The following is a 72089-nucleotide window of genomic DNA, read 5'->3' as shown; positions in this document are numbered from 1 at the left end:
TTGCATCCTATAGGGTTAACTCCTACAAGAGGCTCTACCAAGGTTCAAATTTGGTTTGTGTACATGAAATCCATTTCAGATTTCATGGCTTCTAGCCATTTCTCAGACCCGGGACCAGTTATGGCCTCTTGGTAGGTCACAAGCTCATCTTGATCCATGAGTAATACATCACCTTGATCAGTTATGAGATATCTATATCTCTCAGATAGGTGACGTATCCTGCTTGACCTACGATGGTCTTGTTCTACTTGAACAGGTTGCTCTTCCATAACTACTTTTGTTTCCTGCTCTAATTTCTCCATAGGTGTATCAATGCTTTGTGATTCTTGAATTTCTTCAAGCTCTACTTTCCTCCCACTGATTCCTTTGGAAATAAAATCCTTTTCTAGGAAAACTCCAGTTCGGACGACAAACACTTTGCCCTCAGAAGGATTGTAGAATTAATACCCTCTTGTTTCTTTAGGATACCCCACAAATAAGAATTTGTCAGATTTAGGCTCAAGCTTAGTTGAAATTTGTCGTTTCACATAAACTTCGCAACCCTAAATCTTCATGTAAGACATATGTGATTTCTTACCACTCCATATCTCATATGGTGTCTTCTCAACCTTTTTGGATGGAACACGGTTAAGTGTGTAGGCTGTTGTCAATAGTGCATGTCCCCAAAAGGAGTTTGGAAGATCGGCGTGACTCATCATGGATCGGACCATGTCTAACGAGGTTCCATTTCTTCTCTCAGATGCATCATTCTATTGGGGTGTTCCAGAAGGAGTAAGTTGGGATAGGATCCCACACTCTTTTAGATGGTCATCAAACTCTAGGCTTAAATACTCACCACCTCGATCTGATCGAAGAGTTTTAATATTCTTACCTAGTTGGTTTTGTACTTCATTCTTGAATTCCTAGAACTTTTTAAAGGAATCTGATTTGTGTTTCATTAAATACACATAATCATATCTACTGAAATCATCAGTAAATGTGATGAAGTACTGAAAACCTCCTATGGCTGGTATGTTCAGTGGTCCACATACATCAGTATGTATGAGGGCCAAAAGATCATTAGCTCTTTCACCTTTTCCTGTGAATGGAGACTTTGTCATCTTTCCAATTAAACAAGATCTGCATGTCTCATATGATTCATAATCAAAAGAGTCAAAGAGTTCATCTTTATGGAGTTTGGAAATGCGTTTCTCATTTATGTGGCCTAATCGACAATGCCAAAGGTAAGTTGGATTTAACTCATTAGGTTTCATCCTTTTACTATTAATGTTATAAATAGGCATTTCAAGATCAAGGACATATAGCCCGTTGTTCATTTGTGCACTAGCATAGAATATATCATTCAAATAAATGGAGCAACAATTGTTCTTTATTATAAATGAAAAACCAAACTTGTCTAAACAAGAAACGGAAATAATATTCCTGCTAATTGCAGGTACATAATAACAGTTCTCTAATTGAATTATTAAACCACTAGGTAAAGTCAATACATAAGTTCCTACGAATAAAGCAGCAACCTTTGCTCCATTGCCAACTCGTAGGTCAACTTCACCTTTTGCCAAATCTCTACTCCTTTTTATCCCCTGCACATTGGTGCAAATGTGAGAACCACATCCAGTATCTAATACCCATGATGCAGAAGTAGATAAATTAATTTCAATAACAAAAATACCTGAAGTTGAAGTCTCTACTCCATTCTTCTTATCTTCCAGGTACTTTGGGTAGTTTCTCTTCCAGTGTCCGGTCTTACCGCAATGGAAGAAGGTGTCTTCCTTTGCTATGCCTCCACTAGGCTTCAAAGCAGGAGCAATGGGTTTGGGTTTGGTAACTTCCTTGCCTTTCCCTTTATCACCCTGCTTAGTGGGTCTTTTGTTATGTCTCTTTCCATTTTCGATCATCGAATGGACTTCCCTTTTGACTTCAGATTCTGCTCAGCAGTTCTTAACATGGCTAACAGCTCAGGAAGAGATTTGTCCATATCATTCATATTTAAATTAAGGACAAATTGACTGAATCTATATGGCAACGATTGCAAGATCAAATCATTCGCAAGTTCCTTTCCGAGGGGAAAACCTAACCTCTCAAGGTTCTCCACATACCCAATCATCTTAAGCACATGGGGACCTACAGGGGCTCCCTCAGCTAACTTGCCTTGAAAAAGGGCTTTTGAAACTTCAAACCTTTCATGCCTTGCTTTCTCTTGATAGAGCATCTTCAGGTGTTCGATCATATCGAACGCTGCCATGTTCTCATGTTGCTTTTGCAACTCTGAGTTCATAGTAGCTAGCATGAGGCAAGCAGTTTCATTGGCATCATCGACATGCTTCTTATAAGCATCTTTTTCTGCCTTAGGTGCAGAACTAGGAGGTTCCTCTTCAGGAACAGGTTTCTCCAAGACATACAGCTTTCTATCATGTTTGAGGACAATCCTCAGATTTCGGTGTCAATCCAGAAAATTTGTCCCAGACAATTTTTCCTTTTCAAGGATTGATCGCAAAATGTTGTTAGAGGTGTTTGTTGTCATGGTAATCTACATGAAAATAATGAAAATATAAGTATCAATAACATATTTAATTAGGCCTTTAATTAAATATGCTCCCACTATTTTACTCAAAACAAATGACCCTCACCATTTGATTCGGAAAATCCCGTTGGAAGATTTTCTAGTGGGTCGAGATCCACATTTCACTTTGTTTTAAGTCCGCGTAGGCGGATTACACAAAACTAGGTTATTTAGGTAGGAACTCCTTCCAATTGTATCTAATACAACTCTCGAATATTTTAGTTGGGTGAATAACTCCTTATTCTAATCCATCACATGGATCATTCCAACTCTTGCTTCTAAACACATATAATCTTACTATAATTTGTTTAGTTAAGTTTGACCCATTGTTTTAGCAATTGGATATTACAATTATCCCATCGCACCTTACTAATATAGAATATGCATCTCACGCAAGCGAAATCTACATTATTCGATACTAGTCTTGATGAGTGCTAAAACTTGGAAAGCATAAACTTAATATTTAATTTGAGGGAATTTGCAATTATTCTGATCTCACCATCTTATTTATCATATAAATCGTCTCTCACATGCATCAACATGCATAATGAAAAAGTTATGGCCCCTAACGCAATTGTTCTCCCAAGCCAATGAGAGAACCTAAGCTAACCTAATAACGATCTAAGATTCTCCAAGCAAGATCTTCAAGGTTGTCCTCCTTTGGTATTGTATTATTCTCTTTCTTCATAACATTACATTACATAAAAGAAACTCGTTTTACATACGAGGGAGTGAGATGAGAAAAGAAGTTACATTAAGAGATTAAAAGAGAGGCACGACACGCAAGTCGTATTGTAAAATCCCAAAACAAAATAAAGGAAAACTAAGGCCATAACCGATAACCACAAGACAATAATAATAAACACATTATTATTATTAATTTAAATTTTGTTAATTAATTAAAACCAAATTAAATTTCGGCGAACGATCACACTACGCAGAGTTAGCCGGGGGTTCCGCTGCCCGATCAGCGGACGGGGGTCAAGGGGGCAACGCCCCGACGCAAAATTTTAATGAATAATTCATTTGAAATCGACGTCGTTTTTCGCATCAACACTTGATACTTTAAAGTACAACTCTTGTGCAGTCACAACCCTAATCGCATAACTCTTTGACAACAGAAACCTTGTGCCGTCATGAACCCTAATGCACCAATTTCAGACCGTCAAACACACCTCGATTGTTAATTCAGTATGATTGATCAATACATCATTGCTTCACCATACTAATGTCGGATTAAGAAGCAAATGACCATTGATCACTCAAAGGAAAACAACCATTAAGTGTTTGAATGAACGAAACAGAAACAGTATATCATATATACCGTATTTTGCATCAGGATTACTTATATCATATATATGACTTGATCAATCTCAATTGCGTAACCTATGGACGACCGATGTATCGCTGCTTCACCATACTAACATCGGATTCCGAAGCATAGTCAACATCAATCATCCAAATCATACACACATGATGCCAAATTTAATTAATCGTTTATTCTTTGATTCATTCTGTCTTTTAATCATATTAATATAAAAAATACAGAAAATAAACAGCTATCAGATGCATGGTTTCATAAGTGGCTCTGATACCACTGAAGGAGAAGAGTGATCCAAAACACAGTGGAATTTAAAAAAAACTCCTTTAGTGATCCTTATGAATGTGCATGATTAGTGATAGAATCGTTACCTCTTGTGGTGATTGAAATCTTTGATGCAGATCTACGGAGCGATCACAAATGTTGAATGGTGACAACGCCTCTACTTAGTCCACACGAACAGATTCTTTCAATTTCAGTGCTAGCTGCTACAAATGAAGGCTTTGAGTGAGTGTGAGTGAGTGAGAGAGAGAGAGAGAGACAAAATTGCAACTGCACAAATGCTTCTGTACAAGGATTCTATTTAGGGTTGGACAACGGGTCGGGTTGGGCGGTTTCAGGCCGAAAAGTCACACCCAACCGAACCCGCGGTTGAACAATATAAACCTATTTCCGCCCATTTTCTTAATCGGTTTGGCTGGGTTGGGTTATGACGGGCCGCGGGTTAAAACAAACAGTCTAATCGGGTTACTGGGTTAATTTTTTGTTGGCCCAAATGACACGTTTTAAGATACAAATTACTACAATTTAAATTCAACATAAATCCAAATGAATCCAACATAAATTCACTATCAACATAAATTCAAATTACAATTTAAATAGTAATAGTATTATCAACTACTATTAATGACCTTACAATAAGAATAACTTCAATAGTGTAACCAACTTCTCAACTTCCTTAACTTGCAGCATGAATAGCTTTCTCTACAGCATAAAATGTAGAATTATAAGTTAAAAGAACTACTGTGAGTGGATTAATTTGAGGATTAAGCCAAAATAGAAACAATAGTGTAGTACCAAGGACTTGTGTAGAAGGAATTCTCTTCTTTGGATCCAGATTCAGTATCTTACTGACTAGATCTTTAGCTCTGTCGGATATTGATGGTCATGGTTCATTAATAAAGTCAAGTTTGCTATCCAATATGACAAAATATTCCCTTTTCAGTTTCTGCAAAGAAAATTAACCACACCATATGTGTTAATTTTTCAATCAGAATCTCAATCCAAAACTATAAATATAGTAGACATTTTGAAACTAAAAGTTGATCTTACCAACCCAAAAAGGTGGTACACCACTAAGGAGAATATACAATATGAATTATAGTAAACACTACATATGAATTTTTAACCATGAAAGCAAAGGCCATATCTGTCGCATCCTGCGAAAAATCAACCGGCGGGACTCAAAACAAAACACACACAGAGCCGCCATTGCGCGTTATTTATCCCAAAATAGGGAAAGGAAACACTCAGAGAAACCTGGAAAGGAAATGGTCTCGCGACCAAAGAGAAAGGGTAAGGGAGTCGGTTACGCAAGGGGAAGGTATTAGCACCCCTCACGTCCATCGTACTCGACGGGATCCACGTCCTAGAATAAAGAATAGGTTGCTAAAACATCACACACACACACACAGGGAACGCAGGTGGGGTTAAGAGGGACGAGCTCGATAGGGTATCGCACCCTATGCCTACATATCTTGTCTGGAACAAGAATCAGAGCCACTGTAGTTCGGCTTACGCACGCCAAACAACACAAAACACACAAACAGATGGCAAACATGGAGCCCAACAACCACTTAATGGAATTACGTCAGCATCCGAACCAAAACACGCACAAAACGGCGAACGTGGAGCCCGACAGCCAATCACTGGACTTACGTCGGCATCCGAACCAAAACACACAATCAGATAACAAACAAACACACACAAAAGAAAAAAAAAGTGCCCGGAGTGGTCTCGCATGACCACCTGCCTACATACCTCGTCTGGAACGAGGATCAGGGCGATGTAGTTCCCCTGAAAGGGACTGAAAATCTAACCAGATAACAGAGGGAGACACAACACTAGGGAGACTACGACTCGAGCCTAGATGTTGTCATGCAAAGTCGTCCCTAAGTTCAGTTTTCTATCCTACTTGCATAAGCAAACTACTCCTATCCAGGAAAGAAGCAAGCATACAAGCATACAAAATAATTCAAGCATACATCAAATGAGAACAAGCATCTCAAACAGATATCCACATAACACGCACTATAACCAAACAAGGGGCTCACACAATAGGTTTGACTGCCTCAGCAAGTCATCTGTACGGGCTGTGTTTGCTCTTAACCTTGCCATTACGAGGCTAAGGTGAAGCAGATGAGAGGTGAAGTGAGGATCAGACCTCACAGCTCTTATCCCTGACCAGGGAGAGCTTCAGACAAGGGAGCGTGGGTCCAGAATGGAGGGACCCTTCTACGCTCAATGACTCCGACTCGATTGTGCGACAGCACAGATCTTGGGCTTGTGTCCCAATGCATCAACACACAGCCGTGTGAGCAGAGGGACGACACACAGAATAGTGGGGGATAGATTGCATATCCCTACCTTCCACCAATTGCCTTATTTCAAGGACTTTACCTGCTTGGGCACGAAAAATAAACAACCACAATCATTGCCTCTTAAGGAGGACTTCAGACATTTGCCCGGCCAAATAACAGGCCGGGTCTCCCAGACTACATGAAGTCAAGAGGACCTACCTCAAGCGGTTTACACAACCAAGCAGCGGCTATCAAGCAAGTTCTTAAAAGAACTAGAGCGACTAAATGTACCTGTACAAAAGCTAACCAGTTAGCAACTCAGACAACCAATCAGAAAACAACAAATGTTAATCAGTCAGACTATACAAGTCAAGGCACACAAAGGCAAGCTATGAGCTCAAGCCCAAGCTTCACAACCTACAAAACAATGTTATGTTAGTGTACAAACATCAAACAACATCATTTCAATCAACTTGGATCATTCTCCATGAGCCTTGTGCTATTCATCCTGAAAAATCAAGCAAATATTAGCAACAAGACCACTAGGCCAAGCCTAGGGTCCAAAAGCAAGAAAAATTCCTAAACAGCAAGGTATTCTCAACCAAACTCAAATTAATGCAAATAGAAACCCAACACAATTAGTCCCATGTCCATATCATTCATTATATTCATTTCATGCATAAAACAATTCAACTTATGTCAAATGGAACACCAAACATCCAAACAGAACTATTGCATCCAATTCCATATCAAAACAATTCCAAAAATCCTCAAATAATTTACACCTAAACAGGACCTATTCCAGGTATAGCATGTTAAATTTCATCTTAATTGGGCAAAGGGAACTATGTCAAGGAAAATCAACAAAAACAGACACAATTATATGAGCCAAATTGCAACATCAACACATGCATTCACTTCAAAAATTCACAAGTCAATGAAAACAGTAAAGAAATGACTGGGACCAAAAGCATCATGCCCTATCATGTGTCTATAACCAGCATACCAAATTTCATATTCATTCAATATCATATGAGCATTTCACATCAAATATTCAAACATGTGTCACATGAACTTGCATAATCAACCAACAGAGATGAAAAATAGCAATCAAATTGAAAATGCCACATAAAATTCCACAAAAATTCACATAGCATCTTAACATGTTAATGAACATCCATGCAAAATTTCATATCAATTCAACAAGCCTAGGTCATTCAAATAAATCCAGCAAGTTGACATAGTGAGGTGTGACACAAATTGTCACACCTAGATTCCAAAATTCATAACTCAATCACCAGGAATCAAAAATTCATGAAATTTATATGTAAATAAACATCAACATGTCTACAATCATCACAAAAATTTTCAGGAATTTCTTTTTGAATATGAGAATTTCACAACCAAAATGGCAAAATGTATCAAAATTGCATGCATGTTAATCAACCCTAAGTCAAACACAATTTCCACCATGCACAACTTCAACCAATAGGTCAATAAAATTCTACAGTCAATTAGGAAGTCAACAAAAAAATCCACATATTTTTCTGATTTTTAAAACATTTTTTATGAATTTTTTAAAGTGTTTTATGATTTTTAACAATTTTTTGGAATAATATTAATTAAATGGAATTCATTAATGGCATTCTTGTAATTATGGGAACAGTAACGCGGTAAACACCTTGTTCAAATATTCAAACACAATTTCAGATCAAACAGGCTATCTTGCTTCGTTTTTGCCCAGCATTTTCCAGAAACAGCATGAACATGAAGAACAATGAATCAACACCAAAATGAGCAAACGAATATCCGTTGGAATCGTCTTAACATGTAGAATCTAAATGTCAACCTAATTTAACCTACAAGTTCCTAAATCTCACGGATCGATTGAGTTAGGGTTTCACATCATACTTTCAAATCCGAATATCTCAGCCTACAGTTATCCATAATCAAAACTAAGCATAGCATTGGACTCTACATTGAATGACCTTTCGAACGCATACAACAATTAAGCATATCTTGAAATTCGATTTTTGCACACCTGGAAATTGCAGTGATGTTCTTGATGTTCTTCGAGCAATTTCTCCTCAAACAGATGTAATAGAAGCTTGTGGAAGGTGAGTAGTGTGATCAGGTTCGAGTGAATCAACTTCTAATGCAATGAATCTTGATTTGCCATGAATGATGCCATCTTGTACAGTCACGATTCAGAACTCTTCTTGATTCAAACTTCAAAAACAGTTGATGATGATGATGAGAGGAAGTGGCAGCAAAAAGAATTTCGAAGATTGATCAAGAAATGAGAGAGATCTTGTCAATTTTTGGTTTTGGTGTTCTTGAGAATTTTCAAAATTTGGAGAGTTTTTGGATCTGATTTTGGGAATGGTGAATTCTGTTATGAGTTGGTTATGATTAGGAATATATACCTCAGCTTAATCCACACTTAATCACAATTAGCAAAAATGAAGTGAAATTAGTGAAAAATGAGTTGTGTGAACAAAATTTGGAAAATAAGTAACTTAACAACCAAAAAACAACTTCACACAGTGGAAAATACCCAGAAAACTGAGTTTTCGCGCGAGCGGTCGACTCATAGCCTGCTATGCATCGACCCGAGGCCTATGCGCTGACCCTTATGGTCGACTCAAACATGCTATACGCTGACCCGTGGCCTATGCGCTGACCCTTATGGTCGACTCATAGCCTGCAAAATTTTTTTTTTTTTTTTTTTTTTTTAAAGAAGAGGAGGGCAAATTTGAGGTGTTACAGCTGCCCCTATTCAATCCACTGTGAACCTGTCGATATGAACAACCTCGGCTTTCAGATGATCAGGATGAAGAGTGATTGAATACCAAGAACAGACGAACAATTTGCACTCTGATGGGAAAATAATTAACAACGCCTGTTAGAATCGGCGAAGAAACAATCTCTGAACGTCGACCTGGATACCAAAATAAATGGTAACGCAGGGATAACCATGGTCTGATCACACCCATCCACTCAGGATTATCACTCTCTCTTTTTTATGCTTTTCTTGAACCCCGAAATTTTCTCTATTTTTTTCATTTTCTTGAACCCCGAAAATTTTCTCTGCGCAAACGATCCTCAGATCTCTGCATTTGAACCCCACTCCTGTTTGCCAAAATAAATGGACCCCATTCTCCGATTTGAACCCCAGTCGCCTGACGATAACTCGCGATCGCCAATATGAACCCCGTTCTCCAGAAAATGCCGCAACATCTCCTTTCCTCCGTTTGAACCCCATCTCCAGAAAATGCCTCAGCACTCCTTTTTGCCAAGATAATGAACCCCGATCTCTAGTTTGAACCCCAGTCGCCTGACGATAACTCGCGATCGCCAATATGAACCCCATTCTCCAGAAAATGCCGCGACATTTCCTTTTCTCCATTTGAACCCCGTCTCCAGAAAATGCCTCAACATCTTCTTTTCTCCATTTGAACCCCGGAAAATGCCTCAGCATATCCTTTTCTCCAATCTCTCGTGATAATTCCGCTGGCAACGTCGGAAATAACACCAAACCACTCTGAGGGCGACATGTCAGAGGGTAAACCTTCACAAAGGAAGGTAACATGTGTATCTCTTCCTCAGAAGACACCCATAACGACCTCCATTGGCCTCAGCCTGAGTCTAAGGTGACACATGAACAGAAGATAATCCTAAGGACCTCATCCTGGATATAATCTCCAACTCCAATCTCCATCTGAACCCCGCTCTCCAGAAAATGTCTCCACATTTCCTTTTCTCCATTTGAACCCCGGAATCGCGCTGATCGCGTAATGTCCTCTGATTTTATTTCCATCTCTGTCTGACGGAAACATTTCCTCCAATATCGCACTACTGGGGAACACTGTTGATCTGACATCATGATACCAAACTCCTCAGAGTAACACTTCCAACCAGGCACTGACTGATGACTGGGAAGAAACTCGACGTTTACTGGACATCGAACGATGATGTTGACTGACACCAAATAAAACTCGACCAGACTCTTACTGATGACCGGGAGAAAACACGACGTTTACTGGACATCGCACGATGATGTTTACAGGACATCGAACAATGATGTTGACAGGACACCAAACAACGATGTTGACAGGACATCGAACAATGATGTGGACAGGACATCAAACAATGATGTTGACAGGACATCGAACAATGATGTTGACAGGACATCGAACAATGATGTTGACAGGACATCAAACAATGATGTTGACTGACATCGAACAAGGATGTTGACTGACATCGAACAATGATGTTGACAGGACATCGGACAATGATGTTAACAGGACACCAAAAAAAAAAGCTCGACCAGACACTTACTGATGACTGGGAAATACTGTTGCTCCAAACTCACAATGCTGAACTCCTCGGAGTATCATCTTCCAACTTCTGTCGAAACCAAATCTCAAACGGTAACCACGGCTCGAATCGCGCTGATCGCGTAACATCCTCTGATTTTATTTCCATCTCTGTCCGACGGAAAAAGTATCCTCCAATATCGCATACTGGGGAACATTGCTGATCTGATCCTGAGGCTGAACTCCTCGGAGTAACACCTTCGCTGTCTGGCAAAAACCACTTCTCAAACGGTAACCACGGCTTGAGACTAGCTGATGCTTGCAATGATGCATGATTGATTTTTCTGCGTAATGCTCCATAATTATGGAAATGCTACGCGATTTATTATTATTTTTTCTATGCAATATGCTATGCTATTCTACATGATGAATGCATAAAAAGCATCCCCCTCAAGGGACTCTTCTGAGGAGCTCGAGACACTCTGTTGGGGAACTCGACATTGCTCCAATCTCCACCCCGCTGGGGAATAATGCTGCTGCTGGGAAAAGGTAACCCTTGCTGGGGAAGAACCTTCTTTGCACCCAATCCGCTCGAGAAACTGCTGGGGATAAGCACCACCAACACTCTGTGGGGATACAACCATTTCTGACTTGCTGGGGATATCAATCCCAACTCTGCTTCGGGGAATCCTCCCAGATACCTGACGACTTCACTGGGGAAATGCTCACAGATACCTCTGCTGGGAAAACAACCTCCAGGACTGTCGACTGGGGAAATGCTCACAGATACCTCTGCTGGGGAAACAACCTGACCCTGCTAGGGAAGCGAATGCCACTCCGTTAGGGCAACCCATGCAATCCATAGGTAGAATCAACTCAGCTGGGGATGCAAATATCCGTCTGCTACGGAAACTCATTCAATCCACTGGTAGGATGAACACTGCTGGAGATATATTTCGTTGAAACCCGCTCCACTCGGGGAATAGCTGGGGAAATGAGAGAAGTTGGTACAACACCCATCGACTCGTCGAACCACGGTATCCTCCTCCTAATCTCATACCAGCTTTCCACTTTTGAGAACTCCCAGACTCATCTGGACCTTTTCTGCTCCATCATCTTGTATTCCAAACCGCCCCGCATTCGACGGAAAGCGTGCTCCTGGTAGTTATACAGAAATTCGATTTTCCGACTTTGAAGAGTCTTCTTGATCAACATCAAGGATCGTCGTACGCCTCAACGTCACTTCGTCATCCCTTTACATTCATTCGTCCCTCTATTAGACTCCATGGGGATTTGCTTACCAAAGCTTCCACATCACAACCTGCAAGTGAGTGAAAATACCTAACAGCGCCTGCAAAACAGATCGTTAGATAAAACCGTGCCCCAGGCGTGTCAAGATTTCAACACTTGGGTCACTCAACCTTCCAAATAAGATTTCAAGCTTTCAATCTTATAAACATGCATTGGAGGGAACCTGTATGTCTTAAAATGCAAGATTCTTTATCAAAAATATCTGGATGTTTTTGCAATCAAAGCGATAATGAAAACAAAAACAAAATTATTTGACTGAATGTGCATTTTATTGATTGGAAAAGTGTGTGGCTCAAACCGAGCAATACAAAGGAAGCAATTCCTGAAAAGAGGTAATTACGCACAAAAGGAAAAAATCTATCCTAATGGCAATGTGAAACCCGTGATCTCATCGAGTTCCAACTCGGTTACACCCCATATGTCCTCAGACTCTCCATGCTTTCCGCCTTCTGAACAAGACAATTCTGACTGATCCCTACCGGGTATTATCCATGATGCTTTAACCAAAGCGCAAACGATCATGCTAGACGCAGTTGTTCGTTTCAATCCCTCTTTTGCCTGGACCGCCCTTTCGGGTTTTCAGTCCACCGGGATACCCTTTTTTGCCCAAGTCGCCTTTTCAGGTTTTCGACTTGCCGGGTGTACATTTTTCCATTTTCCCCTAATTTTTGCCCGAACCTTTCTTTCTGTTTTTTGGTTCGCCGGGATGCCCATTTTTGCCTGGACTATTTTATTCTTTTCGCCCAGCGGGTCTATTATACGAAGTATTTTTTAACTGCGTCCGCATTTACAGGGGATGGAAAATCCTCACCATCCATGGTCATTAACAACAAGGCTCCGCCAGAGAAAACCTTCTTGACCACGAATAGACCTTCATAATTTGGTGTCCATTTGCCCCTTCGATCGTTTTGAGGAGGAAGGATCCTTTTCAGCACCATATCACCTACGTGATATACCCGAGGTCGCACCTTCTTGTCAAAAGCACGCTTCATCCGCTGCTGGTACAACTGCCCATGACAGATGGCTGCTAGCCTCTTTTCCTCTATCAGACTCAACTCTTCATACTGGGTTCTTACCCATTCAGCCTCTTGCAACTTCACGTCCATCAGGACTCTCAACGAGGGAATCTGAACCTCAACGGGTAACACATCCTCCATCCCATACCAATGAGAAAGGAGTTGCCCCAGTAGATGTACGCCTCGAGATTCAGCACCCAGGATACAAGCTTCGTACTCAGTCACCACTGTGGTGTATTCAAATGCTAACCGGGCAATAAAACTTATTCACCTTAACCTCCCCCTCAGACATCAAAATCCGTTCGGATTCAGGGTCAGGCCCCTCCTCCGGGATCGGTCACTCTCAATCTTTCGATTAGAGCACCTGGAGATGTCCTCATCAGGGAATTCAAACTTCCTCGGTTGATAATCCTCAATGGGTTGCAGAGAGATGTAATCAGACAATACACCCCTTCATTGCTTTCTAAGAGCATCACAAATCAGTCAATATTCTTTTTCACTCTCACAACCCGTCCGGTCGATGCTGGATTCTCAAACCCATACTTGATCGGATCCATCTTGGAAATCCACAAAGTGACATGAACCAGCATATACTGTCTCAGTCGGCGAGCAGCCTATGCCAAAGTACAACAAGTTTTCTCGAACAGTGAATGTATTGTTTCACAGTCGGTAAACTTTTTGCAAAGGTAAATTGCATGCTCTTTTCGACAAGACGCGTCATGCTGACCCAATACACCTCGTAGACCCCTCGAAGGCTGTCAAGTACAGATTTAACAGTCTCTCTCCATAGGGAGATGTCAGAATCAGAGGTTCCTGCAACTTTTCTTTTATTCTTTCAATGCCCCTTGGCAATCATTATCTCACCTGACCGTTTGATCTCTTTTTTCTTGAATGGGTTCCCACGTGGCTGTTAGATAAGATGTGAACCATGACAGGTAGTTCAATCTTTCTAAGAAACCACGAACCTTCTTCTTTTTTCTCGGTTCAGGCATTTTCTTTGTTTTTTTTTTTTTTTAGCGGGAACCTCGATTCCTCTCTGACACTGAACCCCAACATCTTACCGGATCGCACTCTGAACGTGCACTTACTTGAATTCAACCTCAGTTTGAATTGTCTCAACCAGTCAAACGACTTGCCCCGGTCTACCAGATGCCCCTCTTATGCTTGGGACTTTGCTATCATGTCATAGCAATCGATGTCATGATGAGTCATATCATGAAACAAAGTCGCCATAGTTCTCTGATAAGTGGCATCGGCGTCCTGCTTCTCCAGAGGACAGTCTTCTCTCCATGGTAGCTTGTGCACAATGACATTGGCATCCGACCCTGGCATATCCTGACATGACCAGGCGAAGGTATCCACATGCTCTTTCAACCGGGCTACCATTCTGTTCTCGATTCGCCTCTGAAATAGCTCCAACTTTCATTTCCCTTCTGACCTCGGCGGTACCTGGAATAACAATCTCAACTCGCTCCGCATGCGGCTGAATCACCTTCTCCTCTTGTTTCAACAACCTGGCTAATTCCAGCAGATCCCAATCTTCTTCGTCTTCTTCTTCAGCAAGATAGATCGGTTCGTCGAAGTCATATGAGGTGTAACCAAATTGTTATCAATGAGATCTGGAGAATTATTTTTGAAGTTGGGACGAGACAAATCAAAAAAAGAATGAAAATAACCATTGCCATTTTTATTTGTTTTTTAAACTGCAAAAATAAATGAAAAACAGGGAACACCGCTTTTTGACTGAAAAACATCCATTTATTAATGATGCAGAAAATGCAAATTTAAACATGAGGTGGCCCTTACAATGAACCATTACGTGTCGGGCAACACGTAAGGCTTTCATGCAGATAAAACCAAAACAGAAATCATTACTCTTCCGAATGAGTAACAGTGATGATCTTTTTAGGCCTTCCAGCTTCCTGGTATGCACGATTTTATCCATTGATCAATCTCCCAGTCACTGTCAGTCTCTCCACCCACCGTATAGGCGTGATCTGAATCTAGCATTCCGGCACTGACAAAGGTGAACGACGGACGACGTCCTCTGTTCTGCTCAGACGAGTCTTGACCTGGATGATAACCAATCCCAAACATATCCGCCTTTACCACAATGCCTATGATCTGTCCCCATCCTGGGATCCCTCCATTTCTCACCACTTCTAATGCCTGCTTGTAAGAAGAAATGGACAGTTTTTTCTCTTTCTCAACACCAATAGCATTTTCCACCTTGACGGTTTCAGCTGCCAGACTGAGTGCTTTACACCTCACACCGTCCATTTCTTCTTTCATCTTTCTCTGGACCAATTCCCCAACTACTACACGCTCTTTTGTAGCAATAGCGGCACAACAATCATCCACACGAGGGAAAACTCCGCTCTTTGTCGGATGTTTTGGGACCACAGACATTGGCATTCTCAACTGATCATTCTCAGTCACCTCTATCCCTTTCTTGTCCTTCAACACCATTTTCACTTTTACAGGACCATGTTTTGACACGGGGTTAGCACTATCATCTGCCATCGGTGCAAAGCCGATTGCCTTAGAATCCACCAAGTCCTGGACCACATGCTTAAAAGCTTTGCAATCCTCAACATGATGTCCGGGTGCCCCAGCATGGAACTCGCACCTGACATTCTCATCGTAACCGGCAGGCCTCTGATCAGGTTTTAACAGAGTCAACATCCTTGGCTGCACCAATCCAAGATCCTTCAACCTCTTAAACAGAGAGGCGTAAGTCACGGGCGGCTTATTGAAATGACGATCTGCCGTCCTTCTTCTCACTGGGCCCCCAGCTCTTTGTGTCCTCTGTCAAGGTGGCTGTTGCCGCCGTGGTACAGATGAATCACCAACAGGAATGGTTACGGTGGCCGCATAAGGGTGGTAACGATCCTTACCGCGTTCTCTTTTAGTCTGCGCACCACCTGATTCAACTTCCTTCTCAAGTTGACCATTACCAAGGGATTTCTTCCCCACAGAGCCAGAGGGATTTGTTACTTCGAATGACGGAGCCTTTCCCTGAACTTTTTCCTTGATCATCCAGCCCTCAATCCTTTCTAATCTCTCGGCCATGGCTTTCTGCCCCAAGGCAAGCCCTTGCACAACACTGAACAAATCCCTCACCATCTCCTTCAGCTCAAGGATGTCGGCGTTTGGAGGATCCATCAGTTCGGATTTGCTGAGTCTGGGAGGGTATCTGGGCGAAAAAGTTGTGTGCACCGGTTAGATTGACACCTGCAAAACAGCAAACAGGTTAATATGCATGAATGCAACATCTATCCCTATGAGGAACACTTTGTCTCTCGATCCTGGCATCATTGAGACAAATAATAATCCGGCAGCAAAATTCTTATATTCAGCATTCAATTTCATCGTGCAGATCGAAGATATGATTTAGCACGATACCTCCAACCATGTGTGTGCTTGTGCGAGTGCATACGGTAAAGCAAATAAAGCGTGAAGATCAATCACTGACTGAAAAAATAACCATCACATAGCCAATAGTGCACAAACAGTGCCATAGTCATACATCAAATCAGATAAAATCAGATACAATCCTCCAGAATCAGGACAAGAAATACAAGCAAGCGGATTCCGTCAACAAGCCTGACGGTAGTCCACAACAAATAACAAAGCTAGCCTGATGAAGGTCCCACGGAAGGCCCTGTATCATCAACCATCTTCGCGAACTCTGCGGCGAACCTGAGTTCGGTGTTCTCCTGCTGCAATCTCCCCACTTCCTTCTGATGAATCTTCATCTGCCTGAAGTAATGATCTCTCTCAACCCGGTAGTGATCTCTTTCGGCGACGATCTTCAGATTCTCTGCTTCCTTGACCTTCAGCTTGGTCTCCCACTCAGCAATTAGGACTCGGACTCTGTCGTCCCTCTGATCTCTCACCAAAATTTGCCTTCTCTTCTCATCTTCAATAACCTTTGAAGCTCTAGCCAATCTCTCTTTGGTGATGTCATGCTCCCTGTTGGACGATGCTAAGGCTTGACTAATCTTCCCATAGTAAGCAGTATCCATCTCAAAGCGCTTGGCTTCCAAGGCGTGTCGCTTGTCTTGATCTTCCATCTTTATCTTGATCTCCTGGTTGGTCGTCTGAAACCGAGCAACAGTCATTTCCAATTCCGCTTTCTCTGTAAGCAACTGATCTCTGGCCCTCTTTATCTCGAGGAATTCTTCCATGCTGACAGAAGAACTTGGACCCTCAATCGTAGGACACACAGGATCACCTCCGGGAAATGGTAGATGTGTGATCTCAATTCTCTTCCGAAGCCAATCAGCAAATAAAGGAAAATACCGGCAGTTTACCTTACCAAACGGAACCTTGCCCTTTCTCTGGATGTTGCGCCATGCCCCAGACACCTGCACCAGCTTGGCCTGATCGCCCTCAGTTGAGAAGTAAAAGGACTCCTGAATCTCCCGCTCAAGAGGAGGAACCTCCATAGCAAACCCCATCTGTCTCCTAAGAAGCGTTGGGTTGTAGTTGATGCAACCCTGAACTCCTATGAGAGGCACATTAGGGAATCTCCCGCAGCTATATATGAAATCCTGTCCAGCCAAGCCATTATGAGTCCAAGCAACGTCATCAGCCCGCAGACCCATCAACCTGAAGGACCACTTGACACCGGGATCAATATGAGCAAAGGCACCTCGGGAAGGCAAATATCCTATAAACCATTTGAAGAGCAACTGAGAGCAGCACCTGATCAGACCACCACGTCTCTTCTCATTCCTGTTATGCACTGAGTAGTAAACATCTCCGATCAGGGTAGGAATAGGGTTTCCCTGTATGAACAATCTAATAGCATTATGGTCTACAAAATTCTTCTGATTGGGAAACAGAACAATCCCATAAATGCTCACAGCAATCAATGCACACACCGTCTTCCAGTTACCCATAGCAGCATGTTCCTTGGCATTAGCCTCCAAGAAACTCAAATGAAATCCAGGTAATTTTCCTTTCTCCTTCAAACCCTCCTTGACCATTTCCGGACTCAAATAAAGAGCACGAGAAATCCCAAGGACATCAGGCTCCACCCTAGTGACATGGAAAGGAATCTGATCTCGGATCTGAATACCCAGGATGCTAGCATAGTCTTCCATCAGAGGTCCCAACAGATAGTCTGGAAATACGAAACATCTCAGCCCCGGGTCATAGAACTGGAGAAGAGTGTGAATGGCGCTCCTGTCACTGTCAGTGAGTCTGAAAGCCATCTTTAGGATACTACCGTATGCCTCTCTAAACATCCCCACATGGTCGGGAGTAATCAATGCTATCATCTCCTTCAGCACACCAATCTCTGGATCGAAGAAACTATATGCAATGTTGTCTTTCAGACCGGTCCTCATATCTGAACAGAGAGTCTCTCAACCAGGATATCAATCAAAAATGTCCCTGCATATGGATAAACATGTGTTAGATGCAATTAATGCAAAATGTAATGATGCTGATGAATGAATGCAATGCGTTGCCATCCTCCACGCCATCTGATCATCTGCACTGAATCTAGTCTCTGAACTGATCATAACCATCTGAGGAGTGTACAATCATCAATCAGATCCATGGGTTCCGAAATAAACGGAAGACAGGTACATCATCATCATCATCATCCTCTGAGCAGACATACCACCACCATCTGAATCGGCCCGGGGAATCCTGAAATAAACGGATCCCCACTGATAAATACCTCGGCCCGGGGAATCCTGAAATAAACGGATCCCCACTGATAAATCACGGACAGCACTCCGGCGTCACAGCAATAAATGACCATAAATCCGACTCATAAATATGCCTCTGAACCACAGATCAAAAAGTCACCATCTGAACACGCGTCTGAAAGAATCACCCTCCCCTCACAGATAAATTCTAAACAGGTCATCCTAAGGCGGACAATAGTCTCGACAATCGGGCGGAGATACTCAATGGGTTTGCCCTTTCGGGTGTGCCATTGTAGCTCTCCTAAGATCGTCTAAACCAAAGATCCGGGAAATGATCGGTCACCAGAGTCAACAGCTCAGATGAAGTAACTAAGCCAAAGTGGATATTCCACAATGGAAAGCACTATCAAATGAACCTCGTCCGGCTTGTGGTATGTCACGTTACAACATCATGCTGATTTAGCAAATGAGGAACGTGAGACCCACACTAATCCTAGGTGTATACTCGGGCCTGGGTTTTAGCCCCACTCAGAACACCCACCCCAAACAGAGGAACCACCTGCACAGAGGACGGCAACAACATGATAGTATGATGCGTGCAGACATTAATGCAAATATAGATACACACTGGTTAGAATAATAAATGCAATAAATAAAACACAAAACAAGCAACCTAAACTATCCTAGAACGCTAGGAAGGACTCGCTTAGGGACGATGGACCAGCATAGGTCTACATCTGGGTCCCCAGCAGAGTCGCCAGCTGTCGCATCCTGCGAAAAATCAACCGGCGGGACTCAAAACAAAACACACACAGAGCCGCCACTGCGCGTTATTTATCCCAAAATAGGGAAAGGAAACACTCAGAGAAACCTGGAAAGGAAATGGTCTCGCGACCAAAGAGAAAGGGTAAGGGAGTCGGTTACGCAAGGGGAAGGTATTAGCACCCCTCACGTCCGTCGTACTCGACGGGATCCACGTCCTAGAATAAAGAATAGGTTGCTAAAACATCACACACACACACAGGGAACGCAGGTGGGGTTAAGAGGGACGAGCTCGATAGGGTATCGCACCCTATGCCTACATATCTTGTCTGGAACAAGAATCAGAGCCACTGTAGTTCGGCTTACGCACGCCAAACAACACAAAACACACAAACAGATGGCAAACATGGAGCCCAACAACCACTTAATGGAATTACGTCAGCATCCGAACCAAAACACACACAAAACGGCGAACGTGGAGCCCGACAGCCAATCACTGGACTTACGTCGGCATCCGAACCAAAACACACAATCAGATAACAAACAAACACACACAAAAGAAAAAAAAGTGCCCGGAGTGGTCTCGCATGACCACCTGCCTACATACCTCGTCTGGAACGAGGATCAGGGCGATGTAGTTCCCCTGAAAGGGACTGAAAATCTAACCAGATAACAGAGGGAGACACAACACTAGGGAGACTACGACTCGAGCCTAGATGTTGTCATGCAAAGTCGTCCCTAAGTTCAGTTTTCTATCCTACTTGCATAAGCAAACTACTCCTATCCAGGAAAGAAGCAAGCATACAAGCATACAAAATAATTCAAGCATACATCAAATGAGAACAAGCATCTCAAACAGATATCTACATAACACGCACTATAACCAAACAAGGGGCTCACACATTAGGTTTGACTGCCTCAGCAAGTCATCTGTACGGGCTGTGTTTGCTCTTAACCTTGCCATTACGAGGCTAAGGTGAAGCAGATGAGAGGTGAAGTGAGGATCAGACCTCACAGCTCTTATCCCTGACCAGGGAGAGCTTCAGACAAGGGAGCGTGGGTCCAGAATGGAGGGACCCTTCTACGCTCAATGACTCCGACTCGATTGTGCGACAGCACAGATCTTGGGCTTGTGTCCCAATGCATCAACACACAGCCGTGTGAGCAGAGGGACGACACACAGAATAGTGGGGGATAGATTGCATATCCCTACCTTCCACCAATTGCCTTATTTCAAGGACTTTACCTGCTTGGGCACGAAAAATAAACAACCACAATCATTGCCTCTTAAGGAGGACTTCAGACATTTGCCCGGCCAAATAACAGGCCGGGTCTCCCAGACTACATGAAGTCAAGAGGACCTACCTCAAGCGGTTTACACAACCAAGCAGCGGCTATCAAGCAAGTTCTTAAAAGAACTAGAGCGACTAAATGTACCTGTACAAAAGCTAACCAGTTAGCAACTCAGACAACCAATCAGAAAACAACAAATGTTAATCAGTCAGACTATACAAGTCAAGGCACACAAAGGCAAGCTATGAGCTCAAGCCCAAGCTTCACAACCTACAAAACAATGTTATGTTAGTGTACAAACATCAAACAACATCATTTCAATCAACTTGGATCATTCTCCATGAGCCTTGTGCTATTCATCCTGAAAAATCAAGCAAATATTAGCAACAAGACCACTAGGCCAAGCCTAGGGTCCAAAAGCAAGAAAAATTCCTAAACAGCAAGGTATTCTCAACCAAACTCAAATTAATGCAAATAGAAACCCAACACAATTAGTCCCATGTCCATATCATTCATTATATTCATTTCATGCATAAAACAATTCAACTTATGTCAAATGGAACACCAAACATCCAAACAGAACTATTGCATCCAATTCCATATCAAAACAATTCCAAAAATCCTCAAATAATTTACACCTAAACAGGACCTATTCCAGGTATAGCATGTTAAATTTCATCTTAATTGGGCAAAGGGAACTATGTCAAGGAAAATCAACAAAAACAGACACAATTATATGAGCCAAATTGCAACATCAACACATGCATTCACTTCAAAAATTCACAAGTCAATGAAAACAGTAAAGAAATGACTGGGACCAAAAGCATCATGCCCTATCATGTGTCTATAACCAGCATACCAAATTTCATATTCATTCAATATCATATGAGCATTTCACATCAAATATTCAAACATGTGTCACATGAACTTGCATAATCAACCAACAGAGATGAAAAATAGCAATCAAATTGAAAATGCCACATAAAATTCCACAAAAATTCACATAGCATCTTAACATGTTAATGAACATCCATGCAAATTTTCATATCAATTCAACAAGCCTAGGTCATTCAAATAAATCCAGCAAGTTGACATAGTGAGGTGTGACACAAATTGTCACACCTAGATTCCAAAATTCATAACTCAATCACCAGGAATCAAAAATTCATGAAATTTATATGTAAATAAACATCAACATGTCTACAATCATCACAAAAATTTTCAGGAATTTCTTTTTGAATATGAGAATTTCACAACCAAAATGGAAAAATGTATCAAAATTGCATGCATGTTAATCAACCCTAAGTCAAACACAATTTCCACCATGCACAACTTCAACCAATAGGTCAATAAAATTCTACAGTCAATTAGGAAGTCAACAAAAAAATCCACATATTTTTCTGATTTTTAAAACATTTTTTATGAATTTTTTAAAGTGTTTTATGATTTTTAACAATTTTTTGGAATAATATTAATTAAATGGAATTCATTAATGGCATTCTTGTAATTATGGGAACAGTAACGCGGTAAACATCTTGTTCAAATATTCAAACACAATTTCAGATCAAACAGGCTATCTTGCTTCGTTTTTGCCCAGCATTTTCCAGAAACAGCATGAACATGAAGAACAATGAATCAACACCAAAATGAGCAAACGAATATCCGTTGGAATCGTCTTAACATGTAGAATCTAAATGTCAACCTAATTTAACCTACAAGTTCCTAAATCTCACGGATCGATTGAGTTAGGGTTTCACATCATACTTTCAAATCCGAATATCTCAGCCTACAGTTATCCATAATCAAAACTAAGCATAGCATTGGACTCTACATTGAATGACCTTTCGAACGCATACAACAATTAAGCATATCTTGAAATTCGATTTTTGCACACCTGGAAATTGCAGTGATGTTCTTGATGTTCTTCGAGCAATTTCTCCTCAAACAGATGTAATAGAAGCTTGTGGAAGGTGAGTAGTGTGATCAGGTTCGAGTGAATCAACTTCTAATGCAATGAATCTTGATTTGCCATGAATGATGCCATCTTGTACAGTCACGATTCAGAACTCTTCTTGATTCAAACTTCAAAAACAGTTGATGATGATGATGAGAGGAAGTGGCAGCAAAAAGAATTTCGAAGATTGATCAAGAAATGAGAGAGATCTTGTCAATTTTTGGTTTTGGTGTTCTTGAGAATTTTCAGAATTTGGAGAGTTTTTGGATCTGATTTTGGGAATGGTGAATTCTGTTATGAGTTGGTTATGATTAGGAATATATACCTCAGCTTAATCCACACTTAATCACAATTAGCAAAAATGAAGTGAAATTAGTGAAAAATGAGTTGTGTGAACAAAATTTGGAAAATAAGTAACTTAACAACCAAAAAACAGCTTCACACAGTGGAAAATACCCAGAAAACTGAGTTTTCGCGCGAGCGGTCGACTCATAGCCTGCTATGCGTCGACTCATAGCCTGCTATGCGTCGACCCGAGGCCTATGCGCTGACCCTTATGGTCGACTCAAACATGCTATGCGCTGACCCGTGGCCTATGCGCTGACCCTTATGGTTGACTCATAGCCTGCAATTTTTTTTTATTTTTTTATTTTTTTATTTTTTTATTTTTTTTTAAAGAAGAGGAGGGCAAATTTGAGGTGTTACAATATCATATAAGCAACATGTAATTCCTTAAAAACTATCACAATAGTCAAACACAATTAGAATTCAAGACAAAGCTATAATTAATGAGGATGGTCTTGACAATACACTTCAATTCTATTGCAACTGAGTCAAAATTTTAGAGTCTCATTCAACAAAAGCTTTAAAGACACATATTATGTAATGAATAAATAAATAATAAATTTGTTAAGGTCCTATTAGAATGACTAAGTTATTCTACTAAAATTAAGATCTTATTAGAAAGCATTCCCTAACGTTTTTGACACAATTGTACTGATGTATCATAATTTCCAAGCTGAATTAAAAGAAAATAAATGGATGTGAAGGTTTACAAGTAGCTGACATATTAATAAATACTCTCATACATCATGGAGCAAAGTAATGCATATTGTTGCCATAACTGAGATAAGACTTTTATCACTACTCTCTCATTAAATTTCAATGGAGCAAAGTAATGCATATTGTTGCCATCAATGAGATAATTACATGGTTTTTAGGACAACTTATAAATTTCAAACACAATACAAAACAAGTTGAATACACTTACAATTTAGTGGATCTTGCTCTATGGTTCTTTGAGTTCTTTGACTGCTACTGTTTTCATGCTCCATATACCCAAATAAACACACAAGTGTCACACAACAATAGTCCAACAATAGTGTATGTTGCTTCTCATTTACCAAGATGTTGCAAAATGTATCAATTGATCCTGGCTATATAGCGTATCGTCACAGTTTTACCAAACTGTTCCTGCATGGCCTCAAAATGTTCTATTGACACAATTAGCAATACTTCATCTAACTAATGGACAACCGACCATGACATTACCAACTTCAGTTCAGAATTAATTAGTATTAAATCCAACTAATAAACCACTAATGATAATTAACACAATAATATATTGTTTGATGCATACCAAAATTTGGCTAGCTTGAATATCTTCAAAATCCACAGGACAAAATATATATTGTTTGGCCATTGAGTAGTCACAAAATATAAGTCACATATGACTTCAAAAAACATAGTTGAACTGAAAAATTAAACAAGACAAATATTAAGCTTTAAAAAGGAATAAAGTAATAAGTAAATCAAATTAATAAAGTAAATATACCTCCATATTTTTCAAGCACAACCAGAAGGTTGTGGCTGAGACGGTAAAGATCCTCTTCTTGCTGCAGAAGAAATTTCTTCAAATTCTGAAATAATGAAATAAACATTTTTTAGAAAGATATAACAATTATGAAATAAAGATATAACATTTTTAGAAATAATTTTACATGCTATAATATCTTCAGAAAGCTCAAAATCTTCCATGATGTTCAAGTCTTTGAAATAGCTAAAAGACGGCTTTAATCAATTCTGGGTACAAATTAATGCCTCTGCCATTTCAGGTTTTAGGGAGCTCCTATAAGTTTTTAAGACTCTCCCTCCCGTACTGAAGGCACTTTCTGATGCAACCGTAGACACTAGTGTGGCAAAAATATCTTTAGCTATTGTAGATAAAATAGGATATTGTGTAGAATTGTGTTTCCACCACACAAGAAGGTCAAATTTAGGATCCCTTTTGACACACTTAATAGAGTAAAAATCCTCAAGCTTATTTTGTTGATCAATCGAGTCTTGTTCCTCTAAATGTTGATCAAAAGCATCGGCTCTAGCCATTAGTGAAGGACGACCAGCTGTTGTTTCATCATTGGAAACATTGTTTTCACCACTACCAAGAGGTTGTCTATTATGATTTTGGTCATAAGCTTACTTATACCAATCATACAACTTTTGTAAGCTCTCTTTTATATATTTGATCAACCCGATAGCAAACACATATCCAACTCCATACATATCCTTAAAAGTTCACTCAATATAACTCAACTTGTATCTTGGATCCAAAATAATTCCAAAATAAGTCAACTTGTTCATCTTAGTAGCACACCCCCAATATCTATTATACTTTTCCATCATGTCCCCACCAACACTTGCAAAAACACCATTCAAGTTCATAGTAGCTTGCTTCAGCTCACAATAGATCGCAGACACTTGGTGAAAAGCACTATGCAAACTCACACTTTGAGAGGTGGAAAAAACATTAGTTGCTTCATAGAATAACTTTAAAAAAAGAGATAAAATCTCTAACAATGTCCCGATCATCACTACTAGGAGGACTACCTTTTCCAAGGAACTCCCTATAGCTCGACTCTTCATACTCAAGCTTATCAAAAGCAGCTTGAAACTTCTCTGCAACCTCAAGCATCAAATATGTCGCGTTCCAACGAGTTGAAACATCGAGACATACTAGTTTTTTACAAGTTATTCCAGCAAATTCAATGCATTCTTTAAACTTAGCTGCCCTATGAGGGGAGGACTTGACAAATCTAACAGAATCCCTAACACTAGTAATAGACAAATGCTTATCTTTCAAATCCCCATTTACCACCAAGTTCAATATGTGAGCAACACACCTCATATGAAAACATTTTCCATCCCCCATCATCCCATTCATAGTTGATATTTTTCTATGCAAATATGCTAGAGCTACATCATTTGAAGTTGCATTATCAACAGTTATGGTAGACACATTCCTAATTCCCCAATCCCTTAACACCTCTTCAATCTTCCTACCTACCGTGTCACCCTTGTGGTTTGGAATAACTGTGAAGCTTATAATTCTCTTTTGATAGTTCCATTCGTTATCCACAAAGTGTGCCGTAAGGGTTAAGTAGTTTTGATTTTGGATAGAAGTCCAGCAATCAGTAGTAAGTGCTACTCTATTGCAGTCAGACTTCAAGAAGGCTTTTAGTTTTTGTTTTTCATCCAAGTGTAGTTGAAAACAGTCTCTAGCTATTGTACGCCTAGATGGGAGAGTAAATCGGGGTTGTATTACTTTAGAATAATACTTAAAACCTTCCCCCTCAACTGCACTAAATGGTTGTTCATCTAGAACCACAAAAACTGACAAAGCTTTTCTACAAGCTTGCTTGTCAAATTTGGAGCTAACATGACCCAAACTAGATCCTTCTACAGAGGGGTATGTAAGAATAGTTTGGGTGGGATCAATGGTTCTAGGCTTCTTTGCACATTTTAAAATGTGATGGTTCATGTTGGTGGTGCCATGAGTCCTAGGGTCACATAGGTATTTTTTGTGGCAGTGTTTACAAGCTGCAGTTGGTGTATCAACTAAGTCATCTGGTAATCTAATAAAGTGCTCCCAATAAGCAGATGATTGCCTAGAACCACTTGCACTAGCTTTCCTCTTCTTTGTAGGTTGGGTATTAACTAATTCTGGTCCAACAACTTCAGTTGTTGTTGCTGAACCAACTTCATTCATGACATATTGAGTAGGTATAGTTTGATTAGGCTGATCCATCACTGAAAAATGTGATGATTCCATAATCAACAAATCATAACAAGACAATATAAAAATAAGAGAACTGACTTGATCATGTCCAATAATAACTTGAGCTATCTTGCTAGTTCTTCAACATGCCTTCCTCTCTCACCTGACCTGCAATTCAAAACCAATTTAAATATTTGTCAGCATAAGGTAACAACTCATAAAACATACCCAAATCAAAACTACAATATCAGCCTTAATTAATAAATATAAATGTTGATTAACACTGGTAGAAGTTAAATCATTAGAGCCAATCTACCATTTAGCTTTAGCCAATCTACAATAATTTATATGTATCCATTTACAAGTACGATATAGTATATTAATCTGGAAGATAATTATCCACACTCACTAGATTTTAACAGTTTCTTTTAAGGATATAGTAACATCTAGTTTAGTAGTATGGTATTGTAAAATATGGAACTGTCACCTATACAAGTTTTGTTTGGTATTGTCATAAACTTTTGCCAACCATGCCTTGGTAAAAAATAACAAAACACTATTTTATACATAACACTTTTTAGGGTGTGTAAAGGAAAATATTTCAAAGGTTTAAAGGCTTAAAATTTATCACGATCATAAATATTTGTTATGATTAAACTACACTTAAATAATTTTTTTAATTATTTTATTACAGTAAATTGAGTTTATTATCAAACCAAAATAATCAAACATAATACTAAGTGATATTAGATCTATATCAGATGAATATAATAGACTCTAATCAAATATCATATTTTTAATTATTTGTTGACAAACCATCTTAATCATCCTAACATAGAGATTTATATGAATCAGATTAAAAAGAATACATCAATATTTCTATTGATGGACTATGCTAACACATGTCACCAATCATCAATATTTAATTATTTGTTTTATAACCAATCATTAATAATTCATTAATAATTTATTTATTCTATGCAACAAATTCAAGTGGCAGATCCTAACAATTCTGATAAAAATGAAATTCTACAACATCAAATGGATTTCAATTTAACCCATATGTGTCAAGAGTGAATATTTCATTTTAATATAATATCTATCCCTCCAACCATTATCTATAATAATCCCATGGAACATAGCTTTGTTAAACCAAAACCAGATGCTTGAGAATTCAATGAAAAGATGATGCCAAGCTCTTCAAGAAATGGGAAACAATAAACTACCACTACCATATGGCTATCATGAAGAGAAAGACAATGCTTAATCAAAACAAAATCGTCAATTCTACACATGTAAAGGCATACCGATATAAAGTAAACACGCATCAATTTTGAAGGTCTTGGTCAACTGCATCATTTTCAGCCTGTACGAGAAAATTAAGAAATAATGGAAAAATAATAACATGACACTATTTGTTAACCAATAACATAACACTGTTAATTAACATAGCAATTGAGTTTTTCACATTCCTTAAGCGTCAGAGTTATGCAAGGAAAGTCATCTAAAAAGTAGAAACATGAGAAAGAGAATTGTACTTGAATGAGTTAAGCAATATGAATATCAAATATGGAGGTAGCTTCAAATATTACAGTCCTTCAAATATTTCAGTCCTTTTATCAAACACAACCTGCAAAAAAGACATATTAAGAATGTCAAACATAAATCACTTAGAACCGTGTAAAATCCTAATTCATTCAAGTAAAAAATCCTAAACTTGTGTTATTCAAAACAAAAAAGAGAAAGGGGACAAGAAAATAACCCTACTCTAACAGTAAAATTATAAACCTTCTTCATAACATGGAGAGGGTGAATTTAGATGAAGTTGGTTCATTAAAAAATGCTTGATTCAAAACGAAAATGAAAATGAAAAAACACTTGATTCAAAATGAAAATGAAAACAAGAACTAAAAACACGAAAAAAGAAATGAGATGAAAATCATACATACACTGAAAATGGAGAATAGTCGTGGGATGACCTCCATGAACAAGACACAAATGAGACGAAGATTGTTGGTTATGATTGACGGCGACGCAAAATCGCAGGTTCGTATTTTGGTTAGGGTTGAAATGAAATTCTAGAAAGTAAGGAACATGAAGAAAGAGAGAACAAATAAAACAAATGAAGAAAAAAATGCTACCGTTTAGGATAAAAAGTTATTAAATGATAAAATAATAATTACAGGTGGGCGGGTATGGTTACCCACAGTTTCAGTTTCTTGAACCGACCCGCCCCTTTAAGCCCAAACAAAACCGCGTTTTGGGCCCGCCAAACCGCCAAACCGTGTAAATCCGACCCAATTCATGTTTTTTTTCGGTTGGTGCGGATTGGGTCGGGTTTCGGGTCTCTTTCTAGCCCTAGTTCTATTTATAGAACCACTTGTGTGGGCTGCAAGCTAAAAAGCCCACTTAAGTGTATGCGGCCCATATCTTATAATATGCCAAAATCACTTAAGCGTGTGGTACCTTACCATATTTCGTATTCTACTTAAGTACACCGTACCTTATGATGTTCTAAAATTCACTTAAGTGCACTGTACCTTACGGTGTTCCTTAGTTACTCTATCTCTCATCAATTCGTCCTTTTGTATGTGACCCTGTAGGTTTTCGCGGCATTGGCAATTATATTAAATCACGTATTTAACATAGTAAACAGTGAGCGGTATCTAGCAACACATCACTACTACCCAAGACACGAAAATGTCATGTGATCTGACAAATCCTTTTATGATAATACTTATGTGTACAATTACCCTTTTGTCCTTATGTCTATATTGAACACACGACATAGAACGTGTCATCCTTGTCCAGTTCAATATTGGGCCCGTAGACATTTATCCTATTACGCAGGATGGGCAAATTCCATCTAGGTTACTCATGTCCCTCATCATGCTTCGTGGAGTACCCATCAAATGTCTTTATGGTCATCTAGTTACGGACAATGTTTGATCAGCAATAAGGCACTCGACTCTACATCTAGGGTACATAGTGGTTTCAGGTCAAAGGGTGGTATACACCATTATCACCGTGAGAATAACTTATGACACTTAGCATAACATTTTATATAGTATTCTCATAGCGGGTCAATCCAGTATAAATATTAGTCTCAATATTCATACTTATGTTTAAGACTTGATAACTCCTTATCCATGATCCATGAGATGTGATCATCAGTCTATATACATAATAGTCTTAATACTTTAATGTTATCCCACTTCACAACAAAGCTCGATTATAGATACTTTAATAATAGTGTCCTTATGTTTAATGGGATCTCATGATTAAGTTACACTTGATACATTAAACGGACTAGTTATTCTAGGGACTTTATTAAACAAACATAATAAAGAAAACCCTTTTATTATTAATAAATAATTCAATACAAGTACCAAAAGTATTGGCCTCTAGGGCTTACACCAACAACGAAAACACGAGAAATAGGGGGTTTGAATTAGGTTTCTAGAATGAAAATATTTTGCTACCCAAAACGACAAGGAGAAAACTTAGAATAAAAATAATGAGCATAAATATTTTTATCCTAGTTCACTGTTAATGAAGCTACCTCCAGTCCACCCGTCAATGTGATTTCGCCTTACCACAAGGACTTAATCCACTATAACCAAACTTGACTACAACCACAAAGACAAAGTGTCAATGTCTTCTTGAGAATTTCTAATTTTACCCTAGTCTCTCAAGTAAATACAACTCAAAAGTTGAGAAACAAAGTGTGTTACAAATATGCTTCTATGAAAGTAGATTACACAAATGTATTACAAAGGTTTACACACAAAAAATGTTTTTTATGAAAGTGTATGAACAAAAGTTCCTTGTGTGTATATTTTTATTTCTCTAAAAAGTTTCACAGTATTTTAATGTTCACGTAGAAGTTATTGTTTTGTTCCATTATTCCAAGACTCCTATATATAGGCAATAGAAAGATTCGTTGAAGGGCGAAAATGGAATTCCGCAAGTAGCTGAACCCTTGCATAATAGTTTATGAAAATGGGAGACAAAATGGTACTATAGTACAATCATTTTCCCACAAAATCAGTGTAGTGGAAAGAATATTGATCTTGTACTGTTTACTTTTTTCTCACATAAATTTTTTGATCTTATCTTCTAATATTATGAGGCTTTAGAAAGAGAGTTGATGAAGCATGCATAGAAGAATTAAAGTCTGTATGAGAGAGTCTTAAGAACCCGATCTTCAGATTCTTTATTAGATTTTGGTGACACAGTTCATAAGAGTTGTTGAGCGTATGACTTCAGAGTTTGATAACGTTAGAGGCTTCTCTTGTCGGAGTCATAAACTGAAGCTTTCTGGATGAGCGTTGATCATAAGTGTTGAGCAGAGTAGTCCAGAGCTTGATCATCTTTGTAGAACACATTTTATTTTACTTCTTTGAATCAGAGTGCACTAGGTTCAAAGTCTGATGATGTCACACATCACTTTCTCAGAGTTAGAACTTATTTTTAGTAGCTGCTCACTTAACAAAACTATTAGAGTACAAAATTGTTCTTTAAGAACCTGTGTATTATTATCATCAAAACTTAAGGCCAGATGCAAAACCAAATCTTGTTCTTAGATATGGATCTGTTAAATTTTCCAATTGACTCTCTGAAAATAGTTTAGCCTTTGAAGACCTCTTATTCACAAGATGGGACTTGGGCCTTTTTGGATCCGCTGGACTGGGCCCAACCTCCACCTTCTTACCATCCTTTCTAGAAATAACTTATTTAGCTAGATTAACCCGAGTATCTTCACTTTTTCCACGCGTGACTTTATCTTTGAAAAAAGTGTCCAACCAGTTATCCATAACACTCTCTTTCCTTTGCCTCTATTGACTTTGACTTTTTACTCTAGGACCCACTTTCTTTTGACATATTATCTTTTCTCAATTTCATCGCCCGCACCATTGAATCGAACATGACCTTTGCTTTTTTCTTTTTCACCTTTGCAGAATACTTGGGAAAAATCTCACTAAAATCTTTTTTAACAGCTAAAAGGTGCTCCTAGATCTCACCCTACTCGGGATTTGAGTATGTATTTTTAACATCTTCCGATTTACCTTCGTTTCCCTTCAATTTCCATTCATCCCTGCCTTCAAAGTTTTCATCCCCCCACTTACTATCGAAATTAGAACTTTCTTTCATCTTGTATGATAATTGATCATTGTGTTTCAGAGAAATGTGCATGAGAGCATGGGAGTATTCTATCATCTTGATTCTGAAAGTATTTTTGTTAATCTTTACGTTAAATGTTTTGTTGAGATCCATTGCAAATCTAGTTCTAACCAGGAACCTAGCTACATTGACGCATTCGAGTTTCATAATATTCTCATTAGCATAAATAAATGTCCCCACCATCTTAGCTAAAAACTAAAAAAAGGATTCCAAGCATGACAAGGAATTCCGAAACACCTAAACCATGTCACTATTTCCTTGTCCACATACCCTTCTTGCCACTCCCTAATCTATGCAAACCATTGGCTCCACCAACTATTCCCTTCTTTGGTGAGATCTATGATTTCTCCTTGCTCCATTTCTTCCAATAAGCATATGTTATCTCACAGAGGAGTTACCTTGATAGCAAAATATTCTTCCATTTCAAAGTGAGTTTGGATGTTGTAGGATGACCTGGAGTGACCACCAATCCTACAAACTCCTTCCTGAATCTCACTAGCTCTTCTTCCTTAGTATTATATTCTAGTAGACCCACCAGACTTCTGAAACTCTTTGTGTTATCGACTTCAATGTTTATCACTTCCTCCGTGAATGATCTCCTTTCCACCTTTCCTCCTAGTTCCCTCTGGGTTCTCGACATTGACCTCTTACAAGTTATAAACCCATTTGAGTCCCTGAAAGCTAAGTTGCATTCGCTAGTTGCTTCTGACTTCCTTCTAAATCTAGGAACATTCACATAAATATTCTTATTCTCGAAAAAAAGGTTATCTAACCTTATTGCTAACATTCTGATTTGAATTACTCCTCTGAATCTAACAAAGTCATACCTTTACCAAACTTGTTCCTCTTGGGAGGTATAACTACCTTCGAAAAATCCCCATGCTTCTTGAAAGACTCAAAAATTTCTTTGGCCCCAAAATGATCTACGAACTCCAAAAAATACACTGAAGAAATACCTAATTCATCAACACCTTATGATTTTTCCTTCAGCAGAAAAGCGTCCCATCTCACATGATGCTTCTTTCTTCTATTGAAGCCCTTCTTAGTAACTCTTTTCAACTTCATTCTCACAAGACTCTTAAACCCAATTGAACGCTGAGCAGATCGCATAGATAAAAAATGATGATTGATTCTGATCACACAAAGAAAATTAGGGCAAAAGAGAAATTTTATATTAATGAAATTTTAGAGAGATGGTAAGGCTTTTGTCTCTTAATTTGGGTTGGTATTACAGTAGAGAAAAAATTGATTTGAAAAGTCATTTTAACCGTAAATTTGTAAAAGAAAAATGTTACTCCTTTCATTTTTATTTATAAGTCATTTTTGAAATTTCACACATATTTAAAAATGTAATAATTATTTACGAAAAAGAACAATTATTAAGAATTTTACAAAATCATCTTTCATTAATGATATTGAGAAGCCAAATTTATATAATTAAAAAAAAGAAAATAATAAATATTCAAAGATATAATAAAAAAAATATTAATAATTAGGTAAATATTAATAAAAGCTTTAGTTCAAATTAGTTTAAAAATTTAATTTATTTAAAAATAAAATAAAATAAATAAGTGATTGAGTGTATCGGGACCAAACTAAATTTTAAGAGTATCGAAGTGTTCATTTAATAATTAATTAATATTATAAAATTATTTAACCTCAATGAATGATTCAGTTGACTATTTCATACGAATTAAAAAAATGAATAAAAAAAAAGAGAATGATATTTTTACTAAAGTACTTTTATTATTTAAAAATAATGAAAATAATATTAATTAAATAATAAAATTAGAAAAAATATATTAGAAATTAAAATAGATCATGAAACTTTTTATTTTAACAGCAATGCTATATTGGCACTGTAAAGTTACACTACACCGTATCTTATATTCATTTAGTACTAAAAATATTGTTAAATATTCATATCATTTTCTCTCTCTCTGTGGGACCATCTTTTCTCTCTTTGTTTGCATGCATTGGAGTCCGAATTTATTATACAATTTTTTTTCTCTTTACTTTTCACAATTATACATCTTCATCTGAAATCAAGTTTTATTTTACAATTTTGGCTAATAATGTTTAAAGTTTATTAATATAAATCCAAACATCAAAATACATAAAAATTGGTAACACAAATTTAGTCAATACAATGTAAGAAGTTGATTAATTTTGTTTAAAATTTGGTTAATATAGGTTCATAGATTAAAAGATAACAAAATTGAATAAAAAAACTTGATTAAATAAGTGCAAAAAATTGATTAATGGCGTTTAAAGTTTGGTTAATATAGATCCAGACATTACAAGAATTTGATTGATTAATGGCGTTTAAAAAAAAGTTAATTAATACATTCCAAGAATTTGGTTAATGATGTTTAATTGTTTGAGATGTAAATAAAAGAAGGGTGGGAGAGAGGTTAAAGAATAGTGCAGGAAGAAGAAATGGTAATGATGTAAAGTAAGAGAGAGAAAAAAATTGTTATTAAATGATGGAATGAAGGAGTATCTAGTAGTACAAAAATTTTCCAAAGGCAAACTCATAAAACACGGAGGGAGTACTTTGAAAAGGTGTTAATGGTGGAGTTTTTTCCTGCCTTGCCCTCCTATTGAATTTTTTTATTCAATATGCCCCAGTCTGAAAATAATTTTTCAATCTACCTCTTTTTTAGTTAGGGCTCGTCACTTCAAATGACGAGGGGATGAAGGTCCATTCTTCACAGTTAGGGCTCGTCACTTCAAGTGACGAGGACATGAAGAAGGATTTTTTTTTTTAATATTTTAAATACTTTATTAAATACTAATAATAATTAATATATTTGATTTTTAATTATTAATTCTATATTTAAAAATCAATTATTTATATTATTAATGTTCTAAAAATTAATCATTTTTATTATTAATATTTCAAAAATAAAAATATCACAATTTTTTTATTATCATGAAAAATTATAATTATTTACAATTTTTTTAAAAAAAAAATTATAATTTTTTTTTAATTTTTAATTAAATCAATTATATTAATTAATTATTATATATTTAACATTGAATGTAATTTATTTATTTATTTTCTTCTTAAAATATAAGTTATGCAGATTATTTGAAATGATTTTGGTTTAAATTCCTTAATTGCTAATCATGTAGTATATATTTAATATCATTATTTCAAATGATTCATGTATTAAAAATATTGGAGTTATAGTATTAAATGAATAGGCAATGAATGATTAAAATTTGAAGGATATTTTCTCAACTCATAAAGATACTAAAAGAACAAAAAAATTCAAATTAACTATATAATTTAGAAATAATTTAGAAATATTTTTTTTTATAATAAATTAAAAAAATAATGTTTATGACTTTAGATTGATTCTAAATAAACAAATAAAAATTAATAGATATTTTTAAATTTGAAATATTTAAGTATATGGATAACAGAAAATTTACATTAAATAAAATAAAATATTAAATATTCCATTATATCAATAAAATGTATTTCTTCCATTGTAATTCTTAAAAGAAAACCATTTATTTCTATTATTAATATTCTAAAAATTAATCATTTTTATTATTAATATTTCAAAAATAATAATATCACAATTTTTTTATTATCATGAAAAACTATAATTATTTACAATTTATTTTAAATATTTTTTTATAAAAAAATTATTATTATTTTTAATTAAATTAATTATATTAATTAAATATAGAATTAATAATTAAAAATCAATTATATTAATTATTATTAGTATTTTATAAAGTATTTAAAATATTAAAAAATAAAAAAAAAATCCTTCTTCATGTTCTCGTCATTTGAAGGGACGAGCCCTAATTGAAAAAAGAGATAGATTGGAAAATTATTTTCAGACGGGAAAAAATTCAAAAGAAGGGCATATGTAGCAAAAACTCGTTAATGGTGTAAACTTAAACCTTACAAGTTGAAAGTACAAATTGGTAATTTACCGGAAATAAAATATTTCTACTGGCAAGAGCAACACAGTTCATAGCATACTTTCTCAAAGAACGAGTTGACTTTGTGCAATCTGCAGCTACAATCAATCAATCTCCTGATTTCCGATAGAGTCTATGGCGGCGGCAGTTGTTGGCGAAGCATTTCTTTCTGCTTTCATTGAAGTCGTCCTCGACAGACTGGCCTCTCCTGAGGTTGTTGACTTGATCCGTGGAAAGAAAATTGACATCAATTTGGTTCAACGGTTGAAGAATACTCTTTACGCTGTTGAAGCCGTGCTAAACGATGCTGAACAGAAGCAGATTCATGACTCTTCTGTTAACAACTGGCTCGATGATCTCAAAGATGCTCTCTATGTTGCTGATGACATTCTCGACCACATCTCTACCAAAGCTGCTCTTTCCAAGAACAACAAGCAGGTGACTACTGTTAACTACTTCTCTCGCCTTTTCAACTTTGAAGAAAAGAATATGGTTCATAAGTTGGAAGATATTGTTGCTAGACTTGAATCCATTCTCAAACTTAAACATATTATTGGTCTTCAACACATTGCAACTCACCACTCATCCTGGAGAACTCCGTCAACCTCTTTAGAAGACAGATCTATCCTATTTGGTAGGGATCATGACAAAGAGGCCATACTCAAATTACTCTTGAATCATCATAACACTGCTGTCATCCCCATTGTTGGCATGGGTGGCCTTGGAAAAACAACTTTAGCCCAATTTGTGTACAACCACGACAGCATAAAGCAAGAGTTTGATGTTCAAGCATGGGTTTGTGTTTCTGATGATTTTGATGTTTTGAAGGTTACAAAGCTCATCGCGGAGGAAGTGGGAAATGCTTGTAACACAAATAACTTGAATATCCTTCATCGAGATTTGAAGGAAAAGCTGACCGGAAAGAGGTTCTTAATTGTTTTGGATGATGTCTGGACCGAGGATGACGACTCTTGGAATTCTCTTTTAAAGCCTCTTCAATATGGAACTATGGGAAGTAAAATTCTTGTTACTACCCGTATTGAAAAAGTTGCTTCTATGGTCCAAACTATTCAACCTTACTCTCTTCACCAATTGTCTGAGGAAGATTGTTGGTCCGTGTTTGCAAACAATGCTTGCCTTTCTCCAGATCAGAATAGGGATCTCCAAAAAATTGGCAAAGAGATTGTTAGAAAATGTAAGGGATTGCCTTTAGCAGCACAGTCACTTGGCCGCTTGTTGCGAGAAAAACGTGACATCAGGGATTGGAATAGTATACTGAATAATAATATTTGGGAGAATAAGAGTAAGATCATTCCGGCATTGAGAATTAGTTATCATTATCTCCCTCCCTATTTAAAACGTTGCTTTGTATATTGTTCATTGTTTCCCAAGGATTATCAATTTGATAGACATGAGCTAATCTTGCTGTGGATGGCGGAGGATCTTTTACATACTTCAGAACATAACAAGACTTTAGAAGAAGTTGGTTATGGGTATTTTAGTGACTTAGCTTCCAAATCATTTTTTCAACATTCTCGTAATGGGTATTTTGTAATGCATGATCTTGTGCATGATTTGGCAACATGGCTTGGTGGAGAATTCTATCTTAGAACAGAAGTAATTGGGAAAGATGTGAAGATTGGTACCAAGACTCGTCATTTGTCATTTTCCAAGTTCAGTGATCAAATTTCAACAAACCTTGATATTTTCGGCAGATTAAAATGTCTACGAACAATCTTGCCAATCTATTATTTGTATGATCCATTCAACAATGAAAAAGCTTCATGCTTCACTTTGTCAAATTTGAAGTGCTTGAGAGTTTTGAAATTTGGCAACTTTAAAGGTCTTGATGCATTTCTTGAATCAATAGATGAACTAATCCATTTGCGTTATTTGGATCTCTCTTACACGTCTATAAAGATGTTACCTGAGTCATTATGTAACCTTTATAATCTCCAAACGTTAAAGTTGCACGATTGTTACAGTCTAACAAGGCTTCCCGATGACATGCAAAATCTTGTAAATTTGCGCCATCTGGAAATTTGGGGAACTAATTTAAAAGAGATGCCTAGAGAAATGAGCAAACTTATTAATTTGCAACATTTGGGTTGCTTTGTTGTGAGAACGCAGGAAGAGAAAGGGATCAAGGAATTGGGAACACTTTCAAATCTTCACGGATCACTTTGCATTAGGAAGTTGGAGAACGTGACCAGTGGCTTTGAAGCATCACAGGCAAAGATAATGGATAAAAAGTACCTTGATAAATTATCGTTTGTATGGTCTGAAGATGCAAAGAACCATTTTACAAGTTCACAAAGTGAGATGGATATACTTGGAAAGTTACAACCTTCCAAGAACTTGAAAAGGCTAGATATTGATGGATACAGGGGCACACTATTTCCAGAATGGGTTGGACATCCTTCCTACCAAAATTTGACTGAGGTATCTCTGTCTGGTTGTTTGAATTGTTGTATCCTTCCATCACTTGGACAATTATGCTCTCTCAAGGTCTTGAAAATCAGGGAAATGAATATGCTGGAGACTATTGGATCTGAATATGACGATACCTTTTCAGGGACATATTTTCCTTCCCTTGAACGTCTCAAGTTTGTTGGTATGTCATGTTGGAAAGCGTGGCATCATCCTCATGAGTCAAATGCTTATTTTCCAGTATTGAAGTATATTGTGATTAATGATTGTCCCAGATTACATGGGGATTTGCCATCTTTTCTTCCTGTTTTGGAAACAATTCATATTGAAGGATGCAACCAGCTTGTTTCTTCTCTCCCAAGGGCTCCTGCCATATGCAAGTTATCCATATTTGAAAGCAATAAAGTAGCAGCCTTGAATGAGCTACCCCTTTCATTGGAAGAGTTAAATGTTGGAGGAAGAGAGGTGACAGAGTCTGTCTTTGAAGCCATTGCCATCACCCCACCAATTTCTCTTAAATCATTAGTCATCAGGGATTGTTCTTCTGCAATATCATTTCCACGAGATTGTTTACCCTTATCCTTAGAGAGTTTGTCCATAACAAATTCTAGTAATCTAGATTTCCCAAAGCAAAATCACGGCCATGAGTCACTTAAGTTTCTTCTTATAAATAGGAGTTGTGATTCTCTCATAACCCTCTCACTAGATACCCTTCCCAACCTCCATCATCTGCAAATCGGCAACTGTGAAAACATAGAATGTCTTTTCGTTTCAAAGGTTCTTCAAAATCTCGTTGATATTGAAATTAGTGACTGCCCCAAATTTGTATCATTCCCAAAAGAAGGACTATCTGCACCCAACTTGACATCATTGTATGTCTCCAACTGTGTCAATTTAAAATCACTGCCTTGTCACATAAATACTCTTCTCCCAAAGTTAGAAAGTGTGTGGATATATGATTGTCCAAAATTGGAGACGTTTTCTGAAGGGGGTATGCCGCCTAGCTTGAGAACAATTTGGATTGGGAATTGCGAAAAATTACTGATGAGCTCATCTCTAACTTCAATGGACGTACTTACCGATCTTTTCATTAATGGTCCATGTGATGGTGTCGAGTACTTTCCGAAGAAGGGTTATGCATTGCTGCCTCCCTCCCTTACCTACCTGCAGATATCTAACTGTTCAAGTTTGCACACGTTTGATTGCACGGGGCTTCTCCACCTCACTTCCCTGCAAACATTAACAATTTTATTCTGCCCCAAGCTGGAGAATATAGTGGGAGAAAGGCTGCCTGCTTCTCTAACAGAACTTTATATCTCTGCATGTCCTTTGCTGAAAGAACAGTGCCGCGTGAAATACCCGCAAATTTCCCCCATCCCCAGCATTGTAGTTGATGAAAAATGGATTTAGTAAGCTTGAAGTTGGTTTGCAGTTTGTTGTACAGGGTCATATTTCACATTTTCAGGTTATGATTATTCAAGCACAAATCTTTGTTTTTTGGATCAATGGATATAGCTGTCTAATAGTATGACCGGGAAGTTGACTAGTCTTAAAAGTATCATTTTTTTTTGTCTTACAAATGCAGACGTTGAAGCGGCTTACTCCCATGTTGATAATGCTTGGAATACCAATCAATCATTGCTTTGTTTTGTAGTACAATCAAGTAAGTTCTTAAGCTTTCCTTCTAATGTAATATATAGTATGTATGTGTCACACTTCTTCATTATGAGGATGATGCTTTCACTAAACGGATTATTTGCATCAAAATTTCAAACATCGACTAAAAGGACTCTAATTATTTATTCATTTTAAAATGGTGTACATCTTCAATCCAGGATCTATTACAGAAATGTTATGCTGCCGTGACTTTAACTGAATTTGATGCTTCTAGAAGTTGCTGCTGCTATTATTGCTCTGCATTTTGTTGACTTTGATTGGAGTTAACAATGAAGTAGAATAGAGTGATGCTGTGCTGATTTTATGAAGGAGGGAATTAATGGTGTAACAAACAAATGGAAATCCAATTCTTACTGCCATCTAACTGCCGAAGCCGGCCCCGCAAGGGCTTCCCACAAAGATTGATTGGAAAATCTTCAAATTAAGTTTCGGCGTAGAATCTAAGGGATGAAGATCCTGAATCAATATTACTGAAAACTTAGGCATCAAAAGGCTGATTAGAGCATACTACATACATATGTACTGCTGGAGATGATCTATTGCTAATTCCTTACCAGCATGAAGCCATGAATTAGCTTACTGTGTCATGGACTCATGGTATGTGTTTCCCTAAAGGCTTCTCGTCCGGATAAACTATCTGTGGTAATAACTGAAAACTGGGAATCCGCCGAAGAAACAACTCAGCTGCAGTTTGCCGTTGTCCCTCCTTATCAAAATTGTCCCTTCAACTTTAGCTGTGTAAAATTGATTAAACAGTAAAAGTGTTTTGTAAGGTATTGCCTGGTTTCTGTTATTTACTGAATGAATTATAATGTCAGTGTAGGAGTTCTTAGTAGCACAAATTTCTCGAACTAGTTCGGCATCATTGATAACAACTTACAATTTTCAGTAATGGTTCTTGGTTTTGTTTATGCTAAATCTATTTCCATAAACATCATCATGTGTCCTTTTGATTCTTTAGTTCCTTATTTAGCATTGATTTTTACTTGGTATCTTCAATTGAATTTCCTATCAAATAGTAAATGGTATATGACATCATATGAAGTGCGATTTTTGGTGGAAACATCATATTTATACTTTCTGGTTTTATAGGAAAATGATGTGAAAATTCCATTTGCGCTTTCCCACTTTCAAAGATGATATGTACTCCCTCCAATCACTTTTATAAGCAAAAATTCATTTTTCAAGTTTATTAAATAATCAATGTATTTGGTCTCTATATATAAAAACCAGATACATTGGCTATTCAATGAACCTGAAAAGTGGATTCTTATTTATAATAGTGATTGGATGGAGTATATTAGTATTGATTTAACTAACGATTATTAAATTACCTGATTAGTTCTACATCACAAGCTGTTAACTGTATTTTAAGGGAATGCATGTTTATGCAGGATTATCTGGAAAGCTAAGAGACATCTAGTAATGTGATGCAAGGTTTGTTGGCATTGTTATTTCGTAAATGAAAATCAATTTGTTTTCTTGATCAGCTTTGAGTGATTGCTTAATTTAGGTAGGCCGCTATCATGAGATTGTTTGGCCCATCCTGTTATGTATCAACTGAAAACAGCAAGGATCTTGCTAATGCGTCCCGTTTTGGGGGGGGAATAGAAATAATGGCAACATGGAGTAGTGCAAAATTTTTCCTTTTATGATAGATAGGTCTATAATTTTCGTTTGTATATTCTGCCATGTTGGGACTTATTTCCTTGAGCTCGAGTGGGCACATCAGGACCACATTTCACATGTGAGGCATGGGTCAGCATTTGTTTCAGTTGATACTTTATTCTGTGCATACATTGTGCTTGGGTCTTTCTGTTTTTTTTAATACATTATATGACTTTCTGTTATTCAGGTACATTAAGATTGGCTTATACCAATTACTACCTTTTAACAATTTGTAATACAAAACTTGTTTCTTGGTAGAAAAGCAACCCCCACTCTCAAGCAACTTCTTTGTTTCGTCAGTCATCTAGCTGTACAAATCAATAATGCCAATTCTACAAAACTATATTGGATCAAGTTGAAACTGGTTGGTAAATTAAGAGTCTAAAAGTCAATGGCCCATCAACTAAAATTAAATGTTAATATGAATGATGATCACGTACTCCACTTAGTTATTTGTTTTATAACCAAAATCTTGATCAATTAGAACTCCTAGGAAGGAAGAAACCGAAGATGAAGTTTCATAAGGAGTATCTTGATTTGATTTTGGTCCCTTGTGGGTTGCTAATCATGTTTGCTTATCACCTCTTTTTGCTTCACAGATACATCCATCGACCTCACACCACAGTCATGGGGTTTGAAAACAATGACAAAAGAGCATGGGTTGACAGAATTATGCAGGCAAGTAATCATCCTGACCATTCCTATAATTAATTCGAAAGTTGAAACCTCTTGTTTTTATTATTTTAAGCTTGTTTTTAAACTTTGCAATGAATGATCAGGCTGAAAATAGGGATGTTAGCACAGCTCTCTCTGTCATTCAATCCAACACATCAGCGGCAACATTCTTGGCCTCAGTTTCTTTGACTCTTTCTTCTCTAATTGGAGCTTGGATTGCAAATAACTCCAATATTTTCTTCCAGAGTCAATTAATCTATGGCGACACAAAAGCAACCACAATTTCCATCAAGTACATTTGCTTACTAACGTGCTTTCTCCTTGCTTTCTCATGCTTTATTCAATCAACAAGACACTTTGTTCATGCAAACTATTTGATAAGCATACCAGATAGTTTTGTTCCAATTAGTAGTGTTGAATTAGCAGTCATAAGAGGTGGTGATTTTTGGTCACTCGGTCTTCGAGCTCTCTATTTCGCACTAAACTTGCTTCTCTGGTTTTTCGGTCCAATACCTATGATTATTTGCTCATTGGTTATGGTTATGGTTCTTCATTATCTTGACTCCAACTCAAGGCCACTGCATCTGCATCCTAATAGGTCTCAGGGTGGCAGGTTTCAGATTGCAAAGATCAAGAAATCATCAATGTTTGATAATGAAGCGCAAGTTCGGTGATACTGATGTATGAAAAACAATGTATCTTATTTTTCTCCATGATTATATGATTACATCAGAATTTTCTCAAGAAAGCAATAAAAATGAAAAATAAGAGTAGAGGGTTGAATAAGATGGAACATATTTCTTAGAAGCAAAGATTTGTCCAACACCACCCATATGGTTAATTACTTGCGACACAAGTTAATGTGTGTAGCCTTCTTGCTTGCACTAACACGAATTGGATAAGGCATAAACTCCTAAATAACACAAAACGTACGAGTTTCTAACTTATTCCATAATTGATAGTGGAGATAACTTATAACCTATCTAAAGAAGTGATTTGAAATTTTGTGTCTTTGTTTTTTTTAAAATAATTTTAGCTCTTATCTGAAGAGCTCTTATGACGAAGGTAGACTTTAAAAAATGTATGGTGAGAGACATTTATTTTAAAATATAGAAAATTATAAATGAGACGGATGGATAAATTTATTAATAAAAAAGTTTTCACAATCAACCATTAGAGTTATTTGGAGTACAATTCAATTAGAAAATCAAATCGAATCAAATTATATATAATAAACAATAGTTAAATCGAACTATTTCAATTTATTTAAAAAAAAGTGAACCAAAACTATTGGTTTGATATATCGGTTCCAAATTCTAGACCGTATAAAATCGCTAGAAGACCGTATTTTACCCAAAGGAATCACCAAATTGTTTTATTTCTTTTGATAAAAAAATTTAAATTTATTTTTAACAAATTCTATTTTTAATTTTGGTTTGATTTTTCGTCATTTGCTTCGATTTTAAAATTATTTTTCCAACACATATTTAATTCAGTAACCAAACATAACAATTTTGTTATTTTAACTTCAATTAAATAATTTGATTCCGTTCGATATTTTTTTAAACAATCTTATTAGCGCTTTTTCTAAATCTATTATTTGATTGTAATCACAAGAGAATCATAATAGAAGTATCATATAGAAAAATAGTAGAATATGAAAAATTAACTAGGTTGTTTGATCATATTTTGCTTCTCTAGTTAAATTTTTAACAGAGAAAGTATTTCCTCAAATACTCCTAACTAAAAAATATTAATAATTAATCTAAATTAATAAAACTATTTAAGATAAAAGTATAAAGCTATACATAATATAAAAATTAAAATTTAATTAAAATATATTGTAAATTAATTATAATTACTAATTTATTAGAGAAATTTGATTTTATTATAATCACACTTTATTTTATTTGTGATATATTGATGATGTAAAAGATTTTAAATTAAAAATATATAACAATTAATCTCTAAAAATTTATATGTAGTTTTATAATTTACAAACCTCCTGTTGTTAATGAGTAGAAATTTAATTTTTTTAAAATTTCCGTATTTTAAATAGCAGATTATGAGTTTGGATTTGAAGGTTTGAACTAACTGGACAATTTGGATTGTAGTACTACTTTGGAGCATTATCTGCTATCCTACGCTTTGATTTGAAACCCCACATATTTTTAATGATAAAATTATCCTTCGCATTATTTATCTTTTATTATTTATCTTTCAAAAAGTTAACTTGTGTCAAAAAATTTCACTAGATAAAACTTGTAAGAAACAAAAAATCCGATATTTGATTAGAAATATATGGTACAATTTTTTTTGAAATAGGTTAAATGTATCCAATTTTATTGGAACTTTAGTTTTTACCGATTTTTTAAATCTAGTATTTTGTTGCATTTATACTAATTTATTTTTTTGAAAAAACCCGGTATTTTGTTTCAATTTTATCTTTTTTTTTTAATTCAAAAATATCTGGGAATTAAGTATGTATTTATCGGATATTTCAAAATATCTAAAAAATATTGAGAAGTTTCGATTCTTTGGAAAAATCCGATATATCAGATATTTCATAAATAGTAAAAAAATCTTGTAGTTCAAAATACTTCATAGGCCTGGTTTAGATCGTGATGGTCCCCCCCCCCCCCCCCCCCCCCCCCCCCCCCGGAGATTTTACACCGTTTTTCATCATTGACGTATGTTTTACGTACATATTTAATTTTTACGATATCTCTGACATTGATAATTTATTATATATATGTTGTAAATGACAAATATTTCTATCCTGAGCTAACGTGTTAGCATAAGCAAAGTCCGTTGGTAAATAGCATGATATTATTGGTGTTACTATTTGTTCTGATATCGCAAATAGGATCAGAGGGAGGAACGATAAATTGATTATGGATTGTAAGAGAGAAAGTAATTACAAGAAGAAGAATTCTTCTAAAAATTCTTTTGATGGTAGTTATGCCTATAATGTGAAAGTTGAATGTTCATTTATGTTGAGATTTGTAGTGGTAGCGGTTGGAAGGTTACGGTTAGGTGTGGGTTTCACAATCATATACTAGGCAAGGACTTATATGGCCATAACGCATTAGGTCAATTAAAAGATAATGAAAGAAAGTTTGTGAATGACATGACGAAATACAATATGGCTCACAGATACATAATTACTGCTTTGAAAGATAGAGATCCATAAAAATTGACGAGCGTTACCCACGTGTACAAGGCAAGGTATACATACAAGACGAGCAAAAGAGGTCCGTTAACTAAAATGCAACATCTGTCGTATCTTATTCACGAAGAGGAATATATGTACTGGACCAGAAATAGAGATGCTTCAAATCTTGTTGCTGATATCTTTTGGACGCATTCTGATTCAGTGAAGTTGTTGAATACGGTTCATTTGGTGTTGGTTTTTTATTATACATATAAAACAAACATGTATTGCATGCTCCAATTTCTTCTATGTTCATTTATTTGATATTGGGTTGGAAGTTGTTGATTATTTATTATACATACAAAACAAACATGTATCGACTACCACTACTTGAGATTATTGGTGTTACATCCACGAAGTTGACGTTTTCGGTTGTATTTTCCTATATGGAACATGAAAGAGAGGAAAACTTTACATGGGTACTTGAGAAACTTAAAGAGTTGTCCGCTTTTGAGAAGTTGCTATCAAAGGTTTTGGTGACGGACCTTGAACTGCTTGTTGGTCATCATGAGGAGCATCCACATTGGGTCAATAGCAACACACAAGTGAGAGAGACACCACATATTCACCCAAAACTTTAAGGTGATAGGTGTATGAGTCATTTCACTTATAAAGTGCTCAACCTCCGCTACTCTAAGTAATATTGAACTTCCAACTCACACTTGTACACAACAATCTCCCCATCAAGTGTGAGTCCATTTATTATGCTCCTCCTCAAGCGAAAGTTTTTTCATCCACATACACTTGTACCGTTGTTGCGGGTACTACAACGGAACACGTCACCTGACCACCACATTGTCAGGAAGACTTTCGATACAAGAAGTTGGTCTCTTAAATGAACCATCAGATCTGATACCACTGTTGGGTCATTATGAGGAACACCCACATTGGATCAAGAGCAACACATAAGTGATAGAGACACCATATATTCATCCAAAATCTTAAGGTGATAGATGTATGGATCTTTACACTTATAAAGTGTTCAACCTCCACTTTTCTAAGTAATGTAAGACTTCCAACTCACACTTGTATACAACACTGACGTTGATGAATGTTGTCAAAGTTGTGGTCCCAAACTCAGCTCATTTGTTGTGTCTATTCCATATTTTTAAAAAATCTTAGTATGGAGTGTGAGGAGTATGTCAAATCACATAGGCATGAGTATGTTATAGATCTATTGAACAACATCATATATTCGAATAGGGAGTATGAGTTTTTGGTACACTTGAAGCATTTTGAGGTTGTATGTAATGATATTCCTTTATTTGTTTAGTATGTGCACGAAACTTGGTTGACACCCCATAAAGAAAGATTTGTTACTGCTTGGACTAATAGAATCACTCATTTAGGGAACACAATAACGAACAGGTACATCAATATGACTTTGAATATGGGTACACTATTAATTATCAAATAATGACATCCTTCTTCTATTTATGTTTTTTAGGGTTGAGTCTGCTCACTGGAGACTAAAAAACATGTTGACATCTAGCATGAGAGATTTATTTAGAAGTTGGGATGTTCTGAACACTATGTTGAAGTTGCAATTAGGTTCAGTCAGAGTATCATTTCAAAAAAGCATTTCCATCATTGAGCATTAGTATAACACTCGATTTTACTCTAGAGTGCATGACTTCGTTTCAAGACAGTGTATGCAACACGTTAAAAAGGAGCTAGAAAGGGTAAAATTCGTTGGTTGTGACAAAGATGCATGTGGTTGCTTCATTCGAACAACACATGGATTGCCTTGTGCATGTGAACTTGCATATCTTCGAATTCAAGGTGAGTCTATTATGTTAGAATCGATTCGTGTGTTTTGGAAGAAATTATACATTGAGGAACATGAGGTCACTCAATAAGACAGTGAGACAGTTAGTTTTAGAATAAGAGTGTGAAGATTTGAAGCGGTATTTTTGTACACTGGATATTGTAGGCTAGAGAGTGATAAAGAAAAAAGTTCGGGAACTAACACATTCATCCACAACTTTCATGTGTCCACTACCAGTGAAGTACAAGGCAAAAGGGAAAATAAGAAGAGTAAAAAGGGTGAAGAGATTGATGTGCATCATGATCCTTCGTAGTGGGAGTATGTTGAGGGTTCGCAGGGAAGTCAGACTACGAAGAGATCATTTACAAAACCAACTAAAAGTCAATCGTGTAGTCAGTCTTCAAAACATCTTTACTTGTCTCAGTTTCCTATTTTCTTACATCAGTACATTGATGACATTGTTGATGTATGTAAATATGGAAATTGTGGTTTCCGTGTTATTGCAGTTTTACTTGGATAAGGCAAAAAATCCTGGCTTTTGGTTCGGACATAGTTAAATACTGAAGTTTATCAACATCATCAAATGTATTCCAATGTGTGTAGGTATCAAGCTTCAGTGTGCAGGGTCGTGAGAAGTAGATGACGATTCTTGATATGGGTTACCTTATTTCTTCTAGGTACATTGTCATATTGGTCTCGTTGTCCAAGAACTTTAACATCACATTCTTCCCATTAGTGATAGCTTCATGAATAACTTCGAGTAGACACAAAATTATTGCAGTTGATTTTGTTGACAATATTCATTGAATTCAGGTGAAGTTGAAATCCAATTGTATGTTGTATTCCGTCACAGAACGATGAAGACAAAACTGTAGTGAAGGTAAAAGAGCATGAGAATCATCATATGCGAACGTATTAGACATTAGGAAGAAGAAATTAGGAAGTCAACATAATTTATTTTGTATTTATGTTGTAGCACTTTTGTATTATATGTATATATTTTATCGGGTATAGTTTGTTAAAAATGTCAAAAACTTATGGTTTTTTCTAAAACTCACTCGTACCTGCCAGATTTTTCAAAAAATTTAGAAAATTTGATATTTACCAAATTTTTTAAAAATTCTGGAAAATTTGATATTTACCGGATTTTTCAAAAAATCACATACTGGTTTTTTCTATAAAAAAATGAGTATATATGTATCATATTTTTTAAAAAACCGATATTTCGTCCGTTATTTTTTAGATTTTCATGATCTTTTATTGGCAATTTCATAAATGTCCAATATTTCATCATAACTCTATAAAATATTCTCTATTTTTTTTTTAAAAACAAAACAATATTTCTTCAACCAAATCAACAAAATTGCAAAAAATATGGTACTAAAATGAAAAATCCGATAACTATTATATTTAAAAAAAATAATTTATTTATAGTAAGAACATAACTATAAAAACAACTCTGATCGAAGGTATCTGGTTAAAGTGTGGGTTGGCACGAAAAATTTGCCTTTGCACTTGGCTAGTCTCATTTTTATTTTATCCATTATCGATTTCCACATGTTTATTCTCCTAGGATTTATGCCTATCAGGATTCCAAGGAAAGAGAATGCTTTATCATTGATCCTGCATGATAGAAAATTGGAAGTTGCAGATAGAAAATGAATATTGATATTAATCCATATGACTCAACTCTTGTGAAAATTGACACCTAAACCAGAGGCTATCTCAAATTCTCTCATAATTACTTTGATAGACCACACATTTTTCTAACTCATATTGCCTATGATAAGGGTGTCATTTGTGACTTAGAGAATGTCCAATTTACACTTCTCGTGAACATTAAAACCTTTGAACTCCCCTATATTAGACACCTTCCTAATCAATCCCGCTAAACATTTTGCTATGATCACGTAAAGGAAAAAAGATAAAGGATCACCCTACCTTAATCCCCTACTAACCTCAAAGTCCTCTATTGGACTCCCATTTACCATACCCGACATTTGACTTGAGAAAATTGTTGCCTCCATCCACTTCATCCACACTTCACCAATCCCCATTCTTTTCACCATGTACCTCAAGTATTCCAAACTCACCCTATCATACACATTTTCAAAATCAACCTTAAACAATAAGCACTTATTCTTAGCTCTAGTAGAAAAAGCCACAATCTCATTAGCTACTAAGACTTCATCCAAAATTTGTCTTCTTGGTACAAAAGCTTTTTAACATTTAGAAATCAGTGAACCCAACACTCTTTTTAACTTAGAGGCTAGGATTTTAGACAAAACTTTATATAAACAACCTACTAAACAAATAGGTATATATTCATCGAGACTTTGAGGGGTATTGTTTTTAAGTGTCAGAGTTAAGAAGGAAGAAGTAATAAATTTTGATAGCTTAGATTTGCCATGGAAATCCTTGAAAAGTCTAACAAAATCGTATTTAACGAAAAGCCAACAATTCCTAATGAAAACGAAATTATACACATCCGGGCCCAAGCTCTTAGATCCCTTACACCCCGAAACCACTTCTTTTATTTCTTGTTCTAAAAAATTGAATTCCAAAGAGCTCATATCGGAATGAGACAAAACACTAAAAATGATCCCTTCGAGTTGAGGTCTATTTAACTCGGGTTCTCTAAACTTCTCACTAAAATGCCTCATAACTTCTTCCTTGACCTCTCCAAATGACTTAAGCAGACCTCTATCTATTGAAATATAACCTATAAAATTCCTCATATACCCCCTTCATAATATTATGAAAGAATCAATTGTTCATATCGCCTTATTTATTCCCCTTCAACCTCGACTTTTATAAGATCATGTTTTTCTTTTATAACTAAATTCTTCCACATTAGGATGATCACTGAGCTTCTTATAATGACTAACTCCTTCACTTGATCCTCCTTACAACAAGAAAGAAACTCATCCACTTCATTAATCTCATCCTTGCCTTTTTGCACCTCCAGGTTAAGCCTTCCAAAAACTTCGGTATTCCACCTCCCGAGACTCCCTTTCAGCTGCTTATGTTTCTCTTTAATGACATAATCGCTTCTTCCTTCCACTTTTAAGCTCTTCCACTCCTTATCCACAAACGAAATAAAATATTTTTTTTCGAACCAACAATCGTTAACTCTAAACGGTTTAGGTCCCTAGTCATAATTATTGATTGAAATCCATATTGGACAATGATCAGAGATGTCCCTCTTTCCAATCATTTGGCCAATTATTCCCCACCTGAAAATCAAGGCTCAAAACAAAATAAAATGATCAATCCTACTCATGGATTTCTCATATCTGTTGTACTAGATGAAATTGTTACCTTTACAGGGCAAGTCTATAAGATTTAATTCCTCGACAAAGTCAACATATTTTCTCATTTCTGTAGTCGTATTATAGTTCAAACTGCCTTTTCTTTCCTTGAAGATAACTATCGAGTTGAAATCCCCACAAACACATCGTTCTATGTCTACAAACTTTTGTTTGAAATCAACAAGCTCCTTTCATAACTTCCTCTTTAACGGTAAGTTGCAAGAGGAATAAACGTTAACCACATAATAATTATTTTCCTTCCATTTCAATTTTATTCCTAGACATCGTCCCCCTTGAAACTGAAAACAGGTTCAAACATGCATACCTTCAAATCATTATCAAACCTCCTGACTGCCCTTTTGACTCAACAAAAGACCAACCCACCTTCTCATTGTTCCAGAAACTACTTGCAATTGAATAATCAACAAAAATGAGTTTAGATTCTTGAATAAGGAAGATATTCGATTTGCCTAAGATGATTGCTTGGCTAATTATCTTCTGATTCACTAAGCCAATAATTATTTAGCCAATTTAGATGATGCCTTCATGGACTGATTTCTTTCTTTATCATTCGCCTATATTTCTGATGTCTTCTTCTTGTAATATCTGCTCTTGTCTTTTGAAACAATACCCAAATTAGAGATTACCTTCCACACTTTTTCTCCCACATTAGATTCCAAATTGTCCCCAAATCTGAAATTTCCTTAATAGACATTGAAACCATTAGTGGACTCACAACACAACACTGAGCCTCCATAGAAACTGTCCTCTTCCTCCTTTGAATTAGATGGCGAGACTTTATTTAGAACAATTTTGGGATTTGATTTATGTTTTCTCAATGCAGCAAAATAAGATGGTGAAGGTTACGAAAACACGAGAAATAAGGGGTTTGAATTAGGTTTCTAGAATGAAAATATTTTTCTACCCAAAATGACAAGGAGAAAACTTAGAATAAAATAATGAGCATAAATATTTTTATCCTGGTTCACTGTTAACGAAGCTACCTCCAGTCCACCCGTCAATGTGATTTCGCCTTATCACAAGGACTTAATCCATTATAAACAAACTTGACTACAACCACAAAGACAAAGTGTCAATGTCTTCTTGAGAATTTCTAATTATACCCTAGTCTCTCAAGTAAATACAACTCAAAAGTTGAGAAACAAAGTGTGTTATAAATATGCTTCTATGAAAGTAGATTACACAAATGTATTACAAAGATTTACACACAAAAAATATTTTTTATGAAAGTGTATGAACAAAAGTTCCTTGTGTGTATATTTTTATTTCTCTCAAAAGTTTCACAGTATTGCAATGTTCACGTAGAAGTTATTGTTTTGTTCCATTATTCCAAGACTCCTATATATAGGCAATAGAAAGATCCGTTGGAGGGCGAAAATGGAATTCCGCAAGTAGTTGAACCCTTGCATAACTGTTTGTGAAAATGGGAGACAAAATGGTACTATAGTACAATCATTTTCCCACAAAATTAGTGTAGTGGAAAGAATATTGATCTTGTACTGTGTACTTTTTTCTCACGTAAAACTTTTTGATCTTATCTTCTAATATTATGAGGCTTTAGAAAGAGAGTTGATGAAGCATGCATAGAAGAATCAAAGTCTGTATGAGAGAGTCTTAAGAACCCGGTCTTCAGATTCTTGATTAGAGTCTGGTGACGCAGTTCATAAGAGTTGTTGAGCGCATGACTTCAGAGCTTGATAACGTCAGAGGCTTCTCTTGTCGGAGTCATAAACTGAAGTTTTCTGGATGAGCGTTGATCATAAGTGTTGAGGAGAGTAATCCAGAGCTTGATCATCTTTGTAGAACACGTTTTGTTTTACTTCTTTGAATCAGAGTGCACTAGGTTCAAAGTATGATGATGTCACACATCACTTTCTCAGAGTTAGAACTTGTTTTTAGTAGCTTCTCACTTAACAAAACTATTAGAGTACAAAGTTGTTCTTTAAGAGCCTGTGTATTGTTATCATCAAAACTTAAGGCCAGATGCAAAACCAAATCTTGTTCTTATATATAGATCTGCTAAATTTTCCAATTGACTCTCTGAAAATAGTTTAGCCTTCGAAGACCTCTTATTCACAAGATGGGACTTGGGCCTTTTTGGATCCGCTAGACTGGGCCCAACCTCCACCTTCTTACCAGCCTTTCTAGAAATAACTTATTTAGCTATATTAACCAGAGTATCTTCACTTTTTCCACGCATGACTTTATCTTTGAAAAAAGTGTCCAACCAGTTATCCATAACACTCTCTTTCCTTTGCCTCTATTGACTTTGACTTTTTACTCTAGGACCCACTTTCTTTTGACATATTATCTTTTCTCAGTTTCATCGCCTGCACCGTTGAATCGAACATGACCTTTCCTCTTTTCTTTTTCACCTTTGCAAAATACTTGGGAAAAATCTCACTAAAATCTTTTTTAACAGCTAAAAGGTGCTCCTAGATCTCACCCTACTCGAGATTTGAGTATGTACTTTTAACATCTTCCGATTTACCTTCGTTTCCCTTCAATTGGCATTCATCCTCGCCTTCAAAGTTTTCATCCCCCCACTTACTATCGAAATTAGAACTTTCTTTCATCTTGTATGATAATTGATCATTGTGTTTCAGAGAAATATGCATGAGAGCATGAGAGCATGAGAGTATTCTATCATCTTGATTCTGAAAGTATTTTTGTTAATCTTTACGTTAAATGTTTTATTGAGATCCATTGCAAATCTAGTTCTAACCAGGAACCTAGCTACATTGACGCATTCGAGTTTCATAGTATTCTCATTAGCATAAATAAATGTCCCTACCATCTTAGCTAAAAACTAAAAAAAAAGGATTCCAAGCATGACAAGGAATTCCGAAACACCTAAACCATGTCACTATTTCCTCGTCCACATACCTTTCTTGCCACTCCCTAATCTATGTAAACCATTGGCTCCACCAACTATTCCCTTCTTTGGTGAGATCTCTGATTTCCCCTTGCTCTATTTCTTCCGATAAGCATATGTTAGCTCACAGAGAAGTTACCTTGATAGCAAAATATTCTTCCATTTCAAAGTGAGTTTGGATATTGTAGGATGACCTGGAGTGACCACCAATCCTACAAACTCCTTCCTGAATCTCACTATCTCTTCTTCCTTAGTATTATATTCTAGTAGACCCACCAGACTTCTGAAACTCTTTGCGTTATCGACTTCAACGTTTATCACTTCCTCCGTGAACGATCTCCTTTCCACCTTTCTTCCTAGTTCCCTCTGGGTTCTCGACATTGACCTCTTAAAAGTTCTAAACCCATTTGAGTCCCTGAAAGTTAAGTTGCCTTCGCTAGTTGCTTCTGACTTCCTTCTAAATCTAGGAACATTCACATAAATATTCTTATTCTCGAAAAAAAAGGTTATCTAACCTTATTGCTAACATTCTGATTTGAATTACTTCTCTGAATCTAGCAAAGTCATACCTTTACCAAACTTGTTCCTCTTGGGAGGTATAATTACCTTCGAAACATCCCCATGCTTCTTGAAAGACTCAAAAATTTCTTTGCCCCCAAAATGATCTACGAACTCCAAAAAATACACTGAAGAAATACCTAATTCATCAACACCTTATGATTTTTCCTTCAGCGGAAAAGCGTCCCATCTCACATGATGCTTCCTTCCTCTATTGAAGCCCTTCTTAGTAACTCTTTTCAACTTCATTCTCAACAAGACTCTTAAACCCAACTGAACACTGAGCAGATCGCATAGATAAAAAATGATGATTGATTCTGATCACACAAAGAAAATTAGGACAAAAGAGAAATTTTAGATTAATGAAATTTTAGAGAGATGGTAAGGCTTTTGTCTCTTAATTTGGGTTGGTATTACAGTAGAGAAAAATTGATTTGAAAAGTCATTTTAACCGTAAATTTGTAAAAGAAAAATGTTACTCCTTTCATTTTTATTTATAAGTCATTTTTGAATTTTCACACATATTTAAAAATGTAATAATTATTTACGAAAAAGAAAAAATATTAAGAATTTTACAAAATTATCTTTCATTAATGATATTGAGAAGACAAATTTATATAATTAAAAAAAAGAAAATAATAAATATTCAAAGATATAATAAAAAAAATATTAATAATTAGGTAAATTCTTTGATACCCTAGAGTTTAAGTTGGATATAGATACCTTTAGTTCAAACTAGTTTAAAATTTTAATTTATTTAAAAATAAAATAAAATAAATAAGTGATTGAATGTATCGGTACCAAACTAAATTTTAAGAGGATCATAGTGTTTATTTAATAATTAATTAATATTATAAAATTATTTTACCCCAATGAGTGATCCAATTGCTATTTTACATGAATTAAAAAAATGAATAAAAAAAAGAAGAGATGATACTTTTACTAAAATACATTTATTATTTAGAAATGATGAAAATAATATTAATTAAATAATAAAATTAAAAAAAATATTAGAAATTAAAATAGTCATGAAACTTTTTATTTTAAATAGATTATTTATTAAATGATGGAAAGAAGGAGTATCTAGTAGTACAAAAATTTTCCCAAGGCAAACTCATAAAAAAACGGAGGGAGTACTTTGAAAAGGTGTTAATGGTGTAAACGTAAGCCCTGCAAGTTGAAAGTACAAATTGGTAATTTACCGGAAATAAAATATTTCTACTGGCAAGAGCAACACAGTTCACAGCATACTTTCTCAAAGAACGAGTTGACTTTGTGCAAACTGCAATCTCCTGATTTCCGATAGAGTTTATGGCGGCGGCAGTTGTTGGCGAAGCATTTCTTTCTGCTTTCATTGAAGTCGTCCTCGACAGACTGGTCTCTCCTGAGGTTGTTGACTTGATCCGTGGAAAGAAAATTGACATCAATTTGGTTCAACGGTTGAAGAATACTCTTTACGCTGTTGAAGCCGTGCTAAACGATGCTGAACAGAAGCAGATTCATGACTCTTCTGTTAACAACTGGCTTGACGATCTCAAAGATGCTCTCTATGTTGCTGATGACATTCTCGACCACATCTCTACCAAAGCTGCTCTTTCCAAGAACAACAAGCAGGTGAGGACTATTAACTACTTCACTCGCCTTTTCAACTTTGAAGAAAAGAATATGGTTTATAAGTTGGAAGATATTGTTGCTAGACTTGAATCCATTCTCAAACTTAAACATATTATTGGTCTTCAACACATTGCAACTCACCACTCATCATGGAGAACTCCGTCAACCTCTTTAGAAGACAGATCTATCCTATTTGGTAGGGATCATGACAAACAGGCCATACTCAAATTACTCTTGAATCATCATAACACTGCTGTCATCCCCATTGTTGGCATGGGTGGCCTTGGAAAAACAACTTTAGCCCAATTTGTGTACAACCACGACAGCATAAAGCAAAAGTTTGATGTTCAAGCATGGGTTTGTGTTTCTCATGATTTTGATGTTTTGAAGGTTACAAAGCTCATCGCGGAGGAAGTGGGAACTGCTTGTAACACAAATAACTTGAATATCCTTCATCGAGATTTGAAGGAAAAGCTGACAGGAAAGAGGTTCTTAATTGTTTTGGATGATGTCTGGACCGAGGATGACGACTCTTGGAATTCTCTTTTAAAGCCTCTTCAATATGGAACTATGGGAAGTAAAATTCTGGTAACTACCCGTATTGAAAAAGTTGCTTCTATGGTCCAAACTATTCAACCTTACTCTCTTCACCAATTGTCTGAGGAAGATTGTTGGTCTGTGTTTGCAAACAATGCTTGCCTTTCTCCAGATCAGAATAGGGATCTCCAAAAAATTGGCAAAGAGATTGTTAGAAAATGTAAGGGATTGCCTTTAGCAGCACAGTCACTTGGCCGCTTGTTGCGAGAAAAACGTGACATCAGGGATTGGAATAGTATACTGAATAATAATATTTGGGAGAATAAGAGTAAGATCATTCCAGCATTGAGAATTAGTTATCATTATCTCCCTCCCTATTTAAAACGCTGCTTTGTATATTGTTCATTGTTTCCCAAGGATTATAAATTTGATAGACATGAGCTAATCTTGCTGTGGATGGCGGAGGATCTTTTACATCCTTCAGAAAATAACAAGACTTTAGAACAAGTTGGTTATGGGTATTTTAATGACTTAGCTTCCAAATCATTTTTTCAACATTCTCGTAATGGGTATTTTGTAATGCATGATCTTGTGCACGATTTGGCAACATGGCTTGGTGGAGAATTCTATCTTAGAACAGAAGTAATTGGGAAAGATGTGAAGATTGGTACCAAGACTCGTCATTTGTCATTTTCCAAGTTCAGTGATCCAATTTCACCAAACCTTGATATTTTCGGCAGATTAAAATGTCTACGAACAATCTTACCAATCTATTTTTTGTATGATCCATTCAAGAAATTAAAAGCTTCATGCTTCACTTTGTCAAATTTGAAGTGCTTGAGAGTTTTGAAATTTGACAACTTTGAAGGTCTTGATGCATTTCTTGAATCAATAGATGAACTAATCCATTTGCGTTATTTGGATCTCTCTTACACGTCTATAAAGATGTTACCCGAGTCATTATGTAACCTTTATAATCTCCAAACGTTAAAGTTGCACGATTGTTACAGTCTAACAAGGCTTCCCAATGACATGCAAAATCTTGTAAATTTGCGCCATCTGGAAATTTGGGGAACTAATTTAAAAGAGATGCCTAGAGAAATGAGCAAACTGATTAATTTGCAACATTTGGGTTGCTTTGTCGTGAGAACGCAGGAAGAGAAAGGGATCAAGGAATTGGGAACACTTTCAAATCTTCACGGATCACTTTGCATTAGGAAGTTAGAGAACGTGACCGGTGGCTTTGAAGCATCACAGGCAAAGATAATGGATAAAAAGTACCTTGATAAATTATCGTTTGTATGGTCTGAAGATGCAAAGAACCATTTTACAAGTTCACAAAGTGAGATGGATATACTTGGAAAGTTACAACCTTCCAAGAACTTGAAAAGGCTAGATATTGATGGATACAGGGGCACACTATTTCCAGAATGGGTTGGACATCCTTCCTACCAAAATTTGACTGAGGTATCTCTGTCTGGTTGTTTGAATTGTTGTATCCTTCCATCACTTGGACAACTATGCTCTCTCAAGGTCTTGAAAATCAGGGAAATGAATATGCTGGAGACTATTGGATCTGAATATGATGATACCTTTTCAGGGACATATTTTCCTTCCCTTGAACGTCTGACGTTTATTGGTATGTCATGTTGGAAAGCGTGGCATCATCCTCATGAGTCAAATGTTTATTTTCCAGTATTGAAGTATATTGTGATTAATGATTGTCCCAGATTACATGGGGATTTGCCATCTTATCTTCCTGTTTTGGAAACAATTCATATTGAAGGATGCAACCAGCTTGTTTCTTCTCTCCCAAGGGCTCCTGCCATATGCAAGTTATACATATTTGAAAGCAATAAAGTAGCCTTGAATGAGCTACCCCTTTCATTGGAAGAGTTAAATGTTGGAGGAAGAGAGGTGACAGAGTCTGTCTTTGAAGCCATCGCCATCACCCCACCAATTTCTCTTAAAACATTAGTCATCAGGGGTTGTTCTTCTGCAATATCATTTCCACGAGATTGTTTACCCTTATCCTTAGAGAGTTTGTCCATAACAAATTCTAGTAATCTAGATTTCCCAAAGCAAAATCACGGCCATGAGTCACTTAAGTTTCTTCACATAGATAGGAGTTGTGATTCTCTCATATCCCTCCCACTGGATACCCTTCCCAACCTCCATCATCTGCTAATCCGCCACTGTGAAAACATAGAATGTCTTTTCGTTTCAAAGGTTCTTCAAAATCTCGTTGATATTGAAATTAGTGACTGCCCCAAATTTGTATCATTCCCAAAAGAAGGACTATCTGCACCCAACTTGACATCATTGTATGTCTCCAACTGTGTCAATTTAAAATCACTGCCTTGTCACATAAATACTCTTCTCCCAAAGTTAAAAAGTGTGTGTATATATGATTGTCCAAAATTGGAGACGTTTTCTGAATGGGGTATGCCGCCTAGCTTGAGAACAATTTGGATTGGGAATTGCGAAAAATTACTGATGAGCTCATCTCTAGCTTCAATGGACATGCTTACCCATCTTTCCATTAATGGTCCAAGTGATGGTGTCGAGTACTTTCCGAAGAAGGGTTATGCATTGCTGCCTCCCTCCCTTACCTACCTGAAGATATCTAACTGTTCAAGTTTGCACACGTTGGATTGCACGGGGCTTCTCCACCTCACTTCCCTGCAATCATTAACAATTTTATTCTGCCCCAAGCTGGAGAATATAGTGGGAGAAAGGCTGCCTGCTTCTCTAACAGAACTTTATATCTCTGCATGTCCTTTGCTGAAAGAACAGTACCGCGTGAAATACCCGCAAATTTCCCACATCCCCATCATTGTAGTTGATGCAAAATGGTTTTAGTAAGCTTGAAGTTGGTTTGCAGTTTGTTGTACAGGGTCATATTTCACATTTTCAGGTTATGATTATTCAAGCACAAATCTTTGTTTTTTGGATCAATGGATATAGCTGTCTAATAGTATGACCGGGAAGTTGACTAGTCTTAAAAGTATCATTTTTTTTGTCTTACAAATGCAGACGTTGAAGCGGCTTACTCCCATGTTGATAATGCTTGGAATACCAATCAATCATTGCTTTGTTTTGTAGTACAATCAAGTAAGTTCTTAAACTTTCCTTCTAATGTAATATATAGTATGTATGTGTCACACTTCTTCATTATGAGGATGATGCTTTCACTAAATGGATTATTTGCATCAAAATTTCAAACATTGACTAAAAGGACTCTAATTATTTATTCATTTTAAAATGGTGTACATCTTCAATCCAGGATCTATTACAGAAATGTTATGCTGCCGTGACTTTAACTGAATTTGATGCTTCTAGAAGTTGCTGCTGCTATTATTACTCTGCATTTTGTTGACTTTGATTGGAGTTAACAATGAAATAGAATAGAGTGATGCTGTGCTGATTTTATGAAGGAGGGAATTAATGGTGTAACAAACAAATGGAAATCCAATTCTTACTGCCATCTAACTGCCGAAGCCGGCCCCGCAAGGGCTTCCCGCAAAGATTGATTGGAAAATCTTCAAATTAAGTTTCGGCGTAGAATCTAAGGGATGAAGATCCTGAATCAATATTACTGAAAACTTAGGTTTCAAAAGGCTGATTAGAGCATACTGCATACATATGTACTGCTGAAGATGATCTATTGCTAATTCCTTACCAGCATGAAGCCATGAATTAGCTTACTGTGTCATGGACTCATGGTATGTGTTTCCCTAAAGGCTTCTCGTCCGGATAAACTATCTGTGGTAATAACTGAAAACTGGGAATCTGCCGAAGAAACAACTCAGCTGCAGTTTGCCGTTGTCCCTCCTTATCAAAATTGTCCCTTCAACTTTAGCTGTGTAAAATTGATTAAACAGTAAAAGTGTTTTGTAAGGTATTGCCTGGTTTATGTTATTTACTGAATGAATTATAATGTCAGTGTAGGAGTTCTTAGTAGCACAAATTTCTCGAACTAATTCGGCATCATTGATAGCAACTTACAATTTTCAGTAATGGTTCTTGGTTTTGTTTATGCTAAATCTATTTCCATAAACATCATCATGTGTCCTTTTGATTCTTTAGTTCCTTATTTAGCATTGATTTTTACTTGGTATCTTTAATTGAATTTCCTATCAAATAGTAAATGGTATATGACATCATATGAAGTGCGATTTTTGGTGTAAACATCATGTTTATACTTTCTGGTTTTATAGGAAAATGATGTGAAAAATCCATTTGCGCTTTCCCACTTTCAAAGATGATATGTACTCCCTCCAATCACTTTTATAAGCAAAAATTCATTTTATGTATTTGGTCTCTATATATAAACCAGATACATTGGCTATTCAATGAACCTGAAAAGTGGATTCTTATTTATAATAGTGATTGGATGGAGTATATTAGTATTGATTTAACTAACGATTATTAAATTACCTGATTAATTCTACATCACAAGCTGTTAACTGTATTTTAAGGGAATGCATGTTTATGCAGGATTATCTGGAAAGCTAAGAGACATCTACTAATGTGATGCAAGGTTTGTTGGCATTGTTATTTCGTAAATGAAAATCAATTTGTTTTCTTGATCAGCTTTGAGTGATTGCTTAATTTAGGTAGGCCGCTATCATGAGATTGTTTGGCCCATCCTGTTATGTATCAACTGAAAACAGCAAGGATCTTGCTAACGCGTCCTGTTTTGGGGGGGAATAGAAATAATGGCAACATGGAGTAGTGCAAAATTTTTCTTTTTATGATAGATAGGTCTATAATTTTCGTTTGTATATTCTGCCATGTTGGGACTTATTTCCTTGAGCTCGAGTGGGCACATCAGGACCACATTTCACATGTGAGGCATGGGTCAGCATTTGTTTCAGTTGATACTTTATTCTGTGCATACATTGTGCTTGGGTCTTTCTGTTTTTTTTAATACATTATGACTTTCTGTTATTCAGGTACATTAAGATTGGCTTATACCAATTACTACCTTTTAACAATTTGTAATACAAAACTTGTTTCTTGGTAGAAAAGCAACCCCCACTCTCAAGCAACTTCTTTGTTTCGTCAGTCATCTAGCTGTACAAATCAATAATGCCAATTATATAGGATGAAAAAGTAATGCAAGTTGAAATTGGTTGGTAAATTAAGAGTCTAAAAGTCAATGGCCCGTCAACTAAAATTAAATGTTAATATGAATGATGATCACGTACTCCACTTAGTTATTTGTTTTATAACCAAAATCTTGGTCAATTAGAACTCCTAGGAAGGAAGAAACCGAAGATGAAGTTTCATAAGGAGTATCTTGATTTGATTTTGGTCCCTTTTGGGTTGCTAATCATGTTTGCTTATCACCTCTTTTTGCTTCACAGATACATCCATCGACCTCACACCACAGTCATGGGATTTGAAAACAATGACAAAAGAGCATGGGTTGACAGAATTATGCAGGCAAGTAATCATCCTGACCATTCCTATAATTAATTCGAAAGTTGAAACCTCTTGTTTTTATTATTTTAAGCTTGTTTTTAAACTTTGCAATGAATGATCAGGCTGAAAATAGGGATGTTAGCACAGCTCTCTCTGTCATTCAATCCAACACATCAGCGGCAACATTCTTGGCCTCAGTTTCTTTGACTCTTTCTTCTCTAATTGGAGCTTGGATTGCAAATAACTCCAATATTTTCTTCCAGAGTCAATTAATCTATGGCGACACAAAAGCAACCACAATTTCCATCAAGTACATTTGCTTACTAACGTGCTTTCTCCTTGCTTTCTCATGCTTTATTCAATCAACAAGACACTTTGTTCATGCAAACTATTTGATAAGCATACCAGATAGTTTTGTTCCAATTAGTAGTGTTGAATTAGCAGTCATAAGAGGTGGTGATTTTTGGTCACTCGGTCTTCGAGCTCTCTATTTCGCACTAAACTTGCTTCTCTGGTTTTTCGGTCCAATACCTATGATTATTTGCTCATTGGTTATGGTTATGGTTCTTCATTATCTTGACTCCAACTCAAGGCCACTGCATCTGCATCCTAATAGGTCTCAGGGTGGCAGGTTTCAGATTGCAAAGATCAAGAAATCATCAATGTTTGATAATGAAGCGCAAATTCGGTGATATTGATGTATGAAAAGCAATGTATCTTATTCTTCTCCATGATTATATGATTACATCAGAATTTTCTCAAGAAAGCAATAAAAATGAAAAATAAGAGTAGAGGGTTGAATAAGATGGAACATATTTCTTAGAAGCAAAGATTTGTCCAACACCACCCATATGGTTAATTACTTGCGACACAAGTTAATGTGTGTAGCCTTCTTGGTTGCACTAACACGAATTGGATAAGGCATAAACTCCTAAATAACACAAAACGTACGAGTTTCTAACTTATTCCATAATTGATAGTGGAGATAACTTATAACCTATCTAAAGAAGTGATTTGAAATTTTGTGTCTTTGTTTTTTTTAAAATAATTTTAGCTCTTATCTGAAGAGCTCTTATGACGAAGGTAGACTTTAAAAAATGTATGGTGAGAGACATTTATTTTAAAATATAGAAAATTATAAATGAGACGGATGGATAAATTTATTAATAAAAAAGTTTTCACAATCAACCATTAGAGTTATTTGGAGTACAATTCAATTAGAAAATCAAATCGAATCAAATTATATATAATAAACAATAGTTAAATCGAACTATTTCAATTTATTTAAAAAAAAGTGAACCAAAACTATTGGTTTGATATATCGGTTCCAAATTCTAGACCGTATAAAATCGCTAGAAGACCGTATTTTACCCAAATGAATCACCAAATTGTTTTATTTCTTTTGATAAAAAAATTTAAATTTATTTTTAACAAATTTTATTTTTAATTTTGGTTTGACTTTTCGTCGTTTGCTTCGATTTTAAAATTATTTTTCCAACACATATTTAATTCAGTAACCAAACATAACAATTTTGTTATTTTAACTTCAATTAAATAATTTGATTCCGTTCGATATTTTTTTAAACAATCTTATTAGCGTTTTTTTTAATCTATTATTTGATTGTAATCACAAGAGAATCATAATAGAAGTATCATATAGAAAAATAGTAGAATATGAAAAATTAACTAGGTTGTTTGATCATATTTTGCTTCTCTAGTTAAATTTTTATCAGAGAAAGTATTTCCTCAAATACTCCTAAAAAATATTAATAATTAATCTAAATTAATAAAACTATTTAAGATAAAAGTATAAAGCTATACATAATATAAAAATTAAAATTTAATTAAAATATATTGTAAATTAATTATAATTACTAATTTATTAGAGAAATTTGATTTTATTATAATCACACTTTATTTTATTTGTGATATATTGATGATGTAAAAGATTTTAAATTAAAAATATATAACAATTAATCTCTAAAAAATTATATGTAGTTTTATAATTTACAAACCTCCTGTTGTTAATGAGTAGAAATTTAATTTTTTTAAAATTTCCGTATTTTAAATAGCAGATTATGAGTTTGGATTTGAAGGTTTGAACTAACTGGACAATTTGGATTGTAGTACTACTTTGGAGCATTATCTGCTATCCTACGCTTTGATTTGAAACCCCACATATTTTTAATGATAAAATTATCCTTCGCATTATTTATCTTTTATTATTTATCTTTCAAAAAGTTAACTTGTGTCAAAAAATTTCACTAGATAAAACTTGTAAGAAACAAAAAATCCGATATTTGATTAGAAATATATGGTACAATTTTTTTTGAAATAGGTTAAATGTATCCAATTTTATTGGAACTTTAGTTTTTACCGATTTTTTAAATCTAGTATTTTTTTGCATTTATACTAATTTATTTTTTTGAAAAAACCCGGTATTTTGTTTCAATTTTATCTTTTTTTTTTAATTCAAAATATCTGGGAATTAAGTATGTATTTATCGGATATTTCAAAATATCTAAAAAATATTGAGAAGTTTCGATTCTTTGGAAAAATCCGATATATCAGATATTTCATAAATAGTAAAAAAATCTTGTAGTTCAAAATACTTCATAGGTCTGGTTCAGATCGTGATGGTCCCCCCCGGAGATTTTACACCGTTTTTCATCATTGACGTTGTATGTTTTACATACATGTTTAATTTTTACGATATCTCTGACATTGATAATTTATTATATATATGTTGTAAATGACAAATATTTCTATCCTGAGCTAACGTGTTAGCATAAGCAGAGTTCGTTGGTAAATAACATGATATTATTGGTGTTACTATTTGTTCTGATACCGCAAATGGGATCAGAGGGAGGAACGATAAATTGATTATGGATTGTAAGAGAGAAAGTAATTACAAGAAGAAGAATTCTTCTAAAAATTCTTTTGATGGTAGTTATGCCTATAATGTGAAAGTTGAATGTCCATTTATGTTGAGATTTGTGGTAGCGGTTGGAAGGTTACGGTTAGGTGTGGGTTTCACAATCATATACTAGGCAAGGACTTATATGGCCATAACGCATTAGGTCAATTAAAAGATAATGAAAGAAAGTTTGTGAATGACATGATGAAATACAATATGGCTCATAGATACATAATTACTGCTTTGAAAGATAGAGATCCATAAAAATTGACGAGTGTTACCCACGTGTACAAGGCAAGGTATACATACAAGACGAGCAAAAGAGGTCCGTTAACTAAAACGCAACATCTGTCGAATCTTATTCACGAAGAGGAATATATGTACTGGACCAGAAATAGAGATGCTTCAAATCTTGTTGCTGATATCTTTTGGATGCATTCTGATTCAGTGAAGTTGTTGAATACGTTTCATTTAGTGTTGGTTTTTTATTATACATATAAAACAAACATGTATTTCATGCTCCAATTTCTTCTATGTTCATTTATTTGATATTGGGTTGGAAGTTGTTGATTATTTATTGTACATACAAAACAAACATGTATCGACTACCACTACTTGAGATTATTGGTGTTACATCCACGAAGTTGACGTTTTCGGTTGTATTTTCCTATATGAAACATGAAAGAGAGGAAAATTTTACATGGGTAATTGAGAAACTTAAAGAGTTGTCCGCTTTTGAGAAGTTGTTATCGAAGGTTTTGGTGACGAACCTTGAACTGCCTGTTGGTCATCATGAGGAGCATCCACATTGGGTCAATAGCAACACACAAGTGAGAGAGACACCACATATTCACCCAAAACTTTAAGGTGATAGGTGTATGGGTCATTTCATTTATAAAGTGCTCAACCTCCACTATTCTAAGTAATATTGAACTTCCAACTCACACTTGTACACAACAATCTCCTCATCAAGTGTGAGTCCATCTATTATGATCCTCCTCAAGTGGAAGTTTTTTTATCCACATATACTTGTACCGTTGTTGCAGATACTACAATGGAACACGTCACCTGACCACCACATTGTCAGGAAGACTTTCGATACATGAAGTTGGTCTCTTAAATGAACCATCATATCTGATACCACTGTTGGATCATTATGAGGAACACCCACATTGGATCAAGAGCAACACATAAGTGATAGAGACACCATATATTCATCCAAAATCTTAAGGTGATAGGTGTATGGATCTTCACACTTATAAAGTGTTCAACCTCCACTTTTCTAAGTAATGTGGGACTTCCAACTCACACTTGTACACAACACCGACGTTGATGAATGTTGTCAAAGTTGTGGTCCCAAACTCAACTCATTTGTTGTGTTTATTCCATATTTTAAAAAATCTTAGTATGGAGTGTGAGGAGTATGTCAAATCACATAGGCATGAGTATGTTATAGATCTATTGAACAACATCATATATTTGAATAGGGAGTATGAGTTTTTGGTACACTTGAAGCATTTTGAGATTGTATGTAATGATATTCCTTTATTTGTTTAGTATGTGCACGAAACTTGGTTGACACCCCATAAAGAAAGATTTGTTATTGCTTGGACTAATAGAATCACTCATTTAGGGAACACAATAATGAACAGGTACATCAATGTGACTTTGAATGTGGGTACACTACTAATTATCAAATAATGACATCCTTCTTCTATTTATGTTTTTTAGGGTTGAGTCTGCTCGCCAGAGACTAAAAAACATGTTGACATCTAGCACGAGAGATTTATTTAGAAGTTGGGATGTTCTGAACACTATGTTGAAGTTGCAATTAGGTTCAGTCATAGTATCATTTCAAAAAAGTATTTCCATCATTGAGCATTAGTATAACACTCGATTTTACTCTAGAGTGCATGACTTCGTTTCAAGACAGTGTATGCAACACGTTAAAAAAGAGCTAGAAAGGGTAAAATTCGTTGGTTGTGACAAAGATGCATGTGGTTGCTTCATTCGAACAACACATGGATTGTCTTGTGCATGTGAACTTGCATGTCTTCGAATTCAAGGTGAGTCTATTCTGTTAGAGTCGATTCGTGTGTTTTTGGAAGAAATTATACATTGAGGAACATGAGGTCACTTAATAAGACAGTGAGACAGTTAGTTTTAGAATAAGAGTGTGAAGATTTGAAGCGGTATTTTTGTACACTGGATATTGTAGGCTAGAGAGTGATAAATAAAAAAGTTCGGGAACTAACACATTCATCCACAACTTTCATGTGTCCACTACCAGTGAAGTACAAGGCAAAAGGGAAAATAAGAAGAGTAAAAAAGGTGAAGAGATTGATGTGCATCATGATCCTTCGTAGTGGGAGTATGTTGAGGGTTCGTAGGAAAGTCAGACTACGAAGAGATCATTTACAAAACCAACTAAAAGTCAATCGTGTAGTCAATCTTCAAAACATCTTTACTTGTCTTAGTTTCCTATTTTCTTACATCAGTACATTGATGACATTGTTGATCTATGTAAATATGGAAATTGTGGTTTCCGTGTTATTATAGTTTTACTTGGATGAGGCAAAGAATCTTGGCTTTTGGTTCGGACGCAGTTAGATACTGAAGTTTTTATCAATATCATCAAATGTATTCCAATGTGTGTAGGTAGCTAGCTTGAGTGTGCAGGGTCGCGAGAAATGGATGACGATTCTTGATATGGGTTACCTTATTTCTTCTAGATACATTGTCATATTGGTCTCGTTGTCCAAGAACCTTAACATCACATTCTTCCCATTAGTGATAGCTTCATGCATAGCTTCGAGTAGACACAAAATTATTGTAGTTGATTTTGTTGACAATATTCATTGAATTCAGGTGAAGTTGAAACCTAATTGTATGTTGTATTCCGTCACAGAACGATGGAGACAGAACTATAGTAAAGATAAAAGAGCATGAGAATCATCATATGCGAACGTATTAGACATTAGGAAGAAGAAATTAGGAAGTCAACATAATTTGTTTTGTATTTATGTTGTAGCACTTTTGCATTATATGTATATATTTTATCGGGTATAGTTTGTTAAAAATGTCCAAAATTTATGGTTTTTTCTAAAACTCACCCGTACCTACCAGATTTTTCAAAATTTTAAGAAAATTTGATATTTACCGAATTTTTTAAAGATTCTGGAAATTTTGATATTTACAGGATTTTTCAAAAAATCAGATACTGGTTTTTTCTATAAAAAAATGAGTATATATACATCAGATTTTTTAAAAAACGATATTTCGTCCGCTATTTTTCAGATTTTCATGATCTTTTATTGGCAATTTCATAAATGTCCAATATTTCATCCTAACTCTATAAAATATTCTCTATTTTTTTTTAAAAAACAAAACAATATTTCTTCAACCAAATCAACAAAATTGCAAAAAATATGGTACTAAAATGAAAAATCCGATAACTATTATATTTAAAAAAATAAAAAAACTATTTATAATAAGAACATAACTATAAAAACAACTCTCATTGAAGGTATCTGGTTAAAGTGTGGGTTGGCACGAAAAAATTTAAGTAGGGGCAATGAAACTATGAGTTGTAGACCATTTGAATTGTAGTCTATTCATTTAGCAAAGTACCTTTAATTTATTTATAAATAAAAGTTAAAATTGACATAATTGAATAGCTATATATATTTAAAATTTGCTAAGTGTAAAATGAAGATATCATTTGTTAACTGAGTTAAGAATTCTATTTTTTTATATTTTTATTAAGCCATGTTATGAATTCTAGCTATGGTATGTAGAAAAGGTATTTTAAAGAGGAATCAACATTCTAATATTGGAAAAAGTAGTAAATGAATAAGAACAAGCACATCAGCCGTAATTTATTTATTTATTTCACTAAAAAATTAGATATGATTATGCAAAGGTTATAATTATTATAATATTTAAATCTTCATCTTATCAAAGTATTTGATAATTTTGATCATTGTCATATAGAAAATAAAAAATATTTAATATAATTTAAATTAGAAATATCCCCATATATACATTATTTCATATTTATATGATGATATTCGACATCATAAATAATATATGTATAAAATATATAATTATGGTAGGTTGATAGTATACTGCATGTAAAAAAAACAAATCTTTGAAAATTATAAAATGATTTTCTTTGTAATTATTTACAAAATAGGATCACTATTACGATTAATGTAATATTAATATTGTGATAAAATGTAATGGAATTTGGAATACTTTTTCATATTTTTTTTTGGATTCCACCCAATACACTATTTAAGCCCCTTATATATATTTAAGAAATAAAATATTTTTGATCACAATAAATATATTACTACCTTTTTATTTTGACATGGTAAATATATTAGGTTTTCTTTTGCCCTTACTGTTTCATTCTTTGTAACATTTGTTTGTATAATTAGTCTAAGTAGTTTTCTTTTTAGAAAATCTTTGTAGATTTGAATATACAAATATGGACTATATTATTATAATAATTATAATTGCATGGTCCAGGCTTGAAAAGAAGTGATGATAACTTTAATCATAGACGAATTCAGACATGCGTGTGATGTAGACAAGTCAATGAACATAAATTAATAATTCTAATTCTTGTGACACTGCAAATGCAATAGGCAATAGCTCAACGAGTTCCGTTTTTATTTATTGAATATGTCCATTGAAAACGACATATTATGTTTCTCAGAAAATATATAACAACGCAACAATACAAATTAAACTGAACCAGGGACCTGCATCTCAAATCAATCACAAGAAAAACTCAAATTCAATAGAAGATGACATAGCAACATCATATGATAAATGTCATGAGTCATATGAATAAACCAAGAAAAGATGTTTATAACATGCATGGCTTCTTTTCAAAAAAGAAGTGCATGTTTTAATTTAAACTACTGATTTGATAGAATAAACTATCCATTTGATAGAATAAAATACAAATAACACCGATTTATCAATATTTGTTTATTTATTTCTATTCCTATTACATTATCTATTATATTATTTTTTATATATATCTTTCTCTCAAAATATAGTTCTCTACATATTTTCTTAATCTCTATAAATAAAGTTTCATTTTGCTGCCATATAACATGCACATAGAACCAATATTAGGCTTAATGTTTGGAAACTTTAAAAAGTAAGATATTGAGTTTTCTTTAATAAATAAATATTTTGGAACCTTTTTAAGAAATAGAGGTTAGTTATAAATAAATTAAACTAAATTATATTTTTTTCTTCAATTTTATTTGATTCACGAAATTAATCTTCCTATTCTAAATTCAAATTATTTTGATATTTTTATTTTTAATTCAAACAATTGTACTTCCCTTTTCAAATTTATTTTATAAAAAAATGCTGAAAATTTTGTTTTTTTAATTTATATTTTTATCTATAAAATTCAAGAATATGTTTATATACGATTATTTGTCATGTTTCATGAGTAACTTATCATTTAAAAAATAGAAACATTAATTATAAGTGAAAAATATGAAAAGTGGTCAAGACTGTATAAATTTTAAATAGAGAAACAAAATCATTTAAATTTAAAAGATTAAATTTATAAAACAGATAAAACAGAAGGATCATAACAATAATTATAATTTAGTCAAAAAAACATAATTAATTATATTCAAGCGGGTTTCTTGTAAAAAAAACAATACTTAGGTTTTTTAAGAAATAAATTTTTAGCAAATATATTAACGTTGTCATTAGATCTTTGGAGTATTTCTTTATTTTTAATGATTTGGCTACTTTTTTTTATTAAATTTACTCTTCTTAATATAAGATTATTTTTTTCATAGGCTAAAATCATCCAAATCAAATTTCCACGATCTTTTTTAAGGAATATATATATATATATATATATATATATATATATATATATATATATATATATATATATATATATATATATATATATATATATATATATATATATATATATATATATATACACGCTAAAAAGTAAAGATATCAAACTCACATGGAGTGGAAAGTAACTTGGATTGATTTTTGCAAAAACCTATCTTTTTAGTAAATCAGCATAAGCAAGCTAAAAATAATGTATGATTGTCACAGGTTCAGTTGAATAGTACACACAACAATGTTAAAAAGATGGTTTGAGTTCAATAATGGAGAGTATGTTGTGCAATGGTTCATTAATATAACATAGTCATTTATGTGTACATGATGTGCCATGTCGTGTCAGGAAAGGTTAGAAAGCGATCTAAAGGTGTATCTCTACAACATCAAAAGAATATGTTTTAGGGCAATGAGACAAATCTCTAAGCCTCACTTGTAACCTTAAAGTATGCATGTTTTCACTGTGAAAATCATTTATGGTTATAGCTATTTATCTCTAAGAAGCTATTCTATTTAATATCTCTATCCTACTATTTTCAGCCACTTTTATCATGAAATCCGCTTGATGTAGGATCTCTCACAACAACAAGCTTTTATCTTTTTTCAAGTTGATCAATAAAAGAAACAAATTTATAGCATATTATGCTAAAGCAAAGCATTAATAACACATCGCTTAACATAAAAACTATATTATATCAACTTTTCATTGCTCAACAAACAAAGGTTTGGCTCATAACGAGCTGAGTACAAACTACCATGTTGGTCCTTAAGCAAAACATTCTTAAACACAAAGTGAGAAAGGAATAACAACCTAAGAGCAATGTCTTGTCTTCTTGTAATGGATAATAAACAAGAGACAACTTTTGTCGATGTAGGATTCAGTAGTAAGCACTAGAGATAGTGAGAAGAATAAACTCAATTTTCACTCAACTTTTTTCCTCACTGGCTTCTTCTATATGAATGTTTCTAATAGATGGTGAACTTCTTCTTCATTCTTAGGGAGTTTCTTTTATAGGTGCTTCAACTAGGGTTTTTCCATTTGTCTTGGTTCATGAGCTTGAGAATAAATCAAATCAGGCCCAAGATAAAATTAACAAAGTTCCCTCTTTCTTCTCTGATTTGTACAACATAGAAATCATGTACAGATAATGGTGGGGGGACAAAGTGTAATATGGAAGACTTTTCACATTGGTTCTCCTTCCAATGCAGATTGCTGCCACATATTCCCTAGGAATGCAATTGTTGTTTCTCCCTTTCTCTTAGCTGCTTCTAGCCTTCTGCTTTCCTCTGGCTCTCAGTTGCTGTCCCTGATTGTCTTGCCTGACCTCATTAGAACTAACCTTTCAAAAAGAAATAAACACATAAAAACTACTAAAGAGAGCATGTATGGTTCTCTTAACAAACTACTCTAAAAACATCAAAATGCAATGAATTTAACTACTAAATGATAAATAAAATAGAAATATCCAAATAATAGGACTCGCAATAACTCACAAAATGTGGGTTATCACGCCTTAAACATGAAT

The 72089-nt window shown here is 35.4% G+C and overlaps 3 protein-coding genes across 7 annotated transcripts; all 3 read left to right on the top strand.

Moving 5' to 3' along the window:
* Positions 1-35851: 35851 nt before the first annotated feature.
* LOC127081563 (putative disease resistance protein At3g14460) lies at positions 35852-42423 on the top strand. Of its 2 annotated transcripts, XM_051021810.1 has the most exons (5): positions 35852-39862; positions 39983-40060; positions 40233-40847; positions 41469-41511; positions 42342-42423. In XM_051021810.1, exon 1 carries the CDS (start codon positions 36103-36105, stop codon positions 39805-39807), a length of 3705 nt encoding a protein of 1234 aa, XP_050877767.1. In that variant the 5' UTR covers positions 35852-36102; the 3' UTR covers positions 39808-39862; positions 39983-40060; positions 40233-40847; positions 41469-41511; positions 42342-42423. The 2 variants fall into 2 exon arrangements, with proteins under 2 accessions (XP_050877767.1, XP_050877772.1); XM_051021815.1 differs by lacking the exons at positions 41469-41511; positions 42342-42423 and having other exon boundaries at positions 40233-40966.
* On the top strand, positions 42116-62556 carry LOC127081588 (uncharacterized). 3 transcript variants are annotated; one of them, XM_051021845.1, is made up of 3 exons: positions 42116-42355; positions 61702-61766; positions 61868-62556. In XM_051021845.1, exons 1-3 carry the CDS (start codon positions 42253-42255, stop codon positions 62435-62437), a joined length of 738 nt encoding a protein of 245 aa, XP_050877802.1. In that variant the 5' UTR covers positions 42116-42252; the 3' UTR covers positions 62438-62556. The 3 variants fall into 3 exon arrangements, with proteins under 3 accessions (XP_050877802.1, XP_050877799.1, XP_050877792.1); XM_051021842.1 differs by lacking the exons at positions 61702-61766; positions 61868-62556 and adding an exon at positions 42522-43165 and having other exon boundaries at positions 42116-42420; XM_051021835.1 differs by lacking the exon at positions 42116-42355 and having other exon boundaries at positions 60865-61766.
* On the top strand, positions 55302-61771 carry LOC127081576 (putative disease resistance RPP13-like protein 1). 2 transcript variants are annotated; one of them, XM_051021824.1, is made up of 5 exons: positions 55302-59232; positions 59352-59429; positions 59602-60216; positions 60816-60858; positions 61688-61771. In XM_051021824.1, the coding sequence occupies exon 1, from the start codon at positions 55476-55478 to the stop codon at positions 59175-59177; it is 3702 nt and encodes a 1233-aa protein (XP_050877781.1). In that variant the 5' UTR covers positions 55302-55475; the 3' UTR covers positions 59178-59232; positions 59352-59429; positions 59602-60216; positions 60816-60858; positions 61688-61771. The 2 variants fall into 2 exon arrangements, with proteins under 2 accessions (XP_050877781.1, XP_050877785.1); XM_051021828.1 differs by lacking the exons at positions 60816-60858; positions 61688-61771 and having other exon boundaries at positions 59602-60375.
* Positions 62557-72089: the final 9533 nt, after the last annotated feature.

This window comes from Lathyrus oleraceus, chromosome 1 (assembly GCF_024323335.1).
Source record: "Lathyrus oleraceus cultivar Zhongwan6 chromosome 1, CAAS_Psat_ZW6_1.0, whole genome shotgun sequence".
Lineage (NCBI taxonomy): Eukaryota > Viridiplantae > Streptophyta > Magnoliopsida > Fabales > Fabaceae > Lathyrus > Lathyrus oleraceus.
The sequence above is the reverse complement of the archived record's forward strand: the minus strand, read 5'-3'. Positions and strand labels throughout refer to the sequence as shown.

Excerpts from the sequence above, each read along its gene's own strand:
- LOC127081588 (XM_051021845.1), top strand. The coding sequence starts at position 42,253 with ATGAAGTTTCATAAGGAGTATCTTGATTTGATTTTGGTCCCTTGTGGG. Across the intron at positions 42,356-61,701 it reads TCACAGATACATCCATCGAC|CTCACACCACAGTCATGGGA; the intron begins CTCACACCACAG and ends ACATCCATCGAC. Across the intron at positions 61,767-61,867 it reads GGGTTGACAGAATTATGCAG|GCTGAAAATAGGGATGTTAG; the intron begins GCAAGTAATCAT and ends ATGAATGATCAG.
- LOC127081576 (XM_051021824.1), top strand. The coding sequence starts at position 55,476 with ATGGCGGCGGCAGTTGTTGGCGAAGCATTTCTTTCTGCTTTCATTGAA.
- LOC127081563 (XM_051021810.1), top strand. The coding sequence starts at position 36,103 with ATGGCGGCGGCAGTTGTTGGCGAAGCATTTCTTTCTGCTTTCATTGAA.